The sequence below is a fragment of the Delphinapterus leucas genome, chromosome 7, assembly GCF_059928025.1.
Source record: "Delphinapterus leucas isolate spDelLeu-1000000601 "Yukka" chromosome 7, BTC_Dleu_Yukka2, whole genome shotgun sequence".
NCBI lineage: Eukaryota > Metazoa > Chordata > Mammalia > Artiodactyla > Monodontidae > Delphinapterus > Delphinapterus leucas.
In genome coordinates this window covers 23,889,087-23,960,220 of record NC_143135.1, presented here as the reverse complement: position 1 = coordinate 23,960,220, position 71,134 = coordinate 23,889,087, and the positions used below count along the sequence as shown (strand labels likewise).

The following is a 71,134-nucleotide window of genomic DNA, read 5'->3' as shown; positions in this document are numbered from 1 at the left end:
TCCAGGGGCCTGGGCCGAGAAGGAGCCAGTGGGGCCCAAGCACCATCATCCTGACCTGAGGCCGAAGAAGAGGGTGACAGAGGGCAGGCAGGGCCATCTAGGTCATGATAAGTGTCTGCTGCCCTCACCTCCCCTGTAAAAGCAATGGAAACAGCAGGAAATAACTCAAGGGTTTTAGGGTGAGACGTGACAAGATCTGGCTATATCACTTTGGCTGAGTCTAGAAGCCCATTCCTAGAAAATTGTACTTAGATTCACACTGCCAATTGTTCTGCTGACCATGTGTACCAGGGGTGGAGGATTCATAAGTATCCTAAAAGTCCCTCTATGGAAGGCCAAACCTTAAATCCAGAACCCCAGCGTCAAAGAAACGAAAAGGTGGAGGAGAGACTGATGTTCTGAACAGAAAAGGGCTTTGTGTCCCCTGGAGAGTCCTAGACGGTGCTGGTCCAAGTCAGCTGCTTCCACCTGGTCTCCTTGGTGGCCTACCTGAGGCGAGGCTTGCTAGAGAGGGGTGGGAGGTGATTGCTGCAGCTTATGGGGGCCGTCTGTAAACGTAGCTCTTATTTGACAGAAGATGCATGGGTCAGGATTTGTGCAGAAAGCTCCTGGGGGTGGTCGGAGGCAGGGGTGGTGACAGAGAGTCAAGCCTCTCTCTTCTCCGTCCTGGTCGTCACCCTCCAGCCACCCTCCCCCGCCCCCATACACACACAACACACACACACTCTCTTCCAAGGAACCAGCGCCTGCAGACACGCCCTTCCCAGGAAACCCTGCCTGTTAGAACAGCATCAAACCACATGACCCCTACTTGGCTATGCCTCTGGCTTCTCCCATCTTGCAGAGAACTGGGCCCTGAGTCAGCTCTCCTGCTCCAACCCAGTGGCCACCTGTGCCCCTGGGGGAGCTTTGGAGGCTGAGAAACCTTCAAAGAGCAGTTAATCACTAACTAGCTGGAGATAAGAGAGGGAGAATGAAACAATGGAGCAAATGCCCAGCCCAGAGCTTAGAGCTTCCTTGCCTGCACACGCCAGGACCTCTCCTGCCCTGGGAGCTGGGATCGAACTGAGGTTGTTCGCCAGAGACAAGTGACACGCCAGTCTTGGAGGGGCTGTAGCGCACCAGGACTGAGGGTCTGGTGGCTGTCGTGGCTCCTTCCCCAGTAGACCCTGTCCCTTCAGCCAAGCCTCGGCCCCAAGGACAAATGGGGGCAGGTACCCAGGGATGGCTCCCTTTATCTCTAAGGTCAGGGTCTGGAATTCAGATTGGCCCCTTTATGGTGCCAACTCTGTGCGGGACACAGAGAGCCAAGATAAATTAGACAAGGTCCCTGCCTTCAGTGAGCTCACTGTGGAGAGCAGGGACAGGAACAGCCCCACAGGGCATGTGTCCAGTAGTCTAGCCGCTGAAATGCAGGCGGAGGAGGAGACAGACAGGCTGGGACCAAGGAAGAAGGGTCAGCCCAACCTGGGGAGGTCAGGGAGGGCGCTCCAAGGAGTTCACAAGCACAGTCACTAGTTGAGGGGCTGCCAGTGTCCAGCATTATCCTGGGCGCTTCCTATGCATTATCTCTAATCCCACATTGCCTTGCATGGGAGCTGCCTGCCCCACTTTACAGATAAGGAACTCAGACACTCTCCCAATAATGCTAGAACCGGGATTCCAAGTTAGGGCTTCCCAACCTTAAAACCACATCAATTTCCATCCAACTGCCCCTTTCCCATGGCTAACGTCTAAGTAACGTCTAAGATGTTCTCAGTGGGGTGTTTTCCCTTTAGCCAAAGACGTGAATCTTGGGGAAAACAAAAGTTCCAGGCTTCCATTCAAGATGCTGACAGCCATTCATGCCTTAGTATGAATGATGAGGTGGGGGGCACGTTGCTGGGGGGCAGGAATGTTGCAGTTTGGGACGGGGGTTGCCAAGAGTACAGAAAAAGTGTCTCCCAGCCAGGAAAAAAAAAAAAAAAAAGGAGCCAAACTTAGATCACCTGGTTCTGAGTTTTTCCTAGTTTTTCTTAAGGCCCTGCTGACCTGATAGTCCCAAAGGGCCGTTCATTTATGTCTCCTGAGAACTCCCTGATGTTCAGCCTGCTTTCTTTCTGATGCTGTCAGCGCGATCCGGCAGAATGACCTCATGGATCTATATTACCTCCTGACTCCTCAGGATCTTGGACTTCAAAACTCTTGGCCTCCCAAAAGATCCGAGGGGCTTTCAGAGGAAACAAATCGAAAGGCCTGCCAGCTGGAACCTGAGCTCTGCAAGGCAGAAATCTGTTCCTTCTGCCCGTGGCACATTCTCATCCATCCTGTTCACACAGCTGCGCAGCAGCCAGGCTGGGGTGGCAGGGTGGGGTGAGCAGTGCCCTGCGCCGCCCCGACCATTGGCTCGGCAAGGTAGACTCGGCCTTTTAGGAATCAGGGCCGTGCAGGGTGGTTTAGACCGAGGCTAACCGGATGCTGCAGAAGAGTGGGGTGGCGGCCAGGACAGAAGGGAGGAGGGCTTGCCTTGCTGTAAGGAAGGCTCTCCTACCTCGTGATAACAGCCAATGTTTTGTTTGTTTTTTTTTTGGCGGTACGCGGGCCTCTCACTGTTGTGACTTCTCCCGTTGCGGAGCACAGGCTCCGGACGCGCAGGCTCAGCGGCCATGGCTCACGGGCTCAGCCGCTCCGCGGCATGTGGGATCTTCCCGGGCCGGAGCACGGACCCGTGTCCCCTGCATCGGCAGGCGGACTCTCAACCACTGTGCCACCAGGGAAGCCCAGCCAATGTTTTTTTGAGCACCTAATATGTGCCGGTCACTGGGCAAAGTGCTTAACACATATTAACTCATTAACCCTCCCGATGACCCTATAAAGTAAGCCCTATTATTATCATCCTCCCCCCTTGACAGGTGAGAAAACCCAGGCACAGGAAATGGCTCAAGGCTTCATGGCTGGTAAGTAGCAGAGTTGGGCTTCAAATCCAGGCAGTCTGGCTCCAGAGGGTGCTCAAGTTATGCTGTTCAAGTTATGGTCTGGGGCCACAGAACCCCAGCCCACCCCAAACTGCCAGAATCAGCATCTTGGCCTCTGCATTTGAACAGGATCCCCAGGTGATTCACATGCACCTTGAAGTACAAGAAGTGCTGCCCGCACTGCATTATACTCTCTATTCCCAGTAGGAGATTTGCTTTCCAAACTCTTCATTCATTGCACTGGCGTAGAATTCCCACGCTCTAGACATTGTTCCAGACAGCTGATGGAAGCTGAGAGACAAGCGTCCTCAGGATGCTGTCGACTATGTCCTTCATGCAGGCAGGGCGTGGAGCGGAATGAAGAGGGGTGAAGTGGTGCGAGCCAGGGTTCTGGGGCTGCCACTCGCTGGTGGTGAGACGGTGACTGGGTCACTTCACCTTCCGGGGTCCCGGGTTCTTCACCTGCAAAGCAAGGCAGGTGAAGAAGACACCTGTCCCATGGTGAATTCTATATGCAAAGGGTGGGCACCCAGTGGACCCTCAGTGAGGATCTGCTGAAAGAGGGAAGGAAGGGATGAATGAGAGTGCTGATCTCCATGTGGGTTTTCTATGTGTACAGCAAGGAAACAGCCCCCCATTTGCAAGTGAAGAAAAGAAGGGGAGACAGGAGCATCCCTTCTGTCAGTAAAGAGGCAGGGCCTTCCCAAACCTCTCATCCATGATACGGGAGTGCTAGGTTGCCGCTCTCAGTGGTCCTCCGTCCCCTCAGTTCATTGCTCCTGGTTTATTGCTCCTCTACTTCACATCTGTGGATCCCTGGGTAGCTTTAGCCCCATGTCCAGTGTGGGGGGTGGGAGGGGGAGGGGGGGATGACTGAGAATCCTGACCTCTGGCTTCAGGGATACCAGGGATTGAAGGGAAAGGGGCGGGTAAGATCCAGACAGTGTGGATCGTTGGGGCTCTTCTCCCTCCTCTCACTCCTCTCCTTCCTTCTCCCATCTTGCAGACCACTCTGAGTCCCTTTGGGTTACCAAGACAAAAAAACCAATCCTAACAACACTAGCCAGTATTCCATTAGCTCTTACTCTGAGCCAGTCCTAGAATCATGCCCTTTACTAGGTCACGGAATCCTCCAAACAACCTGAGGATGCGCAGGAACCATTGTCACTTCCCTTTTCTAGCCGAGGCGACTGAGGCTCAGGGTGGTTGAGCCACTTGCCTGAGGCAGCTCAGCCACTTCCTTGTGGTGATTTGAATCCAGGTTTGCTCAACTCCAAAGCCCAAGGACCAAGTCACTAACTACACTTACTGCCTTGGTAACGTAACTGTGGGTGACCCCTCGGCCACACAGCAAGACCACTGAGCAGGCCTTCCCAGCCAAGAACTTCCTGACCCAGCATATCCAAACATAGTTGGAAGGGGGCACAAAATGCAGCTTCCCAGGCCCCATCCTGCAGTGACTCTGACTCAGCGAGTCTGCGCGGGGGGCCCAGGACCCTTATGTTCTGGTAAAGCTCCTTAGGTGCCTCTGATACTGAGCCTGTGGGGCGCCCTGGATCCAGAGAGAAACTGGGTTGGGTGGGGACTGGAGGCGTTTCTCTCTCATTTAGAGTAGGAGGAGCCCGGCTTCTGGGAAGAAGGGTAATTAACTTGGAGGGAGCTTCCTGAGAGTGACCTTTGCCCTCAGTGAAAGTGTGGGGGTTAAGATAAGGGAGATGGATCGCTGGCAGCGGGTGGGCGGGTAGGGTGTTTGCTGTCTGGCTCCAGGCTCAGCTGCTGCAGCCTCTGTCCTGGAGACAGTGTGGGGTGGCCCAGGGGTCCAGGGGTGGGATTCATTAAAGCGTGAAGCAGTGAACCTTTGGGCTATCCCCACCGGTTCTTCAAAGCCCCAAAGCAAGGTGACACGAGACTGTCTCTGTCTCGAGATGCAGAAGTGCTCTCGGCCACACTGCCTAGTTCAAGGCCCCCCAGACCCAATGCTTTGCTCCAGCCACTGGCCACCTGTCCTATTAGCCTCTTAGGGCCTTCTTTAAAATGACTCCCTGATCAGAGAATTTACATTTATTTAGAAAGTGACTCTATCACTACCATTGATGGAAAATTAACATCACTTGCCAGGCATACATGGTAACTGTCACAGGATGAAATTCCAACAATGGGATAAACTTTTAACTGGCTGCTGCCGTCGTGCCCTTTTTGTTAAAAGGGGCCATCAGCAGACGGAGGTCTCCTTGAAGGTGTGTGACATGGAAAGAGAATTCGAAAGGGTAACGCTTTTCTCATGATGCGATTCAGTGTTGTTGAATTCCAGGCCCATGTATCATCTAAAATCATGTCACTCTATAACCACTAATACATGCCACAGCATGAGAATATAAGTTTTATGACGGCAGGGTTTTTGTTTCTTTAAAATCTGTTTTAGTCCCTTCTCTATTCCTAGTATTCCGAGAGCCTGGAACAGTGCCTGGAACGCAGGAGATGCTCAGGTATCTCTTGAAAGCATGGACCATGGGACACCTGGGCTGGGCCCTTCCATCCCTTTCTCTTTTCTGGACTGAGAAGCAGAATGTCAAAATGCAGAGGGCATCAGACTGGCAACCAATTGTCTTGGTTCCTTGATTCTAGCCCGGCCGCTCGCTTAGGACTGAGACCTCTGGAAGCCTCAGCCAAAGCCTGCCCAGCCCAGCTCCTCCCCAACCCAGGAGGGGTTGTGAGGACCCAGTGAGATGTTGGGCGGCCAGGACCTTGTGTGCACAAGGCAGGGCTGGGTTGATTGTAAATGGCAGGTGCCTGATTGTGACCCCGATGTCTTTGTGCACCAAAGGTCTGACTCTAGAACGTTTTCTTTGCCCTCCCCTGGAGACAGCCTACTGGCTTTCCTTTTTGCATTGGGCAAGCACACTGGCCCGAAGGATGGAGCCAGACCTCACACTGTGGAGACCTGCTTCCGTGTCCTCCTGAGTGCTGGGAGGTTGTGACGCCATCTTCCCTGTGAGTGCTTGTCTTTAGTGGAACCGTTACTAGACTGCTGAGAATATTAATAATAATACACTCCTACTAATAATCCAAGGAGACATCCACTTGTCTGCCACTGAGCCAGTCTGGCCTGGACCTCTGGAGCCTGGTCACAGCCCTCTGCTTCTATTAGCACTTTGTAAACCTGAGGGTGTTCTGTTTTTCTCCCTAAGGAGTGGTGGTTAGAACCTGCCAGAAATTTCTCAGGACACAACCCCCAATAGTTACTGCCCTTTGTAACATAACTTATTCAAAGCTTAAGATTTGCCAGACAAAGGCAGAGAGGAACTGGCCCCGCAGATGAATGCAGGAGGATTTATGTGACACCCGCCAGGGCTGCAAGGCTACGTTCCATTGCTGAGATCTGATACCTGTCATCTACGGTGGGGTGATGGCCACACCATGTCATCCCTCATTCACTAACTACGTGTTTAGGGATTCCTGTAGTGCACCTGCCACTGCTCAAGCGCAGCCAGGGAGAGAGACAAGTGACTAAGCCATTTCAATGCAGTGCAATAAATGCTCCTTGGAGGAAGAGCCCAGGAGGAGGGAACCACTCGGGGGTGATGGGTGAGGAGATGGTGTCAGGGCCATCAAGCAGCAAAGCTCCCCAGACGAAGCTCTGTTTGGGCTGAGATCTGAAGCTTGGGTAGCAGTTGGCCAGGAGAAGCAGGAGGAAGTGTGCTCTGGCAGATGGTCCAGCATATGGAATAGATTGGAGGAGATAGAGACAGAGGGAAAGAGGAGGGGAGAGTGACCTGCCTGTTTGGGGGACTGAATGGAGCCAGTATGTGGAAGTCCAGTGAGGAATAGCTGGAGATGAGCTTGAAGGAATAAGTAAGACCCAGATCACAGAGGCCCTTGCAAATCAAGTGATGGAGGCTAAACTTTACTGCAAAGGGAATGGGAGCCACGGAAGTGTGTTAAACCAGCAGATGCACATTATAGAAAGGCCTCTGAGATCTCCTCTTCTTCCATCTGTGGCTCTGAGGACAGATCCCTAAGGGCATCCTGGGCAGAAGTTCATGTGACATACCTAGGGTGAGAGTGGTCCGCTGCCACATCGGGGTTGAGGCTCGGCTCCCATACAGTTGAGAGCAAGATGGTGACAAATGACTCAGCCCCAGACACCGGAACGGTCACGGGAAGGAGGCACCTGTTAGGGTCTTGCTGGTTTGCTGCTGGCCTACACATTTAATTACTGAACAGGCTGCCACACCACTTGTCCTTCTCAGCCCCTTTTTATGTTATTTATTTAATTTTAACATTTATTTATTTATTTGGCTGCGCCGGGTCTTAGTTGCGGCATGAGGACTCTTAGTTGTGGCATGCATGCGGGATCAAGTTCCCTGACCAGGGATGGAACCCGGGCCCCCTGCGTTGGGAGCGTGGAGTCTTAGCCACTGGACAACCAGGGAAGTCCTCTCAACCCCTTTCTAATCTCTGTTCTCCACCAAGCCCTTCACCTCTCCCCTCTCTGCTCTCTTCCCCTGTACCCTCAGCTTTCTTAGCCATGCCCAAGTATCCTGGTTTTCACCTTGGACCAGAGAAGATCTGAGGCAGCATCACCTGGTCTTGGCCTTGGAAAGAACACTGCAGGCATCAGTTGGGAGGGCTGGGAAGGCGCCTCGCACTGGGCTTCTTGTCCTGCTCTACCAACCACCAGCCATTAGACATGGGGCAGAATGACTTTTCCTCTCTGAGTCTCTGTGTCCTCATCTGTAAAATGGGGATAATCTCACAGGGATAGTGTGAGATTTAGATGAGGTTTTATTTGTGAACCTGCTTTGTAAACAGCAAAGCTCTGGATAAATATTTATTTTGGGTTATTATGTATTGCTTTGCTGGAGGATTCTGCAAAACGGTGGCAGGGAGAGAAATGGAGAGATCTGCTGTGTTGGAATATTTTTGTCATATAGATATAAATAGATAAATATACACCTGTCACAAAATTAAAACAAAGAAGAATGGGAACTTTCCTCCCAATCCCACCCCCCACCCTTGGCAGAAACTATTAATATGATTGTTGTATATTCTCCCAGTCATACACAAAATACATAATTTAAACCAAAAAAATACAACAATTTTATAAGCCTTGTTTTTTAGCTTGTTTTTTTCACTGTATGTGGACATTATTTACTTATTTATTTATTTTTATTCAGTAGTCAGAACTTCCTCTGACCACAGCCGGGAAATGTTCTCTCTGATTTTTTTTTAATTAATTAATTTATTTACTTATTTATTTTGGGCTGTGTTGGGTCTTCATTTCTGTGCGAGGGCTTTCTCTAGTTGTGGCAAGTGGGGGCCACTCTTCATCGCAGTGTGTGGGCCTCTCACTATCGCGGCCTCTCTTGTTGCGGAGCACAGGCTCCAGATGCGCAGGCTCAGTAGTTGTGGCTCACGGGCTTAGCTGCTCTGTGGCATGTGGGATCCTCCCAGGCCAGGGCTCGAACCCGTGTCCCCTGCATTAGCAGGCAGATTCTCAACCACTGCGCCACCAGGGAAGCCCCCTGTGGACATTTTTTAATGTCATGGTATACAGACCTATCTTCCTAATATCACTGCATAGTATAGATGGACCATAGTTTATCTTAACATTATTCTGTTGGTGAACATTAATATTATTTCCAGTTTTTCATCATATATTTCTGTGGTCTTTTGTGCGTATATCTATGAAAGAAATTCTGAGTAATGGGGTTGCTGGGCCAAAGGGTATGAGCGTTCACATCTTGGTAGATACCACCAAATTGCCCTCCATAAAGATTGTACAAACATACCCTCCACGGTGCTCCTGAACCAAATGTGGGTGTTACCTGTTCTTCTGGAGCTTTTAAAACTGTGAAACCCCCCTCCTCCCTCTGCTGGCCATGTGGTCCTCTGACCAGTTTTGTTCCACTGCTCCTCTGCCTGACAAGCTGAGTGCCAAGTGACAGCAGTGGGCAGGGGCCGTCTGAAAAATTGTTACCCAAGAAAATGGTAGGAACCTGGCCCGAGACTATCTGGAATGCTTGCTTTGAGGGTTAAATGGAGTCACTACATTTCCAAACATAAAATCCAGAAGCAATAGAGTCACCTACTTTAAGCACATAGCATTGTACCTGATGCAAAATATTATTATTGTTATTGGTTTTGTTATTCTAGAAAGTTCTGACACACAGATCTTTGTTGTGTTTGGAGGGATGGTGGTGAGAGAGAGGAGGAAGGTGTGGAGAGGTTGAGGTGTGAGTTTAACAAAGTGTGACTTTGTCATTGTCAGGCTGTGGCTGCTCACATGTCTTGGTCACATCAAGGCCTTCCGTGTTACAAAATGCAAATCGCCAGGTAACTAAAGAGCATTTCCATGGAAAGAGCCCGTGACCTCCTGGTGGTGCTTGCGTGTGAGAGTGAGCGCTATGGGAAAGAGGAAAAGGGGAAGAGTGGGGAGGTGGAGAAGGAGGCCTCTGCGGACCTCGAAACCTAAAACCAGGGGCCATTGGAAAGTTCTAGACCCGATTACTGACAACACTGGCCCCGTTTGTGTTAGCCTAAGACTTAGGGCCAGCTTGGGGTTGGTCCCCAATTCAACTGGCTCCATTCTAAAACTCCTCTAAGCAGGGACGGGGAGTCAAGCCCAATGGACTCTGGGGAGACGGTGATCTATGGACACCGTGTAAGACAGTTACACAGGCTGAGGAGGCAGAATTCAGAATGACAGGAATGATAAAACAAATAACTGAAAAAGTAGCCCTTTACATATATCACCTAACTGAATCCCTTTAATTACCCTACAGAATTAGTACTGTGATAGTCCACATCTAATAAATGGGGAAGTAGAGGCTCAGAGAAGTCAAGTCACTTGGCCAAGGTCACACAGCCACAAGTGGCCGATCTGGAACACAAACTTAGGTCTATCTGACCCTAAACCCAAACGCTGAGGAGAACCTCTCTTTCGGCCTGGCAGAGCTCATCTTGGATGAGGATGTCATAGATCGCTAAATATGACAATTAGAGGTTTTCATTTTTTTATCTTGATGAAAAATGACCTATTTTTACCCACTAGTAGGACAACACGAAGAGCCCTGGCTTCCATTTTTAAACCACGTGGCTGATTTTTGTATACTTGACAATTCTATCACACTCCAACTGTACACCCTCCTCCCACCGTCTTTGAGAATTTTGGGCTAGTGGGGGCCATCCAGGGAGGCTTAATGCGGAGGCAGGAAAAGCAAGAGGTTATGCCATGTGGTAGATGGGCTGAGGAGCAGGGGGTCTGGGCTTTTCGTTTAAAAATTCTAATTGGGTCCCCAGTGGCCTGGTGGAGCTTCTAGACCTCAAGGGCTTTGAGGTTGTGACTCATCGCTGTGTAAACCAGCCAGCTCTCAGCCTTCGTGCCGCCTCTCCAGCCTGTAATGAGCATTGTCACAGGTTGCTGCCTGGCTTTGTTCTGCAGTGAGAGACTCTTTCCTTGGTCCTTCTGCATTCCTGAGTCCCTGTCAGGCTCACGGGTGCTTATCCGGACTGGCCAATCGTTCACTATCACCTTGGAGGGCAGTACAGTTATGTAGGAAGAGGTGCTCCCATGGAGGGGGTGCTCCCACCCTGAGCTCCTCTCTCAACTTTCCAGGTACTGGTAAGGAGCATGGGCTGAGAATTGTGGAAAAGAGGATGCTGCCACAGGGTGACCTTTGAGTCAGGCATGTTCACGTGTGTCATCTCATTGAAAGCTTTACAGTACATACATGTTATGAGAGATAGCACATGGGAGAATGAGGCAAAGAGGGGCAGGGAGCAAGAATCTTGTGTTGGGCCGCCTGGGTTTCAGACCCAGCTCTGCCTCTCACTGGATGTATGACTTTGGCCAAATTTCCTAACTTCTCTGAGACTCTATTTCCTCAACAGAGATAAAAATAGTAACTGCATCGAAGGGCTCTTGAGAGGATTTGATGCAAAGATGGAAATACAATGCTTAGCACACCTGTAAGTTCTCCACGAGGGATGATGATGATAATGAAACTGGGACAAACTTTATGCCCATTTTACAGATAGGAAAACCGAGCCTCAAGTTGTCTGAAGTGGCATAGCTTGTAAGCGGTAGAGTTGGGATGAAAACCTCAGTCTGTTTCCAAGTCAAGAGTCCTTTTCTCCGTACTGGACAGTCTACAGGCACGAGTCTGCCTATAAGACTGTCATGGGCTGAAAAACAGTACATCCAAACTACAAAGGTTCATCGACCTGGGTTGGTTCTATGTTTTCTGCACAGTCTGAAGCTGGGGAGCCATGTAATGGATTATATAAATATTTACTCAGGGTTCTGGGAAACCCAGCAGGGTTGCAGGGTAAGCCATCATCTCACAGCAAGCAAGCAAGGGCTGGCCTGCTAATTCCCCTTCTCTCCGAGGCTGATCAGATTGCCCAGTGCCTCATCAAATGCCAATTTCCTTCTACTTGGAGGGGAGAAAAAGCGATCAGCTCCTGCTGAGGAACGGGGAGAGGATGTTTTTCACTTAAGGTTAGGGGTGGTTAGGGATAGAGGCTCTGAGGTCAGGCAGCCCTGGTTTCTGTCTGTCCTTCCCAGCAGTGTGACCTCAGGCAAGTTACTAAATCCCCCTCAGTTTCAGGTTCCTGTCATTAAAATGGGGGATTATAATGCTACCTTGAGGGGCTGTGGTGAGGATTAAATGAGAGATTGTATGTAAATAAAGTACTTAGTATCTGGCACATAGTAAGTGCTTAATATAAATAATAAGGCAGAGCTGGGTGGATTGTGGGATTGGTTGGCTAGCAAGTGTCTTGTTTCTTGCCATTCAGAGGCCCTGGTGAGACTATGGCCACTGTGGCCACGTGATCCTTCGCACGGGCGCCTCTAAAAGAGAGCCGCTCGGCAAGCTCTCTTACGAGTTCATTAACCAGCTCATAGGACCTTTGGTTCAACTGCAGCTCTCGGTCCAGCCTCCACAGGCTTAATCAGAGCAATCATTCATGGTGCACTGGCGTGTTCCCCTAAACATACGTTATGACTTTAATCCCCTCCACAGCCCTGGGTGATGGCAATGTCTCCATTTGCAGATAAGAACACGGGGACTCAGAGATGGTAGGTGACACACAGCTGGATTGACCAACCTTCCTGGTTTAGCAGGAGTTTCCTGGACCATGGAGTTTCCTGGGAGGTGGGGCATTCAGTGCTAAAATCAGGAAAGTCTGGGATGCATTAAGTCCCCTACATGCCACCTCCCCGCTGAGACTGGGCAGCGAGTTTGGAAAAAACCCGGGGTGAGAGCGAGGAGAAGAGGGGACTGCAGGGATAGAACAGTAGCAGCAGCTCTGCACTGTTTCTTTCTGGAAAGATGTCCAGAGCTTCTGCCACTTCTGACACTGTTCTCAGGCTCCCTCCTCTTTCCTGCAGTCACTACAGAGCCTTGCACCAGGAGGTGCTCCGTATCTTCTGTGGGTTTGATTCCCATTGGGAATTAGAGTTGTCTGTGTCTGGAGGTGTCTCTCCCTGAGGCTGGAGGAGAGCGGTTGCAGGGGCCAGAGGAGCCACTGGGAACCATGCACGTGACCTCAGACTGCTGAATGCTCTGCACTAACTGCACGACCCCTGGAAAGATGCCAAACCAAGTGGAGTCATCAGTTCAACCATCTTGTATGCATCACATGTTCCAGGGACATTGGGAAGATCGAAGGAGGCACACAGAGGAAACAGTTTCTAAAGCACCATAGACACACAGGGTGTGTGGGTTATGCCACTGCTTCTAGACACCTGAGCCTCAGCTCTGCGGTTTCACTAACTCAGTGCCCTGCAATTGAGAGAAGTCATGTCAGGCCTTTCCGGGGATAGGCAATGTAGACCCTGTCTGCCTAGGTTACCCAGGCTGGCTGGGGAAAAGTGGAAGCCCAAGTGGCCCCCATGGCAGAATAGTAAACGTGCTGATGTCTCGCTTCTTTGGAATCTATGTTCCGTGATGGCAGGAATTTTTGTCTTTTTCTTTTCTCCAGTGGCTAAATCCCCATTGCCTGGCACAGTGCTTGGCCCATGGTAGAAGCTCCATAAATATTTGTTAAATGTTGACTATTGACTGGTTCCAAGTACAAACAAACCATTTGGGGAGACTTAAATTCTAATGAAGCAATTGGAGAAGACTGAATGGAGAAAATGGGTTGTCTTCCACTGGGCAAAGGTGGGGAAGGGACGGTCCACTTGGTGGGATGGCAGGAAGCAGGGAAGCAGAAGCCGTGTGGGCCCACGGTGTCTGGGATGTACCCCCAGGGACTTAGTACATAGGTGAAGACCAAGTGATGGGGACAGGTAACGCTGTGCCCTCAGGGAGTTGGGACTGCCTGTCTTTAAGGCATTATTTTCCACATTTCAATCACTCAGATGTTATTATCACTATTTTTGCTATGTCTTGTACCATTTATATTATTTGCTTAATAATTTTCATTTTGAATTACACTGACTCTCTTTTACTTTACTACGTTTGTTTTTACATCAAAAACATATAATTGTTAAAATAGAAATTATTTGTGCCTAAAAATCATCTTGCCTACCCTCTGAGGAGCACAGCTCCAGGGAATGGGGAAACTGGCAAAGGTTTTGGAATAAGAGAACGATCTAGCTGCTTTTTGAGAAGGTGGCAAACATGAAGAATGGGGGTGTGTGAATACAATTCTGGTGCAGTTGTGACCAGAATGGTAAGAAATATTACCAAGGTGAGTTTGGAGGGCATTTCACAGTTTCTCTAAGGGCTTCAGGATGAAACATGCAGGAACTGCTCTCTCTCCATCTGTTTCCTTCTTGGTCTCAGTTTACCCTCTTCCCCAGCAACTCTGCCCCACTGTCTAGTGCTTGCTGCCAACAGCTCTGAGGAATGGAGAGGGGTTGCAGTTAGAGCAACGAGTGGTCCGCTGGGGGTCAGGATGTGGGCTGCGCGGTGACCCATGGTGGGTGTGGATGCCCAGCGATCGTGTCCATGGTGGCATAGTGCTGTGTCTTCCTAGGCTCATCTTACCTGGTTGTTCAAAGAATGTTACCCCAGCCAAGGCTCAAGCTCACAGAGCATTGACCCATCCCCTAACAAGCCTCTTTTTCCTAGCTGTGCATTCAGCGTCCAAGTTAAAGTGACCTGCCAAGCTGAAAAGAAAATGAATTAGCAAAAACCAGAAATCTGCCAAGGGTGTGCCCCCTCCACCATAACCACACACAATTGTGAGAGCTAAGGTTGGACTCCCTGAGGTTTTCTGCTCTAGTGGGTCTGGCAATTCCTGGAGAACCACAAACTGGTGAATTTGAGGATGATAAACCTTGGGCAGACCTTGAAGTCTTTTGGTGCTGATGGGAAAATGTCCCTCAACGTCGGACTTTGGTGTTGATGGAGAACGTCCAAGGCAAGCTGACCGTGCCCTTCCCGCAGGCTCGCCTTGTCAGGTGACTCTGCCCCTTGCCCTCCATTTCCCATTCTTTCCAGCAGCACAGAGCTTGAGGGCCTCCACGTTTTCCACTGTAAGGAGTGGGTAGACTGTGGCTGGTCCCTTTCACTTGGGGCTGTCCTCCCGAGAGAAGTTTTCAGATGAACTGACTGTGCAGATTTTGGGTTCAGTTTACAGAGGACTTCCTTATTTCAGTTTGACTGTGCACCCACCTACACAGTATCTTTTGGTTCTCAGAATTTCAGAGCTATTAACCTCCAACCTTAAATCAGGATTCTCATAAAACTTTCCTGGGGCACTTTCATAAGAGAAACCAGGTCTCAAAATAGGTATTTGGTATACTGTCCTTGTCCAGGAAGACAGGTTGACTAATTCCAAACCCTGAACTCACATGTGGTTGCTAAGAATGGGGATGGGGGAGAGAAAGGGGAGAAAAATCATAGACACACCATGATACATGTGGGGAGATTTCATCTGGAGTTCCCCTAAATCAGGAATTATTCAGAAATAATTCCAAGGGCTTCTTTCTTGACATTCCACCGAAGTGCAGGTGCATACGTTTTGAATGCACTGAATGAATAATTTATTTATGCAATGAATTTTTTTACATAGTTCCAGTGGACGTGCTTGTCAACTCTCGGATATCATTTCCAGGAGGTTTCTAGATGCATTCTTTCCAGAGGCATGAGCAGGTCCAGAATTCCTAATTTCTATCTGGAAGGCATTTAGGAGCAGAATCTGGTGATTAGTATTTTACACTTTCTTGAGACTCTCAATTGCTTATGAAGAGTGGGATTGCAAACTGACGAGACCCTGCCCCCAACGAGTTTCAACTACTGCCCTCAATCTTCATATGTAATGCCTTTTTAAAAAAAATTTTTTTTAACATCTTTATTGGAGTATAATTGCTTTACAATGGTGTGTTAGTTTCTGCTTTACAACAAAATGAATCAGTTATATATATACATATGTTCCCATATGTCTTCCCTCTTGCGTCTCCCTCCCACCCTCCCTATCCCACCCCTCCAGGCGGTCACAAAGCACCAAGCTGATCTCCCTGTGCTATGCGGCTGCTTCCCACTAGCTATCTACCTTACGTTTGGTAGTGTATATATGTCCATGCCTCTCTCTCGCTTTGTCACAGCTCACCCTTCCCCCTCCCCATATCCTCAAGTCCATTCTCTAGTAGGTCTGTGTCTTTGTTCCTGTCTTACCCCTAGGTTCTTCATGACCTTTTGTTTTCTTAAATTCCCATATGTAATGCCCTGATCGTCACTCCAGCTCTTCATTCTAGGTTGCCATTTCTGGATCTAGATGCTATGGGACTTAGCCTGCCTAGTGCTATTAGGCCTGGTGAGTGGCAGGGTGACCTTTGTGTCAAGAGAGACTCATGACTTCCCAGGCGAGACCAAGTCACAACATTTTCCAGTGGGTTTCCCCTCAATTCTTATTCTGAGCGTTTGGCTTTTTACATATTTGGTATTGAAGGGCAGGGGGTGAAGACTACCCTAGAAGGTCCAGACCTGTTTGCCTGTTTCATATTTTTTTCATTTCACGTTTACAATCTCACTCTTCCAAGAAACATTCACGTGTCCAATTGCCTTCCAGAACTGAGCTTGGTTTTCCCTGTCCCTATAAGATATTATAATCCAAATTTCAACACACTGTTAAGCTTCTCTTTTTTGAAGAGGGTTGTGGTTGAGATCTTGTTTTGGAATGACACTGGCTGGGCCTGAGCTCCAGCAACTTGCTTTACTGTGTGGCCTTGGCCAAGTTACTTATCAGGCTTACGAGGCTCAGTTTCCTTATCTGCAAAGTAAGAAGAGTAATAAGACCTTTTCTCATAGAGTTTTGTGAGGATTAAATGAGGTGATGCAAGTTAAACTCTTAGGCTAGTGACTGGGATATTGTTACAAATGAATAAAAGTGAAGAGTCATTATTACGCTTCCATTTTCCTATAACTTGTCCAGCACCACCCTCTTCTCCTACTTTGTCCTTTGAAACGTGGAGAATTAGTGCTCTGATCACCCATATGTAACTTCATGTGTTGCTAAGGGGATCACTTGAGATTCAAGCCCCATACTTAGAGAAGAGAGTAAGCATTTCCCAAGAGCTCACCAAATGCCAGGCACTTGGCTGAGGCTTTGTACATTTCCATTTAAATCCTCAAACAGCTCACTGAGAGTGTCTATATCCCCAATAAAGAGATGGGGAAACTGAGAGCTAAAATGTAAGTAAATGTGATAAGATTGTCCCGGTCTGTCTGGCTCCAAAATCTCTGTCCTTTCCACAATAACAGTGGCTGCTGAGAAAGCTGAGGGTTTTTTTTGAGGGTGAGGGAATAAGTTCTTAGCACCCCTCATCTTGCAACACCACAGGTTCTCCCCAATAATTAGACATTTAGATCGTGATTTTACACATTTTCTACTTGGGTCTGAGAGTTTGCTGTCTCTCATGGTCCCTGGGTGAAAGAGATGAGGCACTGAGACTTTCACCCAAGATCAGTCCCATTAAAATATCCTCTTGGACAGTAGGCTTCTGGTTTATCATTGGTGGAATAATATGGGAGCCCACAAAATAAAGATAGATGGTGATGAATGCAAAATTGATTATTGTCTCTGCTGTCACCCACCTTTGGAGGTGCCAATTTGGCAGGTATAGGCAGGAGCCCCTGAGTTGTATTAAGCTCCACTGGCTTAGAGCAAGGATGCAGGGGTCAGAGAAGGCTGAGTGCCTGTGGGGGAAGGGAAGGGTGACTGATCAGGGGAGGCTGCAGATGCGTCACCTCCAATCCATCTGCAGAAGCATCTCTTTATTCTGTTTTATATTTGGGGGTTCCACGATAGTGGAAAAAGTTCTAACGCCAAAATAATACGTAAATACAGCCCCTATAATTGTTAAGAAGCTCTTCCCCACACAAAAGAGAAGAAAATATAGGCTGCAAGGAGATGGTCTGGAAGTGGCCAACTTTTGCCTCGTCTTTCCCCCTGCTCTGAGATGGAGAAATAAACTTTCCTGAACGCCCTGATGGAAATGCTGTCTAGGCTCTCAGAGCAGTTTGATTCAAGAAGCTGTTTGTGAGGCAAGATAAGGCCAGAAAGAAAGTAATGAGATATGGGTGAAGCAGAAGGAACAGGTCAGGGGTGAGTTAAGTAAGTCAAGAATGGAGGTATCTTGAGAATAATTAAAATATGAAGGGGGAGTTCATAACATTTACCGTTGGTGCCTAGGTAAGATCGGTGGCGCAGCCAGGTGCCCGAGGGGTAGCTGTGTGTGTGTGCACGCAAGCATGTATGCGATGGATCACTTTTTTCCAGAAATGGTGAGCCACCCTTTCCCACTCCAGCACCAAGGTTGTCCCCACTTCAGCAGGTGTGTGGTACGTGCCACGGGCAGAGAATATTCTCAGCGTGTAGGCACAGATGTGATGGCAAAAGACATGGTCAAAAGGTGCCTTGCATATCTGTTAGGACAGCTGTCAGACCTCCCAAATGGAGCTCAGGTGCTACCTTCAGAGCCCAGGAAATTTCTCCTCAGAGGATTTGTAGACCCCTGGGAATCGAATCTAAGCCAAAATGTAAAGATTTTGGAAGCGTAGCTTTTAGAAGGGAGTAGGGTATGAGGCAAGATGATATTCATTAATCGTGGCACCTTATTTGACTCTAGCCAAGGTAACTGATTATAATGCTCTATGTCACTCCCCTCCCCCCACCAGAGTTTCTTGTTCCTGTTAGTTCTAGAGTAATATTCTTGTGTGGCTCCCACTAAATAGTTGTTACATTCTGCCTGGGAGGTAAGTCCATGTCATCAAGAGCGGATGATAGACAGAAACAGATATAAACACACTCTTGCTTTCAAAAATAAATATAGGGCCTCTAGTTAAAAGGTGCTGTGTAAAGTAAGCCAGCATCCTCTTTTTGCAAAGCAAGCGCACCGCTCTCGTTAACCTTGTAGCCACAGCCTGTGTTGGTATTAAGACTCGACCCCTTAGGGCTTGATACTTGGCTCAGGGAGATTCTTCGTCTTGTCTTTGATGTAGGAATGTGGATCTCCTAGCAGACAATTCAACTGAACTCAGGGTCCCCAGGCCACTGCCCACACCCTGGCCTGGTTTGCTCTGCCCCCTTTCCTCTGTGTGAACCAGCAATGCAGCTTGACTCAAAGCCTCTGTGTCTTTGCACAGGTCTGAGACAGTGATAGGGCCTTGAAATCAGGAAGGTTTCTATGCAGAGTAACTGGGTTTGCAGAGTTGATTCCATTTATCTCAGTATTATCTTAATCTTGACCTGAGGGCAAGCTGCTTTGCCTCTCTTAAGTCCTCCCATCCTTAAAACCCAGGCAGTCAGCTTTGTCTTATCACTCTGTTGCTTCCCTTTGTCGTTATCAGTCTACAGGAGATCCTCGGAGCACAGAACAAACAGAATCGATGATGGGGCTGCAGCTCTGACGTGATAACGAGACTCTTGCCTGATTCCTCCTTGAGAAGGTTATGACTTTCAAGAAACTAACAATGTGTTTATATAAAGGCTCTGGTGTGTTTGATGGTTTTGTGGTTACACTTTTAAACTTATCCATGAAAGACATGCTTGATATATTTGAGGCTCTTGCAGTTGAAGGCTTCAGCATCAAATCCAACTTTTAGCGTTTTCAGTTATAAATCAGGACTTCCATCCATTCCATCATGTATCTATCTATCTATCTATCATCTATCTATCCATCAATCTAATTTGATGTAAGTGCTATCTCTTTTACCATAGAGTAAAAGGCCTCATACTTTGAAGGAATTTCTCTATGGATGTGAAATCCATTGATCCCTCTATCTGTCTATCTATCTAACCATCCATCTATCTAATTTGATGTAAGTGCTGTCTTGTTGAAGTTAATTATAGGGTAAGAGACCTCATACTCTGAAGAAATTTCTCTATGGGTGTAACATGCCTAAAAATCTAGGCTTTTTTTTTTTTTGGATCGGGGAGGAAGATGTTTTTGTTTTTGTTTTTCTTCTGGGAGGTTCAACTAAGTCCCAAGTAGAGAAAATAACCAATACTTGATAAGAACCCACTAAGGACTAGACACATTAGTAGGTACTTTGTATATATACATAAAGACTCCACAACTAAAGTGGCTTGTGAATATGAGGTGACGTCTTTTCATCCTCTTTCACCACTACCATCCTCAAAAGACTCTTCTCAGGAGTGCCTTAATGGAGCAGTCCTCTGATGGAAAATGGGCAGGGTAAGAGTGGATGAAGAAATAGATATGTAACTGAAACTCTTCACCTAGAAATGAAAAAGCCTGCAATTAAAGGTGGTTGGGACCAAACCGGAGAGTCACACCACTTTTGGAGTTGCTTTTGAGGTTTACCACCACTTGACCACACACCCCCTACCTCCCACCTACCCCGCTGCTCTCTCAGGTTTTTTGTTTGTTTTTAAAAAAAATATTTATTTGGCTGTACCAAGTCTTAGTTGCGGGATCTATGTTGCGGCATGCAGGAATCTTTTAGTTGTGGCACGTGGGGTCTTCGTGTGTTATGCAGGGTCTTTAGTTGTTGCATGCGGACTCTTAGCTGCGGCATGCATGTGGGATCTAGTTCCCTGACCAGGGATCGAACCCAGGTCCCCTTCATTGGGAGCATGGAGTCTTAACTGCTGGACCACAAGGGAAGTCCCTGTTTCAGGTTAATCTCAGGCAAAATTGTAAAGAAGGCCAAGTTTGCTTCCTGGAGTTACACTGGCACTCAAAACACCTGGACACCCCTCCCCCCAACACACACACACACACACACACACACACACACACACGCCCGCATACACACACAGACTCCTGTGCACACACACACCCCCTGCAGTGGGTGGGGTTGGTAGTTCAGGTGGCTCCTGATTCATCTTTTAAGCAAAACATCACCAGTCCGTTCCCTCAGGGCCCTGCTCTCAGATCTGGAACTCATAGACTAATTGGGGCTAATGTGATAATAGGCAATAATGACATTTACTGTATTTATCGGACATTTGCATTTTAACAAGGCCTTTGGGAAACGCCCAGGTTGAAGATACACAGAATGGTGGGAATGTTTAGTGAAGGCCAAGGAGGCAGAGGGGCTTTTTAGAGCCTCTCTAAATTGCACTCCCCAAACCTTCAAAACCTTCAAGACCTGCCTGAGTTCCAAGACCCTCCCAAACCCACCCCTGCCCTCCCACCGAGTCTTTTACACTTTCCCAAACCTCAGCCAACATGGTGGGTGCCCACACTAGGAAAACCAGCAAGAAAGGAGGGCTACCGTCCACTCACCACTCCACCTTAATAGGACAACTGCTTACTTTTTGCTCTATTCAGTTGTTGCCCATATACAGACTTTCCTTTTTTACACAAGGAACTTCTTGGTTTTGATCACAAAATCTTTGTCTCTTTGCCAAAACTCAAATTCCCTTTCCCCTCCCACAGAGGGGAGGCCTGATGAGTTAAAGAAATCTGCCTAGACACTTAGCTCATGCCAGGCCAGAGTCCAAGGAGACCCAAGAGAGAAAGTTCATGGTTAGGGGAGGGTATTTTTCCTTGCCAGGAGCCGACACTCATCTGTATTGGTGGAAGGGCATTTGTGACCCAGTGAAGCAGGCCCTTGGCCCAGAGGGATGGGGATAGCATGGGCATTTGAATCCGTGGATCCTGCCCCAGATTCCATCTTCTTCTTGCCCAAAGTGTGTTGTTGTATTTCCAGTTACAGCATCCTGGCCTTTCCCCCTCTAGCACCTGTAGGGAGGGTTGATATATAGTAAAAAAGACCATGGAAGTGTCAAGAGGAAGTAAAGAATCTGGATAATCCACCAACCAGATAGTCAGCCCTCGAGTTGTTGAGAGCTGACTCTTCTACCTGAACAACTCAGGGTAGACTCTCCCTTCCAGGACCCTCCCTTCAAATTTTCCAAAGCTCTTACCTGGGGCCAGGGGAGATAGGCTTTTCAAAGTCCACTGAAATTGCCAAGGGTCACTGTCAAGGAGTAAATCATGGTGCCTGGAGATAGAACCTATGTTCCCGCTACCTGGCCAGGAGTCCCTTAAGAACCTGGTACCTGTGTGGCCAGGGCAAAGATCTTGATGTCAAAGCAGAGTGGACTGAATACAAATTAGTACATGAGACAGAGGTTTAAGAGCACCCCCGAATCCCCTGTACCATCATCTCCTCCAGGTTTGAGCTTCTGCTCACTTTGCTCTTACATTCTCCGTTCCTGCTGGTATCTTTGGGGAGCAAGCCTGGTGCTTTTCACCTGAAACAGCCTCTAAGTTAGAAAGAACAGTCACCACCAAATCAATTCCTCATCCATTAACAGGTTGTCTCTGTTCTCGAGACACAGGCATAACCTGGTTAGACCTGTTTTGTTTGAACACTAACGTGTGAGTTGGCCAAATGCAAATGAGCAAATGTTTGTAATCCTTTATTTTATTTTTTTAAAGGGCCCAGCAGCCAATCAGAAGAGGGGGAAGTGACTTAGGGAATTCCCGGTTGGTGGCTTATTGCTTAACATCCTACAAAATGATTTAAAATTATTGTCATGTGCATTGATCTTCACTCTGATGAGAGCTCAGACGTGATAACACTCCTGGTTCCCTGTAGGAGCTGGCGTGAGGGCTGCTTGCTACCTTCCCTCCATTCACTACAGCTATTGGATTTCCCACCCAGAATCTTTAGGTAAATGAGGTAAGTCCTTACTTTTAAACCTTCTTTTGAATCTGGAATTCAAACACCTGAGTGAAAAGAGAAACCTGCCTTGAATCAGACAGGTGAAAATAAACCAGACTCCCGGAGGCAGCTGGCAGGAAGCGAATCTCACCTCAGCTGTGCTTTCCTCACCGGGTTGTCTTAGGATTTTATTTTGGAGGGCAGCAGGGTGACTTTGGCTGTTATCTATGAACTCCCTGCATGGAGTCTGGTCTTTGATCACTGTGAATTTAAAAGCCGCCTGGTTTCCCTCTCTTTCTGTGACAAAGCCATTTCCCTGGATTGAATTCTGAAATTCTGAAAGCTGGGGATAGGTTCTTCTCAGTGAAGAACTGGTTGGCTGAATAGCTACTGGGGCTCAGGGCACATGTTCTCACTTTCTAGAGATGTCTTCTGTTGGTAGTTTTTCTGACTCATTACATTAGTTGTAGAGAAAGGCAGATTATCTTCAGTATATTCTGGTGTTTGAAAATGGCTGGAAACAGGCAAGGGTGTGTGTATGCACCCACATTGGAAAAAATGGTCAGGCAGCCCAGGTAGGGAAGGGTATTGGGGAGAGCTGCACATCTCTGTCCAGAAAACAAAAAAACAAAAACAATTTTGGCAAAGAGTTTTGTCATTTCACGTGGGGACAAACTAACCCTTTGTTTGTTCCATGATGGGATACTATGACCAGACAGCCAGATGTGAGTCAGCAGCCCCAAATGCCTTCTAAGACAGGGGTTCTTTTGATTTTGTTTGGACACGTTGGAGAAGAACTGGCCTACGTGTGGATAGAACTGGAAACAGTGGGGAGTTAATCTTCTTGCTGGTAAATGACAACGCCGAGTCAGGAAATTGACTTTTTCAGCATCCGTCTTTGCCAAGATTTAGGATACTCCTAGGATTGTGGGAGCATGTGTCTTGTTATGATAAAGCATAAGCTTCTGTGAGTCTAAGTTCACAGGTGTCTTGCTGGTTATCTGCACTGACCTTAGTAACAGGGATAAAGTGAGTGAGTGTTTGGACTTGAGAACTTTTCAGTGGAAGGTCTAATTCAGGAGTTGGTTCTATAGGCATGGCTGTGAGGATGTGTTTAGATAGAGCCTTTCACTGCATAAACGCAGAGTTGGGGATCAAGAGTGGCCATGCGCCAATTCCACTGAGGTCAAGGGAAGAGTTGATTTCCAACAGGAGAGATGAAGTTGTGTTATTGGGCAGAACTTCAGGGGTAAGAGATGCTACCAGGAAAGGCTGTTAAGAGATTTTAAGAATGACTTTATGGAGCTCTATAACAGTGAATAATCTTTCATTCTTAAAAAGGAAAAGAATGACTTTAATAGCTGCATTTGGAGTTGGCAGAAGGCTCCATTTATCCTCTTTTTGAGACCTAGAATTCTGAGACTATGAAATAACTCATCAATTCCATCTTATAATCTGAAGTCGGGTAGGATCACATTATTCCCACACCATCACTCATGGCTTATATGGATAGATTTTAAAAAACAGTGGGAACATGGAATGAGGGTCATTTGGAAGTGTGTGATCACACTTGAAAAAATAATAAATATAACGGAGACAATCCTCCATGTTTCCAAACCATTTTACAGGGGCATTTTATTTATTTATTTATTTATTTATTTATTTTGCGGTACGCGGGCCTCTCACTGTTGTGGCCCCTCCCGTTGCGGAGCACAGGCTCCGGACGCACAGGCTCAGCGTTCATGACACACGGGCCCAACCGCTCCGCGGCATGTGGGGTCTTCCTGGACCGGGGCACGAACCCGTGTCTCCTGCATCGGCAGGGGATTCTTAACCACTGCGCCACCAGGGAAGCCCCAGAGGCATTGTAGAAGAAAGTAACTTTGAGGGAACAACCGTGCTGTAAGTTCTCTTGTGTTACTGTTCAAGATGGCGGCGTTAGTCGAGACCTTTTTAGGGTGGTTGTGGGTAGGGTGATGCCTTTGATCCAGGCCTCATATGTATGAAAGATCTCAAATTCAATTATATTTGTTCTTTTGTGTTAAAAAGCATCTATTTGTTAAATTCAAACAACCCCCTTTTGATTTTTTTCCCCATTTTTTAAATATACTGTGAGCTCCCCCAAATGGAAATGCCTTGGGCCTTTCTGGACCTCTGAGAAGCCCTACATTCACACTCATGATTCCACCTTTATGCTCCCATTAATTTACCAACTTTATGCAGATCTTCTTTCATTACCTTTTTGACAACTTCAAAGGCTGAGACAAAACGGAAAGTGAGAGGTTAAGGTATTTACTCAACTGCACTCAGTTAGCTAATCAGAAACTGGAAGGAACTCATGTCAGGTCCTAGGCCGGAAAGTGAGTGCTTTGGGTCAAAGTTCATTTCCAGGAAGTAGAATTTAGCTTTCTGGAATCCTGTAACGTTTTACTTTTCCTCATCCCCGCCTATACCTCCACCTCCAAATTAGAGTTAGCACTGGGCTGTGTTCTTTGCTTTTTGAAAACTCAGTGTAGGAACCCTGTTTAATGTTAAAGCATCAAGCCCAGCCATAGAGGTTTATACAAATCGTTAAAAAGTGACGCAATCTTTCCCCCCTTTCCTCCAGTTGGAGTCCTCCTTAAGTCCTTTTGAACAGATGGGCTTTTCAAAGACCTCTGGGAGATGGGGTAGGGTGGATACCAAGAACGCCGTGGTAGAAATTGCTAACACACCCGAGAAGCAACGCCACGGTTTTAAGGAATCAAATATAAAGTCGGAAGCTGATTTTCGGTGATACCTTTTTCTGCCGTTTCAGCCTATTTCTCTCGTTAGGGTCCCTCTCCAGTAGAATTTAAGTGACAATCATTTCTGTTGTGGGAGGGGCCCGTCGGGAGGATTGGGCTCCATGTAGCCTTGGTGTTTGAGACCACGCTTCTAATCCTGGCTTTGTTACTGGGTAACTGACCGTGTGGGGCTGTCAGCCTGGGTGAGCCACACCGGCTCTGTCTGAGCTGGGGGTTGTCACCTGAAGACAGAGGCAGGGAGGCAGCCGTATGGTGCTGGAGTTCTCTTAAATCTATTGCTGAATAACTGAAGAGACAGGGAAGATAATAAACTTTATTTAATATTTTCTTATCTAATTTTTCATAATAGGATTTTAAATCATCGGATTCGTTTTGAGGAGCTGCAATTGTGCTCCTATTAGACATATGTGACTATTACGTTTATTTAAATCGGACGGGGTTTTAAAGCCCAGACTATTAAGTTGTGCAGGAAACAAAGAGTGCAGTGGGGGAGGATGGCTTCCCACAGCAGCTAATGTTAGGATGGGACATATGTTCAAGCTGAGTGGTTTTGATGTCGGGAAGCTGAGATGTGCTGGAGTAGAAATTTCCATGGATCCCTCAGAGTTATTTGATAAAAAATTTATTGGACTTCAGAGGGGGAAAAAAAAGATATTTCTTTAAGAATCTTCCTTGAAGAATTCCAGACTCACGTTTTTGAGTGATTGGAGCATGGTGTGGGCAAGGCAGGGTGCAGGACAGTCAGGCGACTGGCAGTCAGGAGACCTGGTTTTGTAGTCCCAGCAAAGCTGTGCTCCCAGAGCAGTACACTCCACCTCTCTGGGCTTTTGTTTCCTCATTTGGACAAAGGAGTTTGAACCCGATCATCCGTAAGGTCCACTTCGGCCCTCGGAATCTGATGACCCAGGGAAACTAGCTATGCCTAGAGGTCAGCAGGTTTAGCTCGAGTCTGTGAAAGCTGAGAATGGGGTGGGAGATGCCTTCCTAAGGATGAGACAGGAAAGAAGACCAGTAGGAGCCCTTAAGTGGCTTCCTTGGGGTCTTCAGAATTTTGGCCAAGGGATGTACCTGGTGGAGGTACTAAAGACTAGGTACCTTTACTAGGGGTGCTTGAGCTGTTCCCATGGCAACATCCCATCTTTATCAATTGCCTCATTTATCTGAAGTTGGTGCCAGTGTAGAAGTGGATGCAGCTGACTGCTTTGTGACCACCGGGAGCCACTGGTGTCCATGGGTAGGTACTCTAATGCTGTCTTCTGTAAAACACGAAAGCAGCCGGCTGAAAAGTGAACGCTCAGGACCCCGTGGAGGCTGCTCAGTTCATCTGACTGTCCATGAATTATTGGGTAGATTGGATGGACATGGACTCACTTCTCCGAGAGGAAGACCCAGGGGGTCATCAGAAGGGGAACGAGGCTGGCCAAGCCACTGGGCAGCCCACCTGGAGAGCCTGGTCTTCCCAGAGGCCCTCAGCCTGAACCTGGAGCAACCAAAGCTTGCAATAGGGTAAAGGAGGATGGCACATTTAAAGAGGCTACCAGGGTTTTAATTGGCCTTGTTTTAAAAGAGATACCTTGTAAAATACTTCTTTGAAAATGGATTTCACTAGCACCTAAGCACACTCTGTCTTTGGTTTGTTTTATGGGGCTGAGCCCCTTGTTCTGGTTCATTGGATTCACATTACCTCTTCTCTTCCAATCTTCCCCCCCACCCCGGCCCTTAGAGCCTCCTTCCCGTCCTTTCTCAGGAGCATCTTCGTTGTTATTAAGGGTATCTGCCTATTTATTTAAAATGTGGCCAGTAGAGGTGCATTCCAAACTGCTTTCTGAGGGAAACCAAGCCCCAAATCAAAAGGAGCCAAAATGCTTCCTACAATATTTTGATTATTGGACTATTAGACCACCTCTTGAACCCCACTATTAAAGTAACTATTTTTACTTTCGTAGGACCTTGTCTAGATGTACAGTTTCTTTGATGTGGTTGTAATTGTGTTGAATTCAAAAATTCCTATTCTGTCACATCCTCCTCACTCTATATTATAGACACCACATAAACAATCTTAGGGGCTAGATCTTTATGGGTCCAATTGTGGTTCTGAGAAATGTTAGTCTGCCTGCCAGCCCTTTCTTTGCCTGATGCAGACTTCTTCCAAAAGTCTATTGAGTTGGGCTTCCCTGGTGGCGCAGTGGTTGAGAGTCCGCCTGCCGATGCAGGGGACACGGGTTCGTGCCCCGGTCCGGGAAGATCCCACATGCCGCGGAGCGGCTGGGCCCGTGAGCCATGGCCACTGAGCCTGCGCGTCCAGAGCCTGTGCTCCGCAACGGGAGAGGCCACAACACTGAGAGGCCCGCGTACCGCAAAAAAACAAAAACAAAAGTCTATTGAGTCTTTTTTGGAATATGAAGAAGTTCTTCTACTTTTGTGTATGACAGTGGAGCTTGGAGCATATGACTGTCTCATAGAGATTTTTTGGGGGGTCCCTCTTAGGAACCTTTAAAAAATTCCCTCAGTAGGGCTAATGGTATATCCTATTGGATGAGGTAAGTGGGGTCTGAAAGGTGAAGATTATTTCAGCCTTGTCTCCAGGGTGACTACTGATAAGATGTTTTCTTTGCAACAGACTTTATTATTTTTTAAAATAAATTTTAAAATTTATTTATTTTTGGCTGTGTTGGGTCTTCGTTGCTGCATGCAGGCTTTCTCTAGTTGTGGTGAGAAACTAGAGAAAGCCCTAGTTTCTCTTCGTTGCGGTGCATGGGCTTCTCATGGCGGTGGCTTCTCTCATTGTGGAGCACGGGCTCTAGGCGCGCTGGCTTCAGTAGTTGTGGCACATGCGCTCAGTAGTTGTGGAGTATGAGCTCTAGAGCACAGGCTCAGTAGTGGTGGCACATGGGCTCAGTAGTCGTGGCTCGCAGGCTCTAGAGCACAGGCTCAGTAGTTGTGGCGCACGGGCTTAGTTGCTCCGCGGCATGTGGGATCTCCCCGGACCAGGGATCGAACCCGTGTCCCCTTCACTGGCAAGCGGATTCTCAACCACTGCACCACCAGGGAAGCCCCTGCAAAGCACTTTAGATTTGGCCCAAATTCAGCCTCTGTCTCAATTATGTCCACTGAGAAAATCAGAGCACCTAGCTTACCTTTCACTTGTCTTAACTCCATTGGCCAGAGGCTGTGGACTGAGGAGCGTTGGTGAAGAGTGGACTTTGGCTGCTTATGTATCTGAAGGAGCAGGGGGCTCTGAGTTTTTGTTGCCTGGAAGCAGCTGGAATGTGGTAGAAAGAACACGGAGGTTAGAGTCAGGATACCTGGGTTCACCTTCGACTCTGCTACCGAGTAGCTGAGTGACTTTGGGTGAATTATGTAAGCTCAAGAATATAAGTTCCTTGTCTGGAAAATAGGGTTAATAACATCTGCATAGGCTGTTGTAAGGATTAAATTAGACAAAGATTCTGAAAGCACCTGGACAAATGCTTGTGAGGAAACAATTCGTAATTTGTGGCGCGGAGTTGGAGGGCCGGTGCTCAACATGCGTGTTTTCAGTGAGGCGCTGTTGAGTAGGAGTGGCTGATAACAATTCTGGAATTTTGTTTTTCAAAGTGATCGATGTTGGTTCTGCACTGTGACCTTGGGAAGGAACTGCAATGGGGTTTTCAGTGGGGAAGGTGGGCAGCAGGGAGATGGGATGAGCCATGTGAAGCCGAGAACTCCAAATGGAGCCTTGGGTTGAACTGGCTGCAAACCACCACCCATGGCAGTTCCAAGGAAGACCTGGGGTAGGTACATAGCACGTTTGTATCCCGTCTTGATGCCTGGCATGTAGGGGCCTCCAGGAGAAACTGATCTCCCTCCCAGCAGTTCACATGGTTAACTGCAACTTTATATATGTTGCTCAACCCTTAAATTCTTTTTTTTTTTTTTGCGGTACGCGGGCCTCACACTGTTGTGGCCTCTCTCGCTGCGGAGCACAGGCTCCGGACGCGCAGGCTCAGCGACCACGGCTCACGGGCCCAGCCGCTCAGTGGCATGTGGGATCTTCCCGGACCGGGGCGCGAACCCGTGTCCCCTGCATCGGCAGGCGGACTCCCAACCACTGTGCCACAAGGGAAGCCCACCCTTAAATTCTTGAGTGTCTCCAGATACCTACTGGCCACTGCAGCTAAGGCATTACTTACTATGGGTATTCTAGAGGCTTTAAAAAAATTCCTGGACTTCCCTGGTGGCGCAGTGGTTGAGAGTCCGCCTGCCGATGCAGGGGACACGGGTTCGTGCCCCGGTCCGGGAAGATCCCACATGCCATGGAGCGGCTGGGCCCGTGAGCCGTGGCCGCTGAGCCTGCGCGTCCGGAGCCTGTGCTCCGCAACGGGAGAGGCCACAACAGAGAGGGGCCCGCGTACCGCAAAAAAAAAAAAAAATTCCTACTTATTTTGCCAAGGCACTATAGGGTCTGCCTCCTGTAAATTGTTCAGCAGAGGCTTCTGGCCATGTGAAAGTGGTCTCAAGAGGCTATTTGAATTGAACAAGCAGTCCTTGCTGTAAAACGGCAAGGGTTCCTAACCTGGGATCCAAAGATCTCTTAGTGTCCATGGGGAGAAATCAGAGGGCTTGTGAACTTGGATGTGGGAAAAAAATTACATGTTTATTTTCAGTAATCTAACTAAAATTCAACATTCAGTGTGAATTCAATTCAATTTCAATATGAATGTAAGCAAAACTCCCCAGTAGCAATAGCTGTAACTGATTGGCACCAAGAGAAATTACAGATACTTTCATATCATGTTATAATTGTTACAGATGTCTCAAAATATCACTATTCATCACTTCTTTGGTATTACGGAAGTTATTGGACCTGCACTAGATATTCTTGTTTAATGTACTAATAAAGAAGCCCATATGTTATTATGATATCACACATTTATTTTTAAAGTATTTTGATAATTGTATTTCAAGATAAACTTCCTTTCTAATTTTATTATTTTACTTTGTCATTTTAAAAGCATTTTTTTGAGAAGGGGTCTATAAGCCTCAGCAGACTGCGTAAAATGGGTCCATGGTATAAAGAGAAGGCTAAGAATGCCTAATTTATAGCACTCTCTCACACAGAGCTAATGAAATGACTTCTGAACAGCAGTAGCTAATAGATGGTCTCTGTCGAAATGGGCTGTATTTTCTTCCCACCCATCATTCTTGCCTATGGGTAGCTTTGGAGTTGTCGAGGGACCTTGGCATAATGAAAATAATAATAATAACAACAACAATAATAATACCAGCTAACATTTGTTGAGGGCCTGCTGTAAGCCAGGTGCTGTTACAGACATGTTCAATGTTGTATTTCATTTAATTCTCCTAACTACTTTAGGAGCTTTAGACAGAAAAGCTTTAGACAGCAAAGACTCCCCCTGCCTTCCATGATGATAGAGCAAGGGTACAGGTGAAGGCAAAAGTTGGGACTGACCCCAGGGACAGGGCCAGTGTCAGTGGGATAGAGCAAATGCAGTCACACAGGGTCCAACACTTAGGAAGCACCTGTGCTTAGCTTAATGCTCTGTTGTGGCTGTCTTGAAATTCTTAATACATTTGGAACAAGGGGTTCCAAATTTTCCCTTGCACCAAGCCCTGCATATTACGTAGCTGGGCCTCCCTCTGGATGTGATGAAATCATTCAAACTTGTGACAGCTTCTGATGCTGGGAAGCCAGCAAGCCGGGAAGTTGCTGGGAGAGCCCCTACTCATTCTCATCGTGACCATCTAGCTGACCTTGGGTGTTTTGAGTTGGTGAGTTGGGTCATTTTGTTTGAGTGTCAAAGGTGTCCACTGAAGCAATGGGAGGGATGAATAATCGACTGGAAGGGATTTGACTCCTTAGAAAACATTTCTGATAGGCAGTTGCTTGCCCTGTTGAGGAGTATTTTCATTTGTTATTTTCCAGAGGGCTTAATCCACAGGCCAGTGAGCTAGGAGACGCGGAGCAAAGTGTGTCTTGGAAGGAAAAATGAGACTTGGGTTGCTGAGAGTCTATCGTTCTTGTAGGATGGCACTAAAAAGGAACGCGGCTTCCTTGTCTATTGTCGTTTAATGATTGCCTGTACGAAGAGAAAACCCTACTTCTTCTAAAGAGGAGATCCTCTAATTTGTGAGAAAATTCAGATATTATTTGTTTCTTAAGTTGCAGAGATGATACTGGAACGAGTCTAATGAAGTTCTGTCTGTGTTTTATGGCTACGTTTTTACAAACTGCTGCAGGGTCATGCGCCTGTTGGAGGACGGGGTGGACTTCCCTAGAGTTCTTCTCTGAGTGATGGAATGCAGGCTCTCAGAGTGACACATTCACAGTCCTCCCCTTGTGGGTGTGACGTCCACAACACAGCAGGTCTGACATCACGGCCTCTGAGTGACAGCTCAGTCGTCAGATGCTTTTCCAAAGGAGGCATAAATTTCCCTTAATTTTTCAACAGTTTGTTTCCTTGTTATTATTATTGCTCTTTTATCATGGCTAATAAGTCTGAGGTGGCTTCAAGCAGCCAAGCCCAACTCCTGAGTCAGTCTGGGCCTTTCAACAGGAAGCCAGGCTGAAGTTTTGACAAATGGATTTGCGTGGCGGCGAACTGGTGCTTCTGTAGCATCCACACCGATGGACACTAAGAGAACTTTCATATTAGGGCACAAGGATCCTTAGTATGCCTCTTGTTCACATTTAGGGAAAAAATTAAAGGATCTGTACTTAAGGGATCTCAACTTCAAAAATAAAAGTAAGCGATCCTAAAGAGACATCTTCCTTGTCTTTGGAAATACAAGGATCCATTTTCAAAGCTACAAGAGTTGTATTGCACTTTCCTGCCACACTCCAATACATTTATTATAATATATCCAGTCCATTTACTAGCTCTGTGTCTTTGGGTAAGTTGCTTAACTTCTCTGTGCCTCCTTACCTGTAAAGTGGGGCTAATATTAGTACCAACATTTGAGGCTATTGCAAGGATCGAGTGAGGAAATTCCTGTAAAGCCTAGCTCAATTCCTGGCACATCATTAACACTCAATAAATATGAACTGTCATCCTCGTCACAATTTTGTCTGTTGTTTTGTAATTATACAGTCTGTGAGATTCTAAATTGGTGGCTGTTGATCTTTCCTTGGCTGGGTCATCTTAGTCTTTCTCTGGGAAGACACTTGAATCTCAACATGGTCAAATCCATTGTCCCAGTCCATCCCAACCCCTGCCTGGCTGCGGTTCCCACCTCTTACCTCCCTCCACCCTTCCCGCATTCTTGCGTCCTTGGTCTTATTTATTTTTCAGTCAACTGAGGGTGTTGTTAAATCTTTTATTTTTCTGGCTGCCCAGTTTGGTTCCAAGGCGCTCCACTCCCTGCCCTGCTCATGACAAGAATGCTTGGGAATGCTCAGCCAGGCATATCCCTCTTCTGTCGGAACACCTTGTTCGTAACGCTCCTCAAGAAGCGGCATTTCCGAGGCCTTCCGCCACTGCTGTGACTCCCCCATTAAGCCAGTAGTCTGGTGATAATGAAGGCCCAACAGCCGAGAGAAAGCTGAGGGGAAGTGGTCATCTCGCGGAACAGTGAGCCTGGCCCATGTCCTAGGCTTTCTGCTCAAGGCTTAAAAAGAGATATTAAGAGGCTTCTCCTGACATGTGCGTTAAAGGGTGGGTGATGATGCCACTGCTTAATTAGTATTGTCATGATCTCCATCTGAGTGATTTGTTTGGCTCTTTGTGGCCCTTTTTGGCTTGAGCTCCTCATGTGATATTGACGAACTGTTGAGAAGTGAGAGCACGATGACGCTTGAATTAATGCAGGCACCACACTGTGAACATCTTAGGTCCTTTCCACTGGGGACGTGACACATCAAGTCGCTTGGCGGGACGCGAGCGAGTCTACACATCTTGCCTTGGAGGTAGGTATGGCTAACCTCCCTTCCCCACTGGGAAAGCTATGGTCCAGGGACCTGGAGTTTGAACTATGCTTGCTGCCCAGGGCTAGATGAAGTCTTTGGGAGAAGCAGGCTGAGTCTCTGCTTAGGGAGGTACCCATAGGCCACACCTACTACTTGAACCATACTGACTTGCAGAAGTCAACCATTTGGAAGAGTGTGGTTTGGGTTTTGATCATACCCCAGCAGCCCTTTCTCCGCCCTTGTTAATCTGACTCAGGATCTTAACCTGGGCTGGCTGGAGGCTGGCCATGTCATTCTGCAGATCTTGGACACCCCTCAGCGCCCTCACAGAGCCAGCCGATGGAAAAGTACAGTGTCTTCTGGCTCCTTGGCCCTGCCAGCTCTGGCTGGCCTCTTCGATACCACCTTTTCTTCTGAGGGAGTGGGAGGGTAGCATCCAAAGTGAAAGCGCAGGTTTTTCTTTGATTTTTATAGGAAAAACAAATTGGCATGAACGCTCTGTCAAACCAGCTCAGGCTGTTCGGGCAGATGCCTTTCTTTGCTTTTTTCTGTTTATTTTCCAACAAATCAATGCTTAACTGCGTTGTTATTGGAGCAGAGCAACAGGTGCAAAAAAATAACTCTGCTGCCAACTCAAATGCAAAGGTAGGGCTCATACCCTCTGGGAGGTATTCAGAAGATAACAGAAGCCCCTGCCAGCAACGGAATTAACAGCTCTGTTTACGGTGGGTTTTATGTTAACCTGCCCCTAACCCTGCGACACATAAACACGCCATTGTCTCGGGGAGAGACATTCAGCCATCCAGACAACCAACCGCTTTATTCTGCCCTGAGTGGAGCTTGGTTTTGGCTGAGGCTGCTTCGTGTGAAACTCATGGCTGCCAACTCCAGGTCTTGGTGAGGGTTTCCTGTGAAGGTGAGGGCTTGGGGTTGTTGGAGAGAGGAGAATCAGTACTATTTTTATTTTTTATTATTTATTTATTTATTTTTGCGGTACGTGGACCTCTCACTGTTGTGGCCTCTCCCGTTGCGGAGCACAGGCTCCGGACGCGCAGGCTCAGTGGCCATGGCTCACGGGCCCAGCCGCTCCGCGGCATGTGGGATCTTCCCGGACCGGGGCACGAACCCGCGTCCCCTGCATCGGCAGGTGGACTCTCAACCACTGCGCCACCAGGGAAGCCCATCAGTCCTGTTTTTAAATGGAGTTGAAGTTCTTTCCAAGCTTGGTGATTTCCAAATGCCAGAGCAGGTTGCCAGGCTCTGTCTCCTCTGGTTCCATGGTAACCCCAGCAGGAGATGGCGAATGAGGTCAGACGATTTTGGAAAGAGCTACTGTGGTTTTCAGAAGTGGTGTCCTCTCTGGATAGTCCAATTGAGCAGGGCAGCTTCTGTGTTTTGTTCACTGTTGTGCCCCCAGCTCCCAGCACGGTGCCTAGCATCTAGTAGACAGTCAAGAAATATATATTAATTGGAGGGGATAAATATTTATACCTGTGGGACAAACATTCCTTGATTGTTTCTCTCTGCCGAAGGCTAAGATACTAATTTTCTTCGGTATGAGGTCTGAAATCCAAAGTGGTTAAGTAAACTTTGGAAGAGCTGAGGTGGGGTGGGGGTGGGGGTTGGGATAAGGGGTGACTCAGCCAGCCATGAGATTCCCTTGATGGAAATTATCATTACAAAAATCCTCTGCAAATGCTGGCTTTGTTTGTTTGGCCTTCAGAGACTCATACTTGTAAGTTCGTTGAGCACTGTTGCATTGAACCATTTGGTGGTACTGGACATTAGGAACAGCTTTATTTCAAGTTTGCAAATAATACAGTGATAGAATCTCCGCAGATGAACTGGAGCTTGAGTTCTTCGGATTGAATGTATTGTCTCTGACTTTACAAAGATTTCCTGGTGTTTATGGATGTTTCTTTTAGGGCTGATATCTGCTGGAGTTTGTTATCTTGTTGTGGGAAATCGAGGGAAGGCAAGTAGATGAATCTTTGGCCAGAAGCTCTCAGCTGTGAGAGGGCTTAAGGATTCTTGAAGGGAGGGTCTCAAAAATGTAGATTCTGATTCACGGTCTGGACGGGACCTCAGGAAACTTCAAATTTAACTTCTCCTCAGGTGATGATGATACAGGTGGCCTATAGACCAACCTGTGAGAAACACGTGTACGGCCTCATCAGCCAAGTAGGAGAATAAGTACCATAAACGTAATCCTCTAGTCCCCGTAACTGTACCTTTCCAAAGACCTACGGAGACCTAGGGTTGTAAAAGTAGGCCTGGTTGTTTGTTTGTTTGTTTTTGGATGTTTTTGTTTTTTCTATATGATCTTTACTTTATGATTATTTGGTTTTAGAATAGAGATCGAGGATTAGTGGGGAGAGAGATCCTGAGGTTCAGGGTGGTGGGGAGGATGGTGAATTCTTCACTGCATTGCCAAACAGAGGTCCCGAATGACTCTCCTGGATGCAGCATGATCCCTACTTTAGGTGCCGATGGAGAGGGACAGTGCGGCCCCTCCTGGTGTCACCATAGGAAAACTAGGCAACACCCATGTCAAGTAAGAACAAGAATAGAATCTCTCAGGCCTTCTCTCAGAGGTCGGAGTAGACTTGTCTCCCATCCCTAACTCCACTGCAAAGTTTTCTTTACATTTCAATCCAACATGAGAGCAAGAGAGTTGTTGTTGTTTTTTTTTAAAGATACATGGTGTCCATAGATTTGCAGGGGTCAGTGGATGGTCTTTAGAGGGCCTGGGGCCCACAAAATACGTGCAAAACCTGGTGTGCATTTTGAAGAGGAGAAAACCCTAGTTTCTCTTGAGGTCTCAAAAGACTCTGTGACCTTTTATGCTTCAAGGCTTGCCCTATTTTTCTTAGTTTGTCATATCTGAACGAGATTGATAAAGGCTCCTGGGGTCATGAAAGGTAATCTTGTTTTTTGATCAACTTTGGTGCCTGTCCACTGTCAGTATCTACGTCTTGTCTGCATCTGGCACCAAGACTGATAAAGATCAGCCTCATGTGTATATTTCCAAATGGTTCACAGTCAGTAAAGTGTATCTATAATGGATCAGCTCTTGGCCTCCCAATATGGCATCATTGCTCATGAAAACGCTTGAAAGCCCAGGAATAATGCTTCTGATGTTGCCCCTGGGAACATGAAATGTCTGTTTCAAAACACATTATGAGGGTATGAAATTACCTGTGATGTAATCCTGAGAGGATCAAATACATTCCCCAAGCTTGATTCACATTTTAATTCATTTGGAAAACACAAATTATTGTCTGTATTACATTCAGTTAGATTTCACATGTACTTGAATTTTCTTTTCTCCTCCTTGGGAGTAGTTCTCTTGAAATGATAGTCATATTGAAACAGGAAGTCGGTAATCTGTTGCAACATCCTTCAGGCAAATGCTGTGAATTCACCTGCTGGTAACTTTGATTAAGGACCGAGAATGGTTTAGATATTACTGTCATTGCAAAAGTAATTATTTACAATGTCTAATTGCTCCTCGGGCCTGAGGAGTAAAAATACCCACACAAGGCAGCCAGGTCTGAGGCCATTTGGGGATGTTGTGGTTGAATGTATCAAGGAGCTGGGAAGAAGGCAGACCATAGCTTTGACTCTCAGTCCCCTGGGGCTGGGAACAGGGAATACAGGCAAAGCCCTGCTTATGGTCTGCTCTGTGGTCCTGGTGGCTCCCAGTGTATCTTTACCCTCCCAGAAAGAGCAAACCCTACTTTCTGGACTGAGAGCTAATTCAGATGAAGCACAAAGAATTATGGACCAGTTTATTTCCAAAATATAAAATAAAGATAACTTTATTGAGTCATAAAAGGAGAGTTTATATTATATATGTGTGCAAATATACTCATGTATATATATGCATGTAAATGTGTATGTATGTGTATATAAATATATAGGGCTATAAATCTGTAATTAATGGCTAAAAGAGTAAAATTGGCCCAGCTTTCATACCCTAAATATTCCTACCTGAGTATATGGTAGGTATGACAGAATGAAGACAGATTTCTACCCTTTCATTCTAAAAAGAACTCTTGAATATATTGAGAAGAGTGATGGCTTCGGGTTGCTCTGGCAAAAAGGAAAAGGGTTTCAATCAGGGACACTGCATGATTGAATGAACCAGAGAATTTTGTAATCTTGGAGAAACCTGGTAAAGGTGTGAGGCCCCAGATGGCAGAGGGAGAATGCTGTGAGTATGTATGGAATGGGGATGGAGGTGAGGATGAGTTGAAGGCATCTTTCTTCTCTGGCAAATCACCCCCTTCTCAGCAGAAAGTCCCCAGGGTTTGTTGCTAGACCCTTGGAGTTTGAATTCTCTTCTAGCTTCAATTCTTTCGAAACTGTGTGAGCTTGAACAAGTTATCCAACCTCTCTGAGCCTCGGATAAACCATCTGTTAAATGACATGATGCCTTACAGAGTAATTGTGACTATTGACTGAGACAATGTATTTAAAACTATTAACACAGAGCCAGCACATTTTAAATGTTCAATAAACCCTAGCTACTATAGTATAGTTACTATTATTATTACTATTATTTTTTTCTTTTTCATTTTTACAGCATTTTGTCCTTGGTCTCAGTTACCTCACCACAGAGCAAAAGACACACCTTGCTCCAGATAAGCAAGCCCAAGCTGGGCTGCATTTGTCTCTGCTGGCAGGTTCTCTCTGTGTGTTTAAGAAGAGAGACCAGTGGAGCAGTTCTTGGCCTTGGTAGGAGTCCTGAGACTGGGCAGAGGCTCGTGGGTTCTGGAGTGCATGACTCTGGTCCCTTGTGAAAGTCCCAGTGGTGCCTCCTTCCTCTCATTTTTCTGTTCCCATGAGCTCAAATCCCAGACCCCCTTCTTCCAGTAAATGAGCAGTTCATGTGCTAAGGGACCCTGTAGGATAGAGAGATCCTCTGGCCATTCTCTGCCAGGAGATCCCACTTTGGATTTGCTGCTCCCCTGTGCACCTGCCAACCAACCATGGTGTGTGAGGGCACAATGCCGGGTGGTAACCCAAGGCCTGCAGAGGGGTGCCCTTCCACCGTTCCTGGCAGCCTCAGGCAGCGTGTGCCTGGTGGGACAAAGGGGAGAAGGAAGGATGCATGCCCAGAGCAGGGGAGCACGGCTTCCGTGAGCAGGGGCTGAGAGATGCCACTCACGGCTCAGCCTAATGGTGCGTCTGCCCAGCAGCCCAGGATGGGGAGTGGGGAGGCACGAGTCCAGCCCTAGGCTAGATTGTGCCAGCCAGCTGGGGTTGCTGAATATTACGTAGATGGTGGAAGTTAGAAGCCTTGCTTGAAGTGAATTAAACCCTCAATTTCCTCCTTGGAGACTCAACAAAATAATAGCCACAGCACAATAAAGAAATGATAATAATGATTATAAAGACCAGCTTAAATTTACCAAGTACTTAATATGTGTCAAGCGCTTTTCCAAGCACTCTACAGGTATCATCTCATTTTGTCTTTCAACAGCCCTTTTCATATCATCTATCAACACTTTTCATACCATTCTATCAATGAGGAAAATGAGACCTTCAAGAGAAGTTGAATCACTTGTCCAAGCTTGCCCCATTAGTAAACTGGCAAAGCCAGGGATTGAACCATGGCCATCTGACTCCAGAGCCTGGAGCTCCCCACTATTACACCATCCTGCCCCTGAAGGGTCTAACCCGACCCCAAGAATGTCGCCCAAACCAACCAGCACAGTTTAGAGAGAGATCCCTGGGCAGACCCCATGATATCTGCTAACATTTCCTGGGTACTTGCCACGTATGAGATAATGTGTGAGAACTTTATATTCTCACACATTAAACATTCTCATTTAATCCGCACATCAACTCCATTTCCCCCACTTTCTGTCATAGTGGGAAATTGAGACTTTAGAGAGGATGGTACTTCCCCAAGGTCAACACAGCCTGCCAAGGGGCAGAATCAGGATTTCAAGCCTCACCATCTGAGTCACTGTAAGAGCTGCCCTCCAGAAATGCAGCAACATCCGGCTGGGTTTGAAGATCCTCACACCTTGAGTATGTCCTTTCAACCCAGATGTTAGTGAGACTCTTTCTCATGCATTCCCATCTGTGCCACCGAGCAGCAGCTAAAATGTGAGACTCTTAAACTTTAGGGTCAGGCCAAGTGCTCTGATGGCCTCCACCCTGATCCATTGGTCCTCCCTGTGCGTGGTGGTCAAGCTGGTGCTCGAAGGGAATTTAGCCTTTGATGAAGGTCTGGCAGGGAGGGTACAGAGGTGGTAGATCGCCTTTATGCGTGGGTGGCCCAGCAGTGGTCTGAGACCCTAGCATCTTAGGGCTCTGTGGGAATTTGTGTTTAACTCCGAACTGCCACTTAACAAAGTAGGCGAGTAAAGAGTGTCTCTGGCCACCCCAGCACAGCACGGTGCCGTCTCTCTGCCAAAATGGGTTCGGACTGGTCAAACCTTAGTAGCCCATTGTTTGCCAGGGAATTGCTGCCTAAGGTGGAATAGGTCCTGGCTGGAAGGCTGGCATGAGATACCGTCTCCTGTAGTCGACTGGGTCCCACGCGTGGCTCCAGACTTCTGTCGCCCAAAGTGTCAGTTTTAGAACTGCCATGCAAAGGGTGATGTCTGGGGCGAATGTGGAAGTCAAGACAATCACAGGGGTCAAAAAGTTCCCTCCGATTGTTTGTATACACGAAGGGGGGATAAGAGAATGCAAGTGGAAAAAGCGCTGCATCACCCACATTGCATTTCACTCTTTCGGTTTCAGTTAAGATTTACCTTTTTTCTGGTGTGCAGTTTTTAATAGCCCAAGTAGTAATTTATGCTATGTTCCCAGAATACATACCATGCGGGAATAGACAAAGGTGGGCCTGATACCCAGTGCATTTTCTTAAATTTCTACCTAGGAGGCAATTACCCGGCGTGACCAGGCACTGTGCTGGGGACATCGCAGTCCCTTATCTCAGTCAGTCCTCCAGCAAGCCTACGTGGTGATACTAATGCCATGGCTGTTTCCTGGGAGAGGCTATAGCAGCTCAGAAAGGATAGAAAACAGTGCAAGGTCACCACACAGCAAGATCAAAGCCTGAGCTGTCACCTCCACAGGCTCTAATTTGACTGGTGTTCACAACTGGGGGTGATTTGGCTCCGGGGACATTTTTCAGGGGGGTGGTGGGTGAGTGCTGCTAGAATCTAGTGGCCAGCGATGCCGCTAAGCATACTGCAATGCACAAGTCGTCTCCGCCACAAAGAACCATCCTGGACCAAGATGCCAGTCGAGCTGAGGTTGAGAAACTGCTTTTCACCCTAGAATTCTCCCTCGAGCTGGAGATGAGGCCAAATAGATCCTTTTCCCAGCTTGCTTTTGGCTCGAAGGGTGGAACCTTCTTACTTAGGCTCTGAATTTACTTCTTCCAATCTTGGAAGAAGTAAAATGTGTTAGAGCAACACTCTGAGAACTGATGTTTAAAGAAAGGAAAAGAAACTGATTTTAAATGAGGGCATGTGTTCTGGCATCGGACTAGGGACCTTTAAATCCATGATATTATTTATCCTTCCAAACAGCCCTTAGGCTTGGAGGACATCCACTTTCCCCGACTTCCCCTTTGAAATCATTGAAGACATTGAGCTGGGAAAGGGTAACATACTCAAGGTCACGTGGCTGAAAGATGGGGAGCCTGGATTCCAACCCGGGCCTCAGAGATTCCAAAGTCTCTACCTCCCAAACTTGATATATTTTTCTTTTGAAAGAAACTAATAAAAGCTATGCTGAAGGTAAAGTAGAAAGCTTAAAGAGCAGCATTAAATAATTCCCTTACTTTTTAATGAAAAGGGTTGCTTTTTATACCCCATAAAGTAATCACCATGTACCATAGAAAGTTTATATTCATATATGGGAGTGTGGGTGAGTTGAATATAATAATGCTTTTTTTTTTTTTTTTTTTTTTTTTGCGGTAGGCGGGCCTCTCACTGTTGTGGCCTCTCCCGTTGCGGAGCACAGGCTCCGGACACGCAGGCTCAGCGGCCACGGCCCACGGGCCCAGCCGCTCCGCGGCATGTGGGATCTTCCCGGACCGGGGCGCGAAGCCGTGTCCCCTGCATCGGCAGGCGGACTCTCAGCCACTGCGCCACCAGGGAAGCCCATAATGCTTTTTTTTTAAAACAATTCGCAAGGCACGTTTATTATCCATTATCTCATTTGATCTTTTCAACAGTCCTGTAAGGCTGCTGGGGGGCAAATGTCCTCATTTTACACCTGAAGAGCTGGGCCTCCGAGGCGGGTAGGACTTGGTGAAAGGCCTTCCGCCATGCTGGCCCCGAGGTGGGGGGCCTTCGGTGCCCACGCTAAGGGCGCTGCCCCTGCAGCCCCAAGCTGGGTTGAGAATACTGATCTTCTTTCCTCACAAGCCCGGGTGACCTCGGTGAACTCTGACTCACTAAGGAATAAGCGACATAAACTCTTTTATGGGCAGTAACCATTTCCTGTGCCCTGTAAAAAAGGGCCCCTCGCCCTGCCAGCTGCTTTCCCTTGGAAAGGGGGTGCCGGCAGGGAGCGCGCTCAGCCTCCTGGGGGGCCAGGTGGCGACCGGGCAGCTGTGACCTTGTAGTCCTCAGGGCTTCTCTGTGGGTTGAGAGTTCTGGGTGCCTCGTGCTGAGAAATGATGTCTGCCCGGAGGAAAGGGGCTGGTGGGCATTCGGTCCTAAGAGGAAAACTGGCCCACACGGTCATGCGACATTTATTGAATTGTTCCTTAGTACCCACTCGGTTCTCTGCATGCACAAGCTCATTTGATGCCCACAGCCCTCTGCGTCTGGGTTGTTCCCATTTTACAGGGCGGGAAAGTGAGCATCAGAAAGATGTAGGCTAGACAGACTTGAACTTGCTCAAGGTCACCCACAGTGAGCAGGGGAACTAGGTTCTGAGCCCACCTCTCCCTGACTTCAAAGCCAGGCGTTCAGTCCTCACACCACCCTGCCTTCTAGTTTTTTGCGAAGTGGTGAGCCGAAGGTCTGGGCCAGCCGGCTGAGGAGGTGGGTCCTAGTTGGCCCCGGCAGGTCTGGCTTCCACTGAAATGGCCACTTTGAAACAGCCCTGCGGGCAAACCCTTGTGAAAGAATTTCAGGGAAGCCTCCGCTGCCCACCCCACCCTTACCCACAGCCTGGAGGGCAGATGGGCTGGGCTCTGAGCTGCAGCCCCTTCAGGGTTAAACAGTAACCTGCCTACCGCTTGTAGTTGAGCAAATGCTGGCAAGGAACAAGCCCGGCCTTGAGCAAACAGGAGCCGTTGCCATGACTCCTCCCTCCCCCAGCCACCCTTCTGGGGACCTGGAAGTTTTCTTGTACCTTGGAGTCCCCAGTTTGGTTTCTTCGCTTAGGGCAATTGCTGTAGAAAGCTCGATGGGAAAAGGCGCAGTTCCTGTGAAGGAGGAGAAGGCTCGACTTGGGTTGGTTTTCTCTGAGAGTGAGAACCAAAGAGATTTCTGGAAACGAACTTAAGAAGCAATTTACCTTCTTTAAATTTTTGCGTGGGGAAACTGAGGCCCAAGGTTGCTTCTGGTTTGGGTTATCCAGAGATGTAGTAGCCCTCCTCCTCATAACACCTACCATGCGGTCATGACCGACTTTGTGCCAAGTGCTCGAGGTATAGAAACTCGTTTAAGCTCTAACCAATACACATGGTACGTATGACAACCTGTATTTTGCATAAGAGGAAACTGGGGTTCAGAGAGGTTAGTGACTTTTGTTCGACTTAGTACCAACTTTAGCAGGTAAGTGTGAGAGCGTGGGATAAACCCCCGCTCTTTCTGACTTCGAAACTCATCTCTATGGCACCACCACGTAGAATCCGGCTCTGCCATCTCTGCACCCTGTGGTCTGTTACAGTGTTCACTATTCCCACCCCGTCTTTCCTTCCCCTGCCTTCTACTTAGGCCTAATTATTTGCCAAACAACAAGGATGATGATGTTAATAATCATGATAAATGTTCCTGTTTAGCCTAGTTCAACTCTTAATCACTGCTCTATCCCTGGTCCCTAAAACTGTGCCCAGCCCATTGCAAGGCTGATAAATATCTGTTGAATAAATGAATACATGAATGAATTTTTATGCCTTTTCCAGACCCCTCTTCTCCCCTCTCAAGCCCTACATAGAACCAGAGGAGCACCAGCTAAATTAGAGGAAAGGGTTTTGAGGGATGGAACCACTCTGGCTGGGCAGTTTGGGGGAGGTTGGTGACTCGTGAAGATGCAAGATTTCCCCCATACAGGCAGAAACATTTCCATGATCTGCTACTCTTCTCCTTATCCGAACATTTAGAAAGAGCAGGTTACCCTTAGAGGCCCTGGGTAATGCTCAATCATCCTCTGGAAACAAGCTGTTCATCCTTTGGATGATTGAACACACTTCTGGGGCTTTCAGTCTGAAAGGTGGAGGGCGCCTGCCTGGAGGGTAGGAAGATTGTAGATGCTGGACGACTGAGGTGAATATTTCTAAAGTGTAAAATGTTTACATGGTTTAAAAAACCCAAACAGGCTCATGGAAGAAAGCCTCTTCTCCTGGGTCCTTTACTGCGAAAATGAGCCCTCAGACTGAGAAAGTCAGCTTCAGATCAGCTTTGAAGCCTGCGGTATTCTCCAGGTCTCTAAAAGGAGAGGGAACGTGGGGCTGAATTTTTACCAGGAAGGAAGGGAAGGGGCAGTGTCTTGTCCCCAAAACCAACTGATTTCTAATATTATCACGGAGCCAAATACTTGAAAAACTCTAGGTCAAATATGGCTGAGGTCCTCCAAGACGAGCCTGTCCCGTGGTAGACGTTTGTGCTGAGGAAATTTACTGGACTCCCAGGTGTAGGCTGCTCAGATGTGTCGGGACTTGTGAATGTCTGATTTCAGGTCAGAGTTCCTGCACAGGTGCCGGGTCTGTTCTGCTACCCATTTGGGTTTTCATTGATTGAAATTTTACTTTAAATAAAAACCTCTTTGGTATTTTCACTTTTGTCAAAAAAAAAAAAAAAAAATTGGCTGCTGGCCAGACTCGCCCAGTGAGCAAGTATTACATTTTCCTCCCGTTTCATTCCGATCAGAGATTATTCATTTGTGAATGGGTGGCTATAAAATCTTGCCTCATGCATATGAAAATCGAACCTGGAAATTTTTAATTGCCAGTGAGTTTTGCTTTTACTGAAAGGGCTGGTGGCAACATGCTTCACAGGCAATGGATGGAAGGACCAAATTATTTCTTCCTTCCTAAATTTACTCTATGATCTATACTCTCAAATGACGTTTGTCCAAGAGGCACTGGCTGAACGGCCTGTTTGATCCCCTTACAGATCATGATTCTGGAAGGAAGTGGTGTAATGAATCTCAATCCCAGCAGCAACCTCCTCCACCAGCAGCCGGCCTGGACAGACATCTACCCCACGTGCAATGGTAAGGGGCCGCGCGGGGGTCAGTGTCACTCCCCATGGGGATTCTTCCTCGGCTTTAATTAGGCTCCGTTTCCCAACTTAATGAAAAATACAGGTTTTATTCAGCCGGGGGGTGTGGGGACCAGGGAGACTGGAGAAAACTCTTCTTCATGCTGGAGGTCCCCACAGGCCCCCCAGGGCCCCAGCCAGAAGCCCATTTGAGATATTCCGTGGTTTTCTCCCAATATTCAAAGGTCCAGGTTGGTAGCCTGGCAGAGAGGGTGATAGAAGAGGCACCCCAAAGGAAGGCCAACTTTAATAGTGTTGGCTGGGATATCAAGATAGGATAGGATGGAAAACTGTGTGTGCGTGTGTGTGTGTGGTGTGTGTGTCGCATGGAAGCGTGGAAGTTAAGGAGAAGAGACTTGCAGCAGCTCCATCTTTCTATTTCGTTTCCCGGTGACCTCCCTTTGTAAAGGGAGGGGAGGGTTGTTAGGAGACCATGTGCCTGCCTTTGGTGCTTTAATCTAGAACCGATCGATTAGAAGAAGGAGGGCCTGGTGGCGGGGCCTATGGAGGGTTTGGTGATCAAGCCCATGGCTTACTGTGGAAGCTGGACTGAACAAAGTTGCTGCTGAATCAGGGCGCCTCACCCCATTGTGAAGGTGTTCAGTTTGCGTAGAGTGCCGTGCACCGAACCGCAGTGGGTGTAGGGAGCTCTGGGCCTTCTCCCACCCCATACCTGCCGCTAATCTCCTCCCCAGAGACTCTGCTGCGCTTGCTTCCCTTGAGAAAATGGAGATGGGCCATCGGTGAGCAGAGTCTGGGAAGCAGCAGTGGGAGGCTGATGGAAGGGGTGCATTCTTCGAGAAGTGGCCGATCTGTGGGCAGCTCCACCTTCCAGTTTGGAAGCCCAGCCACACGTGGTCGAAAGCGGGGATGGGTGACCTTCTCTTATTGATCACCTGTGCTTCTGAACTCCTGCCTTTTCTGGGCATGACCTTCCCTGTGGCAGGACTCAGATTCCTTGTGGGGACCTTGAAGGATGATTCCAAACAGGGAAACGCACAATCTTTTGGATGCCAGGCCCTAGGACCCTCGATTAAGGCAGCATCTCTCTGGGTTGCTCTGGAGTGTAGTCAGCAGGGAGTGGAATTTAAACATCACTTTTTTACTCTCTAACTTCCAGAGGCCCCAGAGAAGGCCCAGCTCCTGGTCATGATCGATGGGGGAGGCCAGCTGAATGCCAGAGAGGAGCTGAACTCATACGAGTTTCAGTGCTTTTCCCAAAGCTTCGGGAATCTGATGAGCCGCCTGGCTGATGGGGAGTCCCCCCTGGTCAACTTTAGACAAAATTCTCGGGTTCTGCCAAGTTCTAACAGGCTGCGCTATCAGGAGCCATCCTCTCATCTGGGTCGTGTGACATCGAGAGAAGAAAGTACCGCAGGCCTGGTGTGGGGTTATTGAGAGTTGTTGTCTCTTGTTTACAAACCCGGAGCTGCACGTTCATAGCAACACAATTAATTAAAAAATAAAAGAACAAAGACTTGGGGAGCTGCAAAAAATGTAGGCCACCCTTAAATAGCTGTATCGGTGGGACACCGAAAAGTCGGGAGGAAATAGAGACGTCCGGCCTAGGCTCTGAGTGCTGGTGTATTAGGGAATATTTCTATGTAATTAAATTTTGGGACTAGATTCGTCTAGTCCCTGCCCCTTCCCCCTCCACTGTTGGCTTCTCCTTTAGGGCCCAAGCAGAGGGTTTAGGCCTGCTTTTGTGTGGCCATGAGGAATGAGGAATAAGGCACGTAATATGAGTGGCAGGTGGGACCGGCTTGGAAACATTCCCCCTTCAGCCTTTCCTCCTGAGGTGTTGAGGGCTAGGCCATAGGCATTGTGGAGATCAAACCTTTTGGAGCTCTGTAGCTCCTTGCCATTCAAACTGTATCCACTGACCAGCATCATAATCATCCTGGGGAAGCTTGTTAGGAACGCAGAAACTCAGGCCTCACCCCAGGTCTATGGAATCAGAACCCGCATTTGAACCACATTCCCTGGTGATTCGTAATCACGTTAGAGTTTGAGAAGTACTGATCTAGCATGACCTTGAAGAAAAAGTTAGGGACCATTTTCTTTTGCTACGTTTTCCTCTATTGGTCTATCCTTGAGTTTGTGGGAATATCTGTGTGTCATGCTCAGCTGGACTTCCCCTCCTTCAGCTTGGTGGGCTATAATAGGGTTTTCCCCTTGTCCTTGCCCCTCACCTTTCCCACTAGGGAGCTCCTTCCCTTGGCCCATGCTTTCAAGGGGATCATAAGGTCTCCCAGTCTGGTTACATGCCGCCAGAGGCTGGTTCTCTCTTCTCCATCCCTCCAGGATTTTGGGCTGATTTCGTCATGTTCTCTTAAGTGAGTATGAGAGTCACATACATAGATGGTTAGTCCATAGTGAGCTCAATAATAGTTATTGGCTTGAATGAATTCCTCTTCTTCACCAGTACTTGAATTAACCATCTTGTGAATGCACCTCACAACTCTTCCAGGTTCCGACGTTATTTCTTCTTCAGCCCCAAATTTACTGAAGAAAGAGAGAGACAGTACCTATGGTGGCAAAGTCTCTGAGGTAGTTTTTATGGGAGATACAAGGATGGGTAAGATAGAGTCCATGACCTTGAGCATACAATTTACAAAGGAGAACAGGACTGTAGTTAGAGACCCACCAAGAGAGGCAGAACATGACAAACGTCATTAGGAGAAATGTAAAGTGCATCTCCTGGAGTTTCAGAGGACAGCAGCCCTCAGCAGTCAGTCAGGGGGGTCTGCAATGGCTTTATAGGGTGGTCAGGGTCAGCAAGCTGGGTGTAAATTCAACAGACAGTGATAGGTAGAATACAAACCGGGCTGAAAGAACAACACAGAAAAAAGGCCAAAGGTCACTTGAGGAATAGTTAGTGAAGAGCCTTAATGCCTGGCTTGGCAGTTTGGGGCCTAATTTCAGTGGATAAAGGGAAATTGCTGAAGGTAGCTGAGTAGGGAAGTGACATCCTAGTGGCTGTAATAACCAGTATGGGGTGGGAGGATGTCAGCACCGTGAGCAGATGAATCATTTGGACCATTTTGGGGAGCAGCAAAGGCATCACAGAGAAAAGAACCTGAGTCTCAAGCTTCAGTTTTGGTTGAAAATGGACTGAGTTTTGGGTATGTATGTGTATATATGCGTGTGTAAGAGAGAGAAATAAATGGGAGAGAGAGAGGGAGAAGGAGACAACTATGTGGGTGTGGACAAGAAGCTAATACTCTGTTGAAACTGTAGGAATGCTTTAGCTTTCATGGTAGTTTGTGGGAGGTGGGAAAAGAGCTCATGGTCTCAGAGCATTTCAAGTGTTGTGTCCTCATCCAGAGCTCAGGGGTAAGTATATGGAGAACAAAATGAAGATATACGGAGGCTGAATGATTGGCTCCCACCACAACTGGGGAAAGAATTGCATTTCCTAGAGCCTCCTCTCCAGAGCCCGTCTCAAGCTCCAATCCCCACTGATGCACGCAGAGGGTGGTTGTGATCCCTGTGACGTCTGGCAGCTAGAGGGGCATCCCCATGTCTGGGATCATGCTCGGAAACAAACACAGGTCACTCACAGGGCCGCCTCCTGTTTTGCAGTTTCCAGCGGGTTTTTTGGAGGCCAGTGGCATGAAATCCATCCTCAGTACTGGACCAAGTACCAGGTGTGGGAATGGCTCCAGCACCTCCTGGACACCAACCAGCTGGATGCCAGCTGCATCCCTTTCCAGGAGTTTGACATCAACGGCGAGCATCTCTGCAGCATGAGTCTGCAGGAGTTCACCCGGGCGGCAGGGACAGCGGGACAGCTCCTCTACAGCAACTTGCAGCATCTCAAGTGGAATGGTAACTCTTTCTCTGTCTCTGTCTCTCTGCCCTGCTAGGAGCCATCTGGGAAGAGCAGAGACTCCACAGCTGGCAGGGTTCCTGTTTAGGGGCATCCAAGGATGGTCTCACCTCCAAATTACTGTCTCCTGAGACAGAAGTAGAAGGGAGGTGAGAGGACAAGCTTGAAGCCTAGGGTACAAGGTGTGTCTAATCCCATACAAATCCAGCATAATATAATTCTCTCTTTACATGGTTAATTTCCAAGGAGACAAAGGCTAGCTGGGTATTCACAGGATACTTGGTACTCTCAGAAAACCAGTTCTTTCTCTTGCAAATGGGGTTCATTGTTTCATTCCCAATCCCTTGCTTGTTAAGATCATCATGGCTACTTTTTGAAAAAATTTCTACACCTAGGTTCTTAAGATGGGACGTAAGTGTGGTAAGAAAATAGGCAAAATTAGATCTAGTTTATTTTTTGGGAGGGGAGAAAGCTTACGATACTACAACAGATTTTTAAAAGGTCCTGAATCGAAAAAAGTCTTAAAACGAATGGTCTGGACACATCTGGGATGTTTCTGCAGTGATTTCTGGGATTGGTGCTGCCCTAGAGCCCCAGGTGTCTTTCCTGAGGCCTCACCTAGCACATAGACAGGCACCGTTTACAGGCTGTCCTTTGGTGCTAGTTTATTCACACATGCACGCGTGCTACACTGGCTTGCAAGAGCTGGTAGGGTAGACATCTCTCTTGCAGAATGTCCTTGACACGGGCCTAAGGTTCTTCTGATAGTGGTTATAAACACTAGCTCCTCTGAGAACTATTTTGGAAAGCAATGATATGTACGAATAGTGAGCTATCCTGTCCACATCAGAATGGGCATGCCTGTCTAAGCAGAATCTGTGTTTGGGCATGTAGCTGGAGCTTTGGGAAGCATGAGCTCCAGGGCTGTGAACCAGATTCAGATCCAGATAACTGCCATCAACACTGAAGAGAACCCAGCGTCTGGCTTCAGAGCAGGCAGAAGTGGTGGTCATTTGAGATGACCTCATTCAGCTCCTGGGCACTCCCTACTTCCCATCCACCTCACAGAGGTGGTTGCTCCTTTTTCTTTTACTAGAACCAAACCAAACAAAGCTCTAAAGATAACCCCCAGGCATCTTCAGAAAGAGCAGACTTACACTTGAAGAATTAAAAATATTTACCTCCCCACCTCCAATTAAATCCAGCGGGACAGCTCCTCTACAGCAACTTGCAGCATCTCAAGTGGAATGGTAACTCTTTCTCTGTCTCTGTCTCTTTAAAGCTTTGCCCTGATTGAAGCTCAAGGCAGGGAAGCGTGGGAGGTGATGTGGCCATCCTTGACCTTCCCCCTTTGACCTTCCATCTTTGGCCTTCCATGACTTGCATGCTGCTGGTGCCTCTGAATGCCTAATGTCCAGATTTCTCACCTTTGTTTCGTTGTTTGCCTTTTTGTAGACATTCCTCTAACTTCCATTTATTGAGTATTTACTTATACAAGGGCTCTAAGTGAATTGATTCATTTGGTGACCTTATGAGAAAATAAATATTGCACCCATTTGACAGGGGCAGTTTTCATCTGGGAAAACTGAAGGTCAGAGACATTAAAGCATGACCTCTGCTCCTGAGATATTTATAATCTGGATGGGCAGGAAAAACATATGAAATGAATTCACATGTATATATGTGCTTTTATATATGATACATCTGGAGAAAAGTTGCCAGGCATAAATAAGGGAAGAATCACTGCACTTATCCAGACATAGCTCATAGATTAGATCTAATCAAAAGGGGTTTGATTAAATTTAAGATCAAAGAAGAATTAAGGTGATTTTCCTTGTGTTTCCTTTGCACTTCGTATCAAATCTTAGTATGCGAAAGCACCTTAGAGGAAATCTAATGACTTTAGCTAGTTTAATCTCCGAAATATACAGTTGAGGAAACCAAGATGAAGAAAGGTGAAGTACCTTGCAGCTATTAGTGGAAAAACTGGTCTTTCAACTTCTAAAGTTTTATTTCCTTCATACTGGATGTCTTCTCTATACAAGGCCAAATAATTCCATCTGAGCTTGGTGCCCTAGCTACTGATTTTCTGGGCCAAGGGCCCCAGGCTTGAGATTATAGATCCAGAGAGGGAAGCCCCCTCCCAGAAGCAAAGAAGGGTGACCATGCTGTGGGACTGTCAGAAACTCTTCCATGAAGCCAGTTTCGTCCTTGGTCAAGCAGCACATTTTAGCTACACGTGGGCCCGCTCTGAGTTTCCCAATCTGTCCTTCACAGGCCAGTGCAGCAGTGACCTGTTCCAGTCCACACACAATGTCATCGTCAAGACCGAACAAGCTGGTGAGTCGTGGCAGATGAAGGGAGCCAACTTGGTAGGCAAAGGCCTGCGGAGGACAACTGAGAGGGAGTGTGAGGGAGAGTGTGAGAGCGGGACGGAGCCAGTACTTTGGCAGGAAACCCAGGGATGTCTCTTCCCTGGCTGTCTCCCATGGGCCCGGCAGCCATGAGCCTCATCCCTCGTCCTTGGGACCAGTGACTGCCGACCTTCTCTGATTTCTAAGATTGATGGTGAGCCTAATTCTGCCCACACTTCTCTGCTTCCCATGGTTGGTCAAGGGAACATCCAGGCTCTGATCCAGGAGCCCAGAAAATGTAGAGTCTAAGTGGGCTTTCTTGTCACCACAAAGAGTCAGGGGATTGGACTTGGCCAAGTTAGGAGAAGCCAGGGGAGAGAAGAGGAAGGGTCAGTGTCTCCTCTCCCCCTCCTCCCCTGGAGGGAGTGTGTTTCACAAGGAGGAGGAAGATTCGGACTTGGTGTAGTTACTATAGTTTCTGGGGACCTTGGAGTTTCTGTAGGGATGTCCAAAGGCAGCTGTGGAACTGGCTCCTGCCTTAAGTCTGCTTTTAGACAAAAGCCACTATTCTGAGCTCTGAGTAGGGTCTGCAGGCCCAGAGTAGCTACATTCATTTTTGTTCTCCTTCATCTGCCTAATCATCCCTCCTTCCTCTGCCCCAAAATCTCTCCCCTGGGGACTTTCTGTCTCCCCTGGGGACTTTCTGTCTCCCCTGGGAACTTGCAGGGGACAGTAACTGCCTCGAGAAGTTGTTCCCTAGAGCCTTGTACCAATCAGAGGTCTTTGTATAGTGACCTTTGGCCTATGACCTCTTAGTCTAGGGAGAGCTCTGCAAGTCCCCCCAAGTCCATAGGAGCTGCCACTGCTCCAAGGTCACTCCCCATGTCCACATCAGTGAGAATGTGGGCCACATGGACCAACCACGGAGTTTGCCTCAGGCCTCCCTGCAGGTTGCGTGCCGGTCACCAAGGACTGTATTAGACCTGTGGTGATTTGTGAGTCAGTAGGGGCAGAAATTGGCCCCACGCATTTATTTACTCTTTTATAAGGGGGCTGGTCTACCATTATTAAAGAAAAAACAGCGGCTGCTAAACATGTGAATTAGGTATTCCTAGCCCTGCCCTTCCCCCCAGAGACCAGGGTTGAGTCACCCAGATGGTCTAGGCTTTATGGACGTGACTGCCCTAGAGGCAGGCACAGGACTTGGCCTAGAGGATGGTGCCCCCTGACCCCGAATCCCCACTGTTGACTGGACAGATAGCCCCAGCGGAGGAGCCAGGCTGGTACTGGAGAGGTCGCAAGTACTTGACAATTCCTCCTTGACCATCCAGACATTCTCATGTTGCCAGTTCAGAAAAGCTGAGCCGAAGGGTGGGGAGGAAGCTCCACCCTGGGAGGAGGGGAAAGGAGGCTCATACAGGGGCCAACACCCCCAAACCTCTTTGGTTCAGTTTGTTTTCAGAGACAACAACAGGTATACAAGGTGACCCAACAAGGACAGAGGGTGTAACCCCTAAGTGATCAGGCTTGGGGTGCCCAAACACGTAGCTATTAGTTCAAATACCAGCTAAATCCCTATGTCGTAAACAGGAGGACTTAGCCAGTGAGTCAGGTTTTTATACCATTTATGCTACAAAAACAAAATGAAACTCGGCCAGTGGCTTACCACCCCGGCCCTGAAATTCAGATGCTGGGCAGGAGGGAGCCGAGGGCAGCCTCTGTCTGTGACGAGGGGAGAGCAGGAAGCTCCTGGTGGGGATGAGGTGACAGCTCCTGCCAGATCTCACAGCTCTTGGCCAGCCAGGAAAGAAGCTTCTGTTGGAGATCAGCCCAGAGGTGAGGGGTGTGTGGGAGTTGGGCTTCGTTTAGGGTAGGTGGAGGGGAGTTTCCTTGGAGTCTGAAATCTGAAGAGTCAGGAGACGTGCTTACCCAGCACACTGAAGAGGAGAGAGAGAGAACTTTTCCTAGATGAAGCAATGAGGCCCTACTCTTAAAACCTGTTTATTTGATTTGGTAACACTCTCATCTCCTTCTCCTTAGTTCTGTTTTGAAAATTTTATGTCACCCCTTAAGCATATTGGAGAAATCCTGGAGGGAGGGGGCTGTCACCCAACTTGAGGAGAGTTTCTCTCTGGATTTTAGCAATAAAGACTCTGTGATAAGACTGAGCAGACTTTTTCTTAAAGAAACATCATTAATTCTCCCAGGAAGACGTTACTAGGAAAAGATGCTCATTAATCATGAAATTATTTTGTCCCTACCATTTTTTTTACTAGTCTAAAAATATTCTGGTGACAATATAGTAGAATGTAAGACAATGCCAGGCTCCTGGACACCCCCCCCCCACCAAGTGCAGACTGGGAATATCCTCAGGAAAGCATTGGTCTAGGACAGGATCCCACTGTTGCAACTTCTCTCACTTCCCTCAAAATGCAACAGGTGTAGAACACCTGGATGGGGCCGTAACAAAGTCCACCTCCCCTAGGGCCCTGGAAGAAAACTGGGGTAACATTATGATAAGGTAACATGTGGCTGAAGCAGAATCTTATCTCTTCTCTCTGAGAACCAGCCCCTTGTCCCACACCTCTTTGATGAACAGTGAGTAAGAAAAGGCAAACTCCTCACCTGGGGAAGGTGATTGCTGACATTCCCATTTTCTGTCCTTTGTAGACCCTTCCATCATGAACACCTGGAAAGAAGAAAACTATTTATATGACACCAACTATGGTAGCACAGTAGGTAACTAACTCCCCAATGCTTAAGACCCTTTTACATTCTTATTCTGGTTTTCTAACAGCCCAAAATTTATGTTGTAAGGAGGGGACTCTTAATGTCCTTTATGTTTTCGTTGCCACAGAGTTGTTGGACAGCAAAACTTTCTGCCGGGCCCAGATCTCCATGACAACCAGCGGTCACCTTCCCATTGGTAAGTTGTCCTGACATCCGAGGCTGAGTGCGCCTCCTGCAAGTGCTTACTGCGAGTTAATGAGAATTACCAATGCCCTGCATTTCCAACTTTGCTGGAGTCTTCCCCATTAAAAGGCTAGGAAAAGTTTATAAAGAATCTGCTTTTGGGCCCATATTTGTACATTGAAAATGACCAGCAAGGATGCCTCTAGGAAATGTGTTTTGCTCCTGTGAAACCAAGTCACTCTCTGTGACAACAGAAACTCTCTTTTCAGTAAAAACTTGCTTTTGTGAAATTATCCAATGAAATTATTCATACGTGGGTATATTTATGGGGGAGAAGGCTCTATTTAATTTTCAACAAGCTGTCTTTGGCTTTAGAGAATGAATGTCCAACAGTGGAATTCAGAGGTCAGTGAACCTGGGATGATGGTCTCTGGGTGGAGGGGCAGTAGCTGAAAACTTCTGGAACCCTGGGAATCACAGGTCAGTTTTAAAGTCTGACCTTGTTGGCTCATCAGGACTCTCTAATTAGTCAGACCACCTGCACATTATGAATTATGTTCATATGAGTTGTGTTTGGTTAGGATTGGATGCATCTGGGGTCTACCCATGACTCTCAATCAAGGTTACACTGAGCGGGAGGGTTGGTCTGCTGGGAGTCTGGGAGAGGAGCTTTCAGATTGTATTTCAGATTATTTCTCCTTGTCCACTTACAAATAGGTCCACTGGTAGGAATGAGTGCATGGGGGAGGTGAAGAGAGGGTTTCGTGTAGTCCCTTGATCTCGGTGCGAATTTGTGAATCTGTTTGGCTCTGTGAAATGGAGCTTAGACCCGTCACAAGTGAATCTGTCTTTTCCTGGAATTGAATTTGGGGCAACTTCAGAACTGGGATTTAAAAGAGTGTCTGTGAAAGGAAGAATCAAACAACAACCCTTCCTCCTTCCTTTTTTTTTCATTTTGTTGAGTGTGCTTTTGAGAACTGAAAAAATGAAAGCTTTTGGTTTGAGGTTTTGTTCGGGTCAAGCCCTTTGAATGAGACAGGGCTGGGAGCCAGGGTAAATGCTTCTGGAATTGAGGTTAAGAATGGAGGCCAGTTCATTTCTCGACCTCCCCCTCCACACAGAGGCCCATCACCTTATGTGTCACTCTAAGTATTTGCTGAAATTAGGGAACTAGATCAAACACTGGAAAGGTTCTGCAGTGGATTTGCCATGCTGGGGGAACTGAGCCAGTCAGGGTAAAATTTCTGTGGCAATCGTTGCCACCCAGTCAAGACCAAGGTTTTCAGAGCTGAAGAAAGCACCACGGTCGCCCTCTGACTTCCTGACACACCTCCTGAGGTGTCACCTCCCATGTCCTGGGTCTTTGGCTTAGGGCAGAAGATTCCAAGGAAGAATAAAGTTGAACCAACCACTTCCTGAGCCGCAGGGATGGTTAGGTCTCTAGGCACCTGGGAGAGGAAAAGCCGTAATCAACAACTCTGCTGCCCTCCCAGCCAGGCCACACTGCTCTCTCCCACATCCTGACTTAACCTGCTGGAATCTCCCAATCAACAGGGACCAATGTCGGCTTTCATATTTGTAGTAACAGGGAACTAACTCACTGTCTCCTGAGTTCAACTATTCTACTTTTGAATAGTCCTTCTTCAAATGGGCTTTACAAATCTGCTCTCCTGCACCTCCCTTGATTCTTGATCACCTTACTCCAGATTCCTATCCCGAAATTGTAACACAGGCTGGAAAATGAGATAAGCCATCCAGGACCCCGATCAGAATGATCACTTAAAGAATCATTTCAGTGTCTGGGTTGGTGACTTCTTTGGGGTAACAGCCTTCCAGGTAGGATAGTTAATTACAGCCTTGTAAGGATCAATTCCTTTCAGAATAGTTTAGTCTCTACTGGACGGGACCAGACCCGCCCCCCCCCCCCCCCCCCGCCAAAGACCCTTGTCATTTGTCCGAGTCTTTGGATTTCCAGCTCCCATGAAATGGAGTGCAGTTAAGTATCTTTATGTGTTTTAGTGCAAGTCACAAGCCGCGCTGAGGCGAGGCCACATGTCAACTGACGCCCTCGCTGATAAACACAGGTGGGGAAGCAGGCTCTGTTTTGATGTCTCTGTCATCTGCTCATTTCATAAAATGGCCGCCGCCAGTGTTCCGGATCTGCCTGATAGTCCTCGAGCCAATGACGCTAATTCGGGATTGATGTGTTTGTTTACCGACTCGCTGAGCCTAGAGCGAGGGTGGCATGGTCTATTATAACACTGAAATTTGTATATCCCGTAAAGAAATGGCTCACAGCTGAATAATATGCAAATGCTTCTAATCTTTGCTTCTTGTGAAGCAGCTTAGATGAAGTCATGCTCTGGAACTCATCATAAACTCGTGTCTTGGTGCTGCCCCGTCTGGACTGGACCTTGGCCTGAGGTGCCTGGGAGTGGAGCAGGAGAAGGCCAATCTGGACAGTTCCCCCAGAGCAAGCCATTATTTTATAAGGATGAATCACTTAACCACGCGGCTAACTTCAAAGGTTTTGGTTTTTATTTGGGGGCCAGGGGAAGATACAGGGGGCAAGGCCATCGTATTAAGGTGAGGTTTCAGATCGAAAGATTTTAGTGCTGAGGCAGGTGGGTGATTCCACAGCTTGTCCCGCATGCCCTGGGGACTGGAAGAAGAGGCTGGAAGAAATTCAAGTTTCTTTTGCCCTTGGCTGCATATTCTTGCCTACGACGATGCACACATTTTTATTGGGGGGATTTTTTTCGCGGGAGGTCTTTCTTAAGCTGGATGGAAATCTAGCTTGGGTAAATGGCTGACATCTCAAAGAGAACATTTCCTCGTGGTGTAGCTGCTCTGGGGGTTCTTAATCTGGAGTCCATGGACTCCTAAGTGACCCACACGCTCCTGAAATTGTTGCAGAATTTCACAAGTGTACACATATGTGCCTTTTTCTGGGGAGAGGGGCCAAGGTTTCCATTTTATTCATAAAGGTACCTTAACTCCCCGAAGTAACTGATTCTTGCATTACATGAGTTTGCAACCCGTGAACAATGATTGAGGCCAAAAAGCTGAGAGACACCTACACTTGGGTTTTTCTGAGTTCAATGCTGGCTCTGAAATAATGGCCCTGCATCCCTCCTGGATGCCATTTGAAAATGAGCTTTGCTTGTGGCCTGCTGGGTAAATGCCACTCTTTGTCTGCAGAACAACGTGGCCCTGTCAGAATGATGTATCACTTGGAAACCGCTGTGGGTGCCAACCTGTCGCAATATTGTCACATCCTGATGGGATGTCGCAACCTCACCCTGAAACCTACAGGGAGGGAGAGTGGAGTCTCCTTGCATTTCCTGCGAATTTGTTCTTTCAGGTTTCAGAGAAATCCAAGTCGGGTGCAAACCCTCCTGCTGACAGTGTTGAGGGGGAGGGGCGGCGGGGTGGGGGAGGATGGTGGCACATTTAACCAGAAAAAGAGGTTTCTCTTGTAACCAGATCTTATTAAAACTCTCTCATCTACCCCACCACGACTTTCAAACTGCTGGGAGCTCTGAGTTGTGACAATCTGGGGGATCAGATAGGTGAATGCATCCATGCACGCGGGGAAATGGAGAATCATCAAATTGGAAAGACTTTTCCCCACTAACTAGTGGGTTGCAGAACTGAACCTGATTCTTGGCAGGGAAGACGTTTATGAAATCTCTTATGTGGCGCCATCTTTGGAAATGGCATAGAATGGTGGTTATGAGCGAAACCTCTGGATCCTGCTATCGCCTTCTTCATAGGGTGATTGTGTGAATCAAAACAGGTGATTCATGGAAAGTGCTGACCACAGTGCCTGGTACATAGTAAGTGGTCAAGAAACAGGAGCTAGTCTTCTTAACCATTTTCCTTAGGAGCTAATGGTATTCAAACCTTATTGAATAATGGATCACTACTGACAATCTTGAAAGCTGTGGACCCTCTTCCTTTGCCTGCGGTTTCAGGCAGTCTGAAATGCCCTTGAAGTCCACACATGGGTCAGCAAACCTTAAGTTAGGGAGCCCTGATGTAATGTACACAGAAGGGATGCAATATACTGGTCCAATTTCTTATCAGGATTGGCTACCATTTAGGGGCTGCCCCGGATTCAAGTTGGCAGATTTTTGATTGTGAGATTTTTTTTGGTAAGATCTGCTTTAGTCGTCCTGACATTTGAAGTGCCCACTGACACAACCACACACCCACACACCCACACCCCCCCCCACACACTGCTAGATCATTTAGTTTTCTCTTTAACAAGTTTTATTTCACAGATTTGCCTCTGTCATCTCCTCTTTGTTGATAATCTCAAGGGTTACCATAATGAGTCATTTGTTAAACTAATCTGTGTTTCCATAGTCCACTGTGGCCCTCTGTACTGAGCTCAGGCCAGTCAATGGCCCCTTTGTCAGGCTGATTAAAAGGTAACTTTGCATGCCAAAAAAGGCACTCCTCTGGCTTACAAGTCATCTTTCTTTGTTATAAATGTTTACATTTTTGTGTTATAATATATATATAAAAGCCTAAAACTTTTCAATGACCTAACTCCTTCAGTGGGGCCTTCCCTGGTGGTGCAGTGGTTAAGAATCCACCTGCCAATGCAGGGGACACGGGTTCGATCCCTGGTCCGGGAAGATTCCACGTGCCGTGGAGCAACTAAGCCCGGCACCACAACTACTGAGCCTGCACTCTAGAGGCCGTGAGCCACAACTACTAAGCCCGCGTGCCACAGCTGCTGAAGCCCACACATCTGGAGTCCGTGCTCTGCAACAAGAAGCCACTGTAATGAGAAGCCCATGCACCGCAACGAAGAGTAGCCCCTGCTCGCCTCAACTAGAAAAAGCCTGCGGGCAGCAAAGAAGACCAACGCAGCCAAAAATAAATAAATAAAAAATAAATCCTTCAATGGTTTCCCACCTCTCACAGAATAAGAGCTAAAATCCTCAAAAAGTCCTACAAGGCCTTAGTGATCTGAACCTCACCTGCTCCCCTCTGCCCCTTGTTCACAGCCACACTGACTTCCTTCTATTCTATGCACACTGACCTCAGGGCCTTTGCTATTCTCAGGCATGGAAAGCTCTTCCACAAGCTCTCTGTATGACTGTCCCCTCACACCTTTCTGGTCCCCTTATCAGAGACGTCTTCTGTGACCACCTTATATTTAATGGCAAAATTATTCCCATCTCCACACTTCTACCCCTATTTCTTACCCTGAAATTTTTTCTCCAGAGCACTTATTACCTCTGTTTTGTTTTGGACACGACCACCTACCTGAACAGTGCTAGGCATGTAGTAGGTGCTCAATAAATACTGGTGAAATGAGTGGATGAATGAATGAAGATGATAATTGTAGGAAATAGGGAAATGAAGCAGTTCTCATTTTTCTCTTTAGCAGAGTCGCCTGATATGAAAAAGCAGCAAGACCAACCAACAAAGTCCCACACCAAAAAGCACAGTAAGTTGGCTGGCTTTCAGATGCCTCCTGGCCCTTCCCCTTGAGTGGAGAATAACTGGAGGCCACCAGTTTTTAGACAAATACTGCCTCTGCCTTCTGCCTGCATTTCTTCACCTCAGACTGGGTAGGGTGTGAAAAGAGAGGCATCACTTGCTGGCTAAGTAACCCCTTCTGCAGTCGTTTCTCAAAGTGGAGCCCCAGTGGATATTTCCTCCTCATTCTGTTCTCTTTGTGCTAAAACTGAGACATCAGTGAACAAGCACTTCTTGCAGGCATGGGGTGAGCAATTTCCCTTTCTCCAGAAAAAAGGGTGGGAAAAGGAGAGAGATGGGAAGAAACAGCTGAGGGTGTATTCTTTTTTTCTTTGGCTGAATGTTGGCTTCTTACTTTTGTGGAGTTATTGTTCCAAGAAATGCTGTTTATTCTTAAGATTCAACAGTGCCTTTGGGGAGTTGTATTTCCCCCGATAATAAAACCTTATGAAAGTGTATGAAATATCAGAGACGTGGAGGTGGTGGGGGGGAGGACACAGAAGGAAATCAAGGTGGTGTAATCTGGAAATTGTAAGGAGTTGGACTCCTATCTGCTATCTGCTACTCCAGGTCATCCCACAGAACTGAATGAACACAGCCCTTCAAATTGGGTGTGGGAGGGAGTTGTGTGTCACAAATCCAGTGAGGGTAGAATTGAATTTGGTTGCTAATTTCATTACAGTTGCTGTTTCATTTTCAAATGGGCCCCCTCCACGCCTGTGAGACCCCGCACCAATATATTCTAGGAGTTAGAATTCTAAGACCCTACCGGTGCGCATTTGGCTGACACACAGTTGCTGGGTGGCAGCCTGATTGAGGTTCTAAACAAAAGAGGTTCTGAATAAAAGTGGTTGAGCGTTGCTCTCCTGGGAAGTAACAAGTTGAAATGAATGCCCAGCAATCTGTTAACCATATTTAGAGATACACCTCCTAGCCTAGGAGATCTAAAACCTATTTTTTAAACATTTCTTTTTATTGAAGTACAGTTGATTTACAATGTTGTGTTCATTTCTGCTGTACGGCAAAGTGATTCAGTTATACATATATATACGTTCTTTTTTTAAAATATTTTTTATTATTGTTTATCACAGGATATTGAATATAGTTCCCTGTGCCATACAGTAGAACCTTGTTGTTTATCCATTCCATATAATAGCTCACATCTACTAACCCCGACCTCCCACTCCGCCCCCTCTCCCAACCCGTGCCCCCTTGGCAAACACAAATCTTTTCTCTATGTAAGACCTATTCTTTTGTCTTGGCTTTGCCACTCGTTAGCTGTGTGACCTTGGTCAAGTCAGTTGAATTCTCCATGCTTCAGCTTTCTGATTTGTAAAATTAAAAAACTGTGCTAGCTCATTCTTAAATACCCAGTGGGGATTCTGTGATTTGGCGTCACAGGTGGGTAGCATGGAATCAAGTATCTCTGACTTGTAAGATATTTCAACTCTAGGCTTCCTCTAGCCCTTCTTTGCAGTGACTTCAGCCATGAATAAACAAACTCCTTTTTCTCCTTCACCTCAGATCCGCGAGGGACTCACTTATGGGAATTCATCCGCGACATCCTCCTGAACCCAGACAAGAATCCAGGGTTAATCAAGTGGGAAGACCGGTCTGAGGGCATCTTTAGGTTCTTGAAATCAGAGGCTGTGGCCCAGCTATGGGGGAAAAAGAAAAACAACAGCAGCATGACCTACGAAAAACTCAGCCGAGCCATGAGGTGAGGGGTTTCACGTCTCCAAACGTGATAAGGCCGTGTGACCAGTCATTCCCCCGGCTGTCTTAATCAGATCAGCCACCTTATGCAATGCCTCTTGTTACAGATATTACTACAAAAGAGAAATTCTGGAACGTGTGGATGGACGAAGACTGGTATATAAATTTGGGAAGAATGCACGCGGATGGAGGGAAAATGAAAACTGAAGCTGCTGATACATTGAACACAAACCTAAACACATCCCAAATGATCACCAACCAAGAAGTCCCTGGACATAAATATTTCAAAGACTACTTTTCTCTGATATTTATGTACCATGACGGGGAAAAAAATACATCTACTTCTAACAGGAAGAAGGAACATGACAGTTGATAGAATTATTTTGTTACTTTGAAGTATGTCCTATATGGGGAACAAACGTACACAGTTTTCTGTGAAATATGACACTGTATGTGGCTGTGATTTGTTTTTGCCTCTATTGTGAAGTTCTTTTCCACTGCAAGAACAGAGTCTGTAGCCATGTGCTTCTTGCTAAGGAGAAAGAAAAAAAAATCAGATGGCATTAAAAGTTTTTATGTGCAAAATGATTTAGGAAAAGATGAGGTGTCCTCCGCACATAGCATCCTCGTGGCCTCTTCAGGAGAGGTGGGCGTGGCCTCTAGGAGGAACTCCAGGGTCTCCGATTGGTGGGATGAACCAGAAGGATGCTGAGAAGTCTACCCTGACCTTCGGGAGTCAGTGAGTGGAGAATGAGGACTTCCACCATCCAGAGTGGACTGTAATCATTGCATAATCACGTGCCTTTTATGCTTAAATCAGAAAAGAATGATGGTGGAGGGGGCTTTATTCTCATTCAGGAATGATTTACCTGGTGCCAAGTCTATCTTCCCTCCTCCCCCTTGGATGATTGGTGAAAAACTTCAATTGCCACCTCTGCTCACTTTCAGTTACTTAAAGAGAAGGTCCGGCTTTGGTTATTTTTATCCCAGTTGCTTAAAAATAAGTGGGAAAAGGGAGGTAGTTATGAGTTTGCTCTTGTACTCCCATTGTCCTGTGGTTTCCCAATTGGCACAATTGATATTTTTGTCTGAATTATTCTTTGTTGTGTATTATTTGGCTGTCCTGTGTGTTTTGGGATGTTTAGCAGTATCTATGATCTCTACCCACTAGGTGCCAATAGCACTCTGGTCCTCGAAGTTATGACAACCCAAAATGTCTCTAGACATTACCAAATGTCCCCGGGGCCCGGGGGGAGGGAGAACCACTGATTTAGCTAGTCAAGATGAAGATGGTGATTTATTCTCAGAACAACAACAACAAAAAATCACTAGAGTGAAGCAAAAGCAAGACTTTAAAGTCAACCTACTTTTCATTTTTAAAATGTTTGGACAATGGGTTGAAAGAGCTAGAGGGATTTCTTTTCAGAACCTGAGATGAGAGCTAGACTCAGATAAATTAAACAAGGGCTAACAATAGAACACACTGCACTAGAATTACAAAACAGAGTAAATATTATATTACAGAAGGAAACACTGGGAGGAGAGAAAAAGAGTGTGTGTGTGAGAGAGAGGAAGTTAGTTCCAGGGGAGAATCTTTGCAGATGTTAGTTCTTATAATCTTTCCTCTTTTGGATAATCTCTTTCCTGTCTCATCTTAACTCATTCCAAAGTGAATGATGTCTTGCCTAGATTTGCATCTAGAAGAATGTTAAAAAAAAAAAAAAAAAGGACAAAGAAAAGAAAGGAAGGATGGAAGAGAAAAACAGAAAACTCAGTTCAGGATCTATGGTCAGGAAGGAGTTAGAGACTTCTCCAATGATGGCATTGTTCTGGGTCCCTGGAGACTTATCACCAGACCCTGAAATCTGGGAGGAACGTGAGCCTGTAGACACTTTGAAAATGAGTTTGAACATCCAGATCCCTTTTGCAACTTTTCTTTTCTGCTCCCCATGTCCTTGGCTTTCTCCTCCCTCCTGCCTCTCTATCTTGAGCATAATATGGGAATGAAGACATGTACCAATAAGAGGGGGCTCGTCTCATCCACTGATGGAACACCTCCTGCAGTGCCTTCCTCAACTCAGGCAAGCGAGTCATAGCCAAAGGTTGCAGAGTGTCTGTAATGGATTCAGAATGTCGGAAGTATGAAGAAGTAAGAATTTGTCCTAATTATAATGAGAGCCATTATGGCCAGTGACCTTGGAGCACAGCTTAGTGAGATGAATGACCTTCTGAAGGTACAACCGAGTTGTTTTTCTCTCTGCCTGACTTGGTGCTACTCAGTGTTGTCAAGTCACAATTACTGAGGGAACTGAGAGAAATGAAGATGAGCAGCACAGATCTGAGACATTCCTGCATGAAAGACACACCTTGCTCTCCAAGGAAGGCTAAAGAGCTATGAGGCTTTCCCAGCAGTTGACTATACTTCCCACAGAATGAATTAAACCTCCAGATATTTGAATTAGTGTAAACACATGAATGTTTGTGTGACTGTGTGTGCCTGAATTGTGTGAAGTTATTAGGGGTGTCTGCTAATTCGCTCTCTGCTGTTTCTTCTCTGGCTTGGCCTGTTCATCATCTAGGCAGCCTGGATCCTTCTCCGACCTTGCTCTTCCACAAACCTGTAAGTTTCTCACATTCCTCCAAATTGGTCTTGCTCTTTCCTCACCCTCTCCATTGAAGAGCAGTCCCTGCTAGGTCGTGAGTCTGGGGTGTACTGACTGGAACACTCTGCACATAATTAGCAGATTGTGTTATTTGTTGAAAGTGATGATTTCTTGGCATCCCGTTCCTGCATAAATAGGTGGGCGTATTAAGTTCTCAGCATATCTCTCTATTGTCTTGGCTTGAGTTTGATGCATTTTCTGTGTGCTGTTCATGACTTGGAGAACTCAAGGTAATCGAGCCATGCCAATTTGGGGTGTGAATAGAATCCTTCCCCCCCCGGTGTTGCAAGGGAAAGCAAAATCCCAGAGACAAGCCAGCACCAGGTGAAGCCCCCTTCTTTTAGCAACTCACAGCTTCTCACTTGAGAAGCTCGTCTGAGCTGATGCTCCTACGGTCACTGCGCACCGTCTCCTTAAACTCTCCTTAAACTAAAGGCTCGGGCTCTTATTTGTTTTTTTCCTGGGAACCTGAGGCAGGAAAGGTATTGCTAAGACTTCACCAGACTCAGATCATCTGAGGCTTCTAGATATTTGACTTGATGAAACGAGCAAAGCCCTGACTCCCAGGGACATACTTACAGCTTCTTGAACTTGCTTTCTGAGCAGGGCAGACCCGGGCAATGAGTTTTCCTTTGAGTGTGCTTGTCCTTCTTCAAACTCTTACCTTGCTAGACTGTAAGCTCTTTGAGGGCAGGGATGATATCTTAGCAATACTGTTTTCCCAGTATCTAACATGGGACCGGTCCTCAATAACCATATGTTGAGTGAATGAATGAATGTCTTCTGGAAGACTCCTCGGATTGGGAAGCCATATCCATAATCGTGATGTAAATTGTTTTCTTCACTGGATGAAGAGCACAACGGCCAAAACTTCAAGGACATATTATCTATCAGGTGAACATTTTACTGTGAGACTCTTTACTTTGCCTTCCTACCTGCGCTGAAATAAAATCAAAACAGGTTATTTGGTTCTGCAAGTCAACGTATGTTGTGTGAGAATTCTGTCACCTTATTAGGAACTGTGAGACTTATCTGGTGTAAGACGCCAGTCACGAACCTTGAACCTGTTTAAACCAATGAAGATTATGAATGTGTTTATATGATGTAAATTGCTATTTAAGTGTAAAGCAGTTCTAAGTTTTAGTATTTTGGGGTTGGTTTGTATTTTTTGTTGTTGTTTTGAAAAATATTGAGGGATCTTTTGATAAGGTTAGTCATGCATGTTAGATTTAATTTTACAAGTGTGTTGTTTTTCAAATGTATAAAGTGTAGGAAAAGTTAAAATAGTAAGAGGGAAAGGCAATTATATTATTCTTCTATAGTTAAAAAAAGTTTATCGAGTGCCTACTGTGTGCACAGCATGGAACCATATTTGTGAGGAGCTTATCTAACTATGTGGGGTGTAATAGGTACTCCATAGGAGCCCATTGGATGGATACTTCCTGTGTGAAAGAAAGAACACAGCAATCACAATTATCAGAGCTGAATTAACCTCAGCATTGCTTCTCAGTATTCCATTTCTGGAATAAGAGATACAGAGAACATTTAATAAAAACGTGTTGAGACTGGGCCTCATGAACCACTAAAATGTATAAGCCTTCACAAGTTTAGCTTAATTGGGATTAATCTTTCTGTAACTATATGCCTAATTCTTGCTTTTCTTCCCATCTGGCTTCTGGGTTGACAATTTGTGGGAAGTAACCCTACTGCTGCTATTTTTTTAAAAATCAGAAATCTTGCCCTTGAAACTGTGTTAAATTCAAACTGAATATTTCTGTTTTATGAAAGAATTATATTTTTCAAAATATGTTTTTTTGGTTTGATGGGTCCCAGAAAACACTAATAAAAACCACAGAAACCAACCTGTAACTGTGTGCTTCATGCTTCAACAAGTCATTCAAAACCAGGCTTAGAGGGAATGCACTTAGCAACACACTTAGCAACACAACATACGCAGTTTCTGCATATGGTTACTCAATATGCATTTACTGAGCATCTACTACTATGTGTCAGGCACTGTCCTAGGCACTGAGCTATGGCGGAGAATGAAAGAGACAAAAAAAAATTCTGCTCTTTTGAAGTTTATGTTCTATTGGATGGAAACAGACAAGAAACAAAATATTAAGAAACAAACATAGCATATCAGATGTGTAGTCAAGAAATGTAGAGCAAGGAAGAGGAGTAAAGTGTGCTGGAGTATGTAGGGTTGATTGCAAGTTTAGGCAGGGTTAAGAAGGGTGGAAGGAAAGGAGCCATGCAGATGGCTGGGGGAATGGTACCCTACTGGAGGGACCAGCAGGTACAAAGTTCCTGAGGTTCCTGACGCGTGTTCCTGACATGTCCAAGGAAGAGCAGGGCAGTCTGTTTGCCAGAGTAGACTCAGTAGTAGTAGGAAATAATGTTAGAGAGGCCCTGGCAGGCCAGGTCACACAGAACTTGCAGGTCATTTTGAAGGCTCTGGTTTCTCTTCTGAGTGAGATGGACAGTATCTGATGCTGAGTGTACATTCTTAGCGAAGGATGAACAAAGAAAGGCAGAAAAGATCACTCTTACATCCAGGTTTCCAGTACAACAGGTAAAAAAATTTCCAGGCAAGAAAAACTCTACCAGTTCACAACATATTTCTCCTGGGGCCCAGAAAGTCTCAGTCCTTCAGTCACTTAAGAAGTCATAATGAGGGACTTCCCTGGTAGCGCGGTGGTTAAGAATCCCCCTGCCAGTGCAGGGGACACGGGTTCGAGCCCTGGTCTGGGAAGATCCCACATGTCACGGAGCAACCAAGCCCGTGTGCCACAACTACTGAGCCCATGTGCCACAACTACTGAAGCCTGCATGCTAGAGACTGTGCTCCAGAACAAGAGAAGCCACTACAATGAGAAGCCCGCGCACTGCAACGAAGAGTAGCCCCCACTCGCCGCAACTAGAGAAAGCCCGCGAGCAGCAACAAAGACCCAATACAGTCAATAAATAAATAAATAAATAAATAGAAGTCATAATGAAAATAATAATAGCTAACCATTTGGGGAAGATCCACTTGATCCCAGGAACTGTGATATGTTCTTTGCATACACTATTACATTTAATCCTCATGCAAGCCTGCTATTTATAGCTATTATCTCCAATTTTCAAATGAAGGAAATGAAGGTCAGAAAGATTAAATGACTTTCTCAAGGTCACACAGCTAGTAGTAAGTGGTAGAACTGGCATTGCTCACCCAGCTCTCTTTTTCCCAAAGTCCATACTTTTTTTCTTTTGGCCTCACCACGCGGCTTGCGGGATCTTAGTTCCCTGATCAGGGATTGAGCCAGGGCCACGGCCCTGCAGTGAAAGCACTGAGTCCTTACCACTGGTCTTCCAGGGAATTCCCCCAAAGTCCATACTCTTAGCCCTAATATTTCTCTAGTGTGTCAAAACACTAATGTTTTACACATGTACACATGCACAAACACACACACACACAGAGTTTCATGGTTAAATACATTGGAGAAAGTGAGTCAAACAATGTATCACAGAGTTATTTACTGTAGGATTTCCCAGAGCCTTTGTGCTATGATGTGTATTGTGAATCTATAAGAGAGGGAGAAAAGTGCTCCCAATTTTCCAAGCCTATTTGACAATGTACCTTTTTCATCAAAGAAGACTTCATGAAATCAGCACCCTTTAGAGCACACTTAGGGAAATGATAATCTTCAGAGATTACCTCTCTGATTTACAAGAAGCAGTATTTTCATGTCTGGGCTAAATTATTATGCTGATAATATTCAAACACATCAAACTTGGCCTACTTTGTATATATTCCTTTTTTTTTAATTGAGAAGAAATTCCCTCATTGCCCTGTGAATTATTTATTTGCATTGATGCATTTCTCAGTAATCACAAAGAACTTGCAGAGTGTCTTCTCTTTGGGAACTATGAACTCTCCTGAATTTTAACTTTAGAACTATCTGTCCAAAAATATGGGTGCTAGCCACATGTGGCTATTTAAGTTAGTGAAAATTATGTAAATGAAATTGTTTTAAAAAATTAAAAAAAATTTTTTCAAACTCTATTCTGTTTTAATGTAAAGCATCATAAGTCAATAACATTATGAATTATATTCATATACCTACAGAATAGGGGGATTTGTCAAATCTGCTCTTTAATATCTAAATAATAGCTTAAATCAGCTCTCTCTGATGAAAATAAAATGAGTCACATATGTAATTTGAAATTTTCCAATTTTCCCTTTAACCAGTGAAAAGAAACAGGTGAAATTACTTATAATAATATATTTTAAAATCTAATATATAAAATATTGTCATTTTAAAATTAGTTAATATATTAATAATGAGATATTTTATGAAATATGAAAAAAGTTTCATATTAAGTTTTTAAAATCTGGTGTGCATTTTACACTTACTGAACACATGTTAAATATTGATTGGAAAGACTTGATCTGTATTTAGATTTCATAAATTTTATAATCAAATTATTTGACTCATATACCTGATGTTTTCCAAACATACTTATTTTCCAAACATTTAAATGTGTCATATTTTTAAATTAATGTTTAAATAAAATTAAAATATAAATTCTTCTGTTGTCCTAGCCGAAATTGTGGTTTCTTCATTGCACTACCCAGATTCCAAATGCTGCGTAGCCACATATGACTAATGGTTCCTGTATTGGACATGCAGATATAGAACATTTCCATAATCAAAGAAAGTTCTATTGGACAGCCTTTCTCTAGAATTTGACCTGGGAGGATGGGGTAAGCGTGAAAAGATAGTGAGCAAAACTAACCAACAGTTAAATAAGATACAGTAAAGCCTTAGAAACCAGAGGTGACCCTGAATTCTAGAGAACAAAAAAAAATAAAGATCCAAAGCAAACATCTCTGTGTTTGCTGAAATGGTGACAGTATCTACAAGTGCAAACAAGTTCCATGCTGTCAGTGGAGACTTGGAGTGGGAGGATTTGAGTATTCTTATCTCCAAACCCCACAAATACCTCATAGTCATTAATGTGAATGTTCCAAGGATGTGGCTTTCCGCTTGAGAATATTGGTATTGAGGGGAAATCACTGAAATGGGAAGGGAAATGAAAGGTACCCAAATAGAAATGGCTGGCACTGCCCACTGTTGACCATAAATGCCACCAATACCGTTCTCTTCCTTCTTTTCAAGACCAGCTCTTTGAGTGAGTAGTTTACCCATAGACTCTCTATTTCCTTATACTTCAATTCTCTTCTGTTAACTGTCATGATCTGGCCTCTGTTCATATCAAGTCACTGAAAATGCCCCATTGAAAGTCATAGTCAAACTCATCCCTACCACGGGAACTTTGCTTCAGCTGTTCCCTTTGCCTAAAATACACTTTTATTATTTTTTTAACATCTTTATTGGAGTATAATTGCTTTACAATGGTTTGTTAGTTTCTGCTTTATAAAAAAGTGAATCGGCTATATATATATACATATATCCCCACATCCCCTCCCTCTTGCGTCTCCCTCTCACCCTCCCTATCCCACCCCTCTAGGTGGTTGCAAAGCACCGAGCTGATCCCCCTGTGCTATGCGGCTGCTGCCCACTAGCTACCTGTTTTACATTTGGTAGTGTATATATGTCCATGCCACTCTCTCACTTCGCCCCTGCTTACCCTTCCCCCTCCCCATGTCTTCAAGTCCATTCTCTACGTCTGTCTTTATTCCTGTCCTGCCCCTAGGTTCTTCAGAAACATTTCATTTTTTTTTGATTCCATATATATGCATTGGCATACAGTATTTGTTTTTCTCTTTCTGACTTACTTCACTCTGTATGACAGACTCTAGGTCCATCCACCTCACTGCAAATAACTCAATTTATCTTCTTTTCATGGCTGAGCAATATTCCATTGTATATATGCGCCACATCTTCTTTATCCATTCATCTGTCAATGGAACTTAGGTTGCTTCCATGTCCTGGCTATTGTAAATAAAGCTGCAATGAATATTGTGGTACATGACACTTGTTGAATTATGGTTTTCTCAGGGTATATGCCCAGTAGTGGGATTGCTGGGTCGTATGGTAGTTCTATTTGTAGATTTTTAAGGAACCTCCATACTGTTCTCCATAATGGCTGTATCAATTTACATTCCCACCAACAGTGCAAGAGGGTTCCCTTTTCTCCACACCCTATCCAGCATTTATTGTTTGTAGATTTTTTGGTGATGGCCATTCTGACCGGTGTGAGGTGATACCTCATGGTAGTTTTGATTTGCATTTCTCTAATGATTAGTGATGTTGAGCATCCTTTCATGTGTTTCTTGGCAATCTGTATATCTTCTTGGGAGAAATGTCTATATAGGTCTTCTGCCCACTTTTGGATTGGGTTGTTTGCTTTTTTGATATTGAGCTGCATGAGCTGCTTGTAAATTTTGGAGATTAATCCTTTGTCAGTTGCTTCATTTGCAAACATTTTCTCCCATTCTGACGGTTGTCTTTTCATCTTGTTTATGGTTTCCTTTGCTGTGCAAAAGCTTCATTAGGTCCCATTTGTTTATTTTGTTTTTATTTCCATTTCTCTAGGAGGGGGGTCAAAAAGGATTTTGCTGTGATTTATGTCATAGAGTGTTCTGCCTATGTTTTCCTCTAAGAGTTTTATAATGTTTGGCCTTACATTTGGTCTTTAACCCATTTTGAGTTTATTTTTGTGTATGGTGTTAGGGAGTGTTCTAATTTCATTCTTTTACATGCAGCTGTCTGGTTTTCCCAGCACCATTATTGACGAGGCCGCCTTTTCTCCATTGTATATTTTTGCGTCCTTTATCAAAAATAAGGTGACCATATGTGCATGGGTTTATCTCTGGGCATGTTATCCTGTTCCATTGATCTCTATTTCTGTTTTTGTGCCAGTACCATACTGTGTTGATTTCTGTAGCTTTGTAGTATAGTCTGAAGTCTGGGAGCCTGATTCCTCCAGCTCCATTTTTCTTTCTCAAGATTGCTTTGGCTATTTGGGGTCTTTTGTGTTTCCATACATATTGTGAAATTTTTTGTTCTAGCTCTGTGAAAATGCCATTGGTAATTTGATAGGGATTGCATTGAATCTGTAGATTGCTTTGGGTAGTATAGTCATTTTCACAATGTTGATTCTTCCAATCCAAGAACATGGTATATCTCTCCATCTGTTTGTATCATTTTTAATTTCTTTCATCAGTGACTTATAGTTTTCTGCATACAGGCCTTTTGTCTCCTTAGGTAAGTTTATTCCTAGGTATTTTATTCTTTATGTTGCAATGGTAAATGGGAGTGTTTCCTTAATTTCCCTTTCAGACTTTTCCTCATTAGTGTATAGGAATGCAAGAGATTTCTGTGCATTTATTTTGTATCCTGCTACTTTAGCAGATTCATTGATTAGCTCTAGTAGTTTTCTGATAGCATCTTTAGGATTCTCTGTGTATAGCATCATGTCATCTGCAAACAGTGACAACTTTACTTCTTCTTTTCTGATTTAGATTCCTTTTATCATATGGTTTTTCTCCTTCAATTTGTTAGTATAGTTTATCACATTGATTGATTTCCATATATTGAAGAATCCTTGCATTGCTGGGATAAACCACACTTTATCATGGTGTTTGAACCTTCTAATGTGCTGTTGGATTCTGTTTGCTAGTATTTTGTTGAGGATTTTTGCATCTATGTTCATTAGTTATATTGGCCTGAAGTCTTCTTTCTTTGTGACATCTTTGGTTTTGGTATCAGGGTGATGGTGGCCTCATAGAATGAGTTTGGGAGTGTTCCTCCCTCTGCTATATTTTGGAAGAGTTTGAGAAGGATAGGTGTTAGCTCTTCTCTAAATGTTTGATAGAATTCGCCTGTAAAGCCATCTGGTCCTGGGCTTCTGTTTGTTGGAAGATTTTTAATCACACTCTCAATTTCAGTGCTTGTGATTGGTCTGTTTATATTTTCTGTTTCTTCCTG

At 46.2% G+C, this 71,134-nt stretch overlaps 1 protein-coding gene across 6 annotated transcripts; it reads left to right on the top strand.

Moving 5' to 3' along the window:
- Positions 1-21,913: 21,913 nt before the first annotated feature.
- On the top strand, positions 21,914-65,056 carry EHF (ETS homologous factor). 6 transcript variants are annotated; one of them, XM_089914941.1, is made up of 10 exons: positions 21,914-22,072; positions 32,672-32,746; positions 44,071-44,170; positions 47,803-48,048; positions 50,327-50,389; positions 53,074-53,142; positions 53,261-53,329; positions 58,721-58,783; positions 60,340-60,535; positions 60,639-65,056. In XM_089914941.1, exons 3-10 carry the CDS (start codon positions 44,074-44,076, stop codon positions 60,736-60,738), a joined length of 903 nt encoding a protein of 300 aa, XP_089771067.1. In that variant the 5' UTR covers positions 21,914-22,072; positions 32,672-32,746; positions 44,071-44,073; the 3' UTR covers positions 60,739-65,056. The 6 variants fall into 6 exon arrangements, with proteins under 6 accessions (XP_089771067.1, XP_089771066.1, XP_089771068.1 ...); XM_089914940.1 differs by lacking the exon at positions 32,672-32,746 and having other exon boundaries at positions 21,915-22,063; XM_089914942.1 differs by lacking the exon at positions 32,672-32,746 and having other exon boundaries at positions 21,915-22,072; positions 58,724-58,783.
- Positions 65,057-71,134: the final 6,078 nt, after the last annotated feature.

Excerpts from the sequence above, each read along its gene's own strand:
- EHF (XM_089914944.1), top strand. The coding sequence starts at position 22,762 with ATGACCAGACAGCCAGATGTGAGTCAGCAGCCCCAAATGCCTTCTAAG. Across the intron at positions 48,049-50,326 it reads GCAGCATCTCAAGTGGAATG|GCCAGTGCAGCAGTGACCTG; the intron begins GTAACTCTTTCT and ends TGTCCTTCACAG. Across the intron at positions 53,330-58,720 it reads CAGCGGTCACCTTCCCATTG|CAGAGTCGCCTGATATGAAA; the intron begins GTAAGTTGTCCT and ends TTTTCTCTTTAG.